This window comes from Pinus tabuliformis, chromosome 1_2, assembly GCF_031772625.1.
Source record: "Pinus tabuliformis cultivar Carrire ecotype Pingquan chromosome 1_2, CPIR1, whole genome shotgun sequence".
Lineage (NCBI taxonomy): Eukaryota > Viridiplantae > Streptophyta > Pinopsida > Pinales > Pinaceae > Pinus > Pinus tabuliformis.
In genome coordinates this window covers 194554002-194626090 of record NC_142298.1, presented here as the reverse complement: position 1 = coordinate 194626090, position 72089 = coordinate 194554002, and positions in this window count along the sequence as shown.

Here is a 72089-nt window from a genome sequence, read left to right as displayed (position 1 = left end):
TCTCTATGATAGTGGTCTCCTCTGCAAATGACACATGGTGATTTAGGCCTGGTCAGTGCAGTGTGTGGATTTTCGCTAGACGACGCTTGGTTGCCCCTTTTCGCCTTTGGCTCCTTCTTCTTCTTTTCCTTCTTCCTCTCAGGTACTTGATTTTTGGCTTTACCAGCCTCATCAAGCGAAGAGGAAGGAGGAGAGGAAGAATTGGATGAAGTAGAGGGTTGGGGGGTAACTCTGGAATTGTCTAGTTGCTGACTCGATTGTTCAGGAATTGCGGTGTTCTGAATGACGGAGGTTGAGAAAAGCCATACGGGCAAGCCGATTTTCAATCCTGGAAGCGACAATGTGGCCATATGGGGTGCACCAACATCTCCCCAAGAGGAGAAGGGACTAGGATTTCCTCCAAGGGGAACTCCTTGGTTGGTGGACTCCATTTTCTCAACCTAAGACCAACGTAGGAAAGGTGATGATTATTCCGTTTAAAATAAATTTTAGACGCTTTGACACAACTTGTTTTTTCAATTTTAAAGAGTCGAGAAAAAACAAAAGATGACTCTAGTCGCCTTCGATTTTTAATGAGCCTAAAGTGACAAGTGCTCAGATAGACCTTTTCCGTTAAGGAGTCTAAAAAGGAACGAAAGGGACTACTCTGGAAATCTAGGCAGAGGGATTACCAAACCAATCGCAAAACTGCAGAATACTTTTCACGGTACGGCAGTCAATCTTCCCGAATGCTGTGTTCAGTGCATTGTGATCGATAGGGCGACAGACACGGCTTCCTATGGATAAAGGATTAAGCCTATTGTGGTCTCCCAAAATATACTCGACGGTACGTGGGAGCACAAGTCCGTACTGGCACTTATCGTCTCAAAGTGGAGGAATCACCCAACCAACAGTGAGAACAACAGTTACCAGGCTTTACGACACTGGAATACGTCTCTAGCCTAGACTTCTAGATGTTGTGTGTTAGGTTCCAAAGCGTTGTTAGATTCATTAAATTTATTTTATAGTTGATCTTGTTTAAGAAATTTTCCTTTCAGGTTCACCGCGTGATGTAGATGTACAATTCCTAAAATGCAATCTAAGATGATAAACAGTCGTTTTATCTTCTTTGTGCAATGAAAATCCTAGCTACTAAGGAAAGAGAGACAATATTCTTTCAACAAAGAGCAAAGAGCACACACTATATGCACCGTCCTAAATCAAACCAATCAAACAGTCTAAATGCAAATGCACATGCGTGTATTTGTTTTTAGCCTTCTTAATATGTGAATGATAAAAAGAAAGCTAATGCGCAAATCTGAATTATTTTTCAAAGCGACAATTACTAACAAGTTTCTTTTCAAAATCAAAATGAAGACAATGACAACACTTTGCAACTTGGAAATGAAAACTTGCTTTCGACACTAGAAAAAATACTAATTCAGATCAAATACAATAGTAATAGGGTAATCGACTATCAAGAACAATCATATTCTCTTCTATGACTGAAAACGACACTTGCGACACTTTCAAATCAAGAAACGACAGTACAATTACGTTACTTCTTTGTAAGGGAGAACTGAAAATGAATCAACAAATACATAAAAACATTTACAGTTCTTTGCATAATGGAGGAGGAATAACAGCAAGGAAAGGGGTTTCAAACAGAGGTGTACTGACTACAGGCAGAAAAACTCCTGAATAGATCTGAAAAGAGTGAACACAGAAACCAGAATTCAGGAACAAGGCCTTGTCTGATCAGCGCACCTGTAACACAATGAATTTGAAATGCAGCGCACCTACTACACTCGGGAAGTGCGCTGAATTTGAGATTCACAGAACAAACAGTGCGCTGGACCAGGGACGAGACTTTGATTGGGTTCCGGGTCACAGTTTTCAGTTTAGTTCAGGGACTTTGGCTGAGCAAGTGGTAATCAGTAAATCAATCACAGGGGTAGATCTAAGGAGGTTACTAGAGCCACCACAAGGGAAATTAGAGAGTTTGTAAATCAGTTGTTTAATTCATAAACAAAACCCGGAGATTGACTGAAGCGACATTTATCTACTTTGTATTTGCATAGCAAATGCAGTTCGAAGGCTACCTGGCTCAACTTTAGGCTCTGTCTGTAAGTTTATAAAGTAAACAAATGTAGATAAACAAACAACCTAGTTGCTCCCCAGCGGAGTCGCCATTTTGTTACAGGGAAAAGTGTCTATGCAGAACTGCTAATCCCACTAAGGCTGGTAGCTACCTTAGAAACAAACAAAGTAAAACTACTTTCATTTTCCTTTATGAAAGATAGATGAGAGAAGAATAAAGGAGACCAACCTCTGTCTTGCGCTTGGTTCCTTGCTCGATTCCTCTCTCTTCTGATAGTCCTTTGCTGCTCGCTTTCTTGTATACCCAGCTTCACAGAGTACCTGTAGAATCAAAGAAGCATAACACTATACGAGAACATAGATCTATTATCATAAACAATCTAGGATCAGATGTAAATTGACCATACAAATGCATGAAACATAAATTACACAAAAGTATGGAGGAAAACTTAAATAGTTTTATTGATAATCAAGAAAGAGCCAAGAGAGTTACAACCATTTGTTCTGACCCAGCATCATCCTCTCAGCAAGTAAGCCCTTCTTCACCTCATGAAAAGCTTAGATCACCCAACACTATGATGTTGCCTCAAGAAACCAACAGCAATTCCTTACAAGATACAAAATTCCAGCCCCCCTGGATCTCTGGGATGAGGGATCCATATATAGATGTCTGTAAGGGAGATAAGTCAGCTTGTGATTTGATTAGTGTCTTCCCTCTGATAGTTCTTGCTTCCATTTGGAGATTGATGATCTGTTACTCATCCTTGGTTGAATTCAGAGAGGCAAGTGTCACAGGAGAAGTTTCTGGAAGATTCCATGCTTCTCTACCTCACGAATTGACACTGCCATTTGTCCTTTCTCGCCCATCGCACCCCATAGAAGGGATTTTTGAAATGCAACGCACCCACTGTGTGTATTTAGGTGAGATGCAATGAACTTTGCCTATGGAGCAGGTGAAATGATCCAGTTTTGACCAGTTCTGAGTAGTTTTTCATGGAGAACTTCTAGGAGAAGCTGTAATCAGTTGACCTTGTTCCTTTAGGGGTTGGAACAAAAATTTTAGGGACTTAGGAGCCCTTGGTTTATGGACATTTTATGCTTGGGGTTGCAGTGCCCAAAAATGTCTATAACAGTTGCCCCCTAAAGCATGAGGTCGTTTAATCTTTTTGATGTCGGGTGAAATGCTTTATCATGAGGATCCGAAGTTCTTTCAAGCTGGAAGGAGACCTGTAATAAGATACAATACAATACATGTGACTCTTGGACTACCCTCATGACTGTTCAAGTTCCTATGACTTTTAAACTGAAATGCCTCTTCAATTTCTTTTGTGCATCCATTGTACATTCACTTTACATTACATTCAGTTACAATAGATATGGGCCATAATGGTGATGTGGCCTTGACAACTCATGACACAACTTAACATGACATTGTTGACATGTACTGGTTGGCTATGGTGGGCATGTCAAGTTGTTGTGTTGCTAAGTGATGGATGTACTCTTGGGTGTTCTTTTTCTTCTCCTCCGCATGACTTGATGTTGCAATGCCTTTGATGGTCTTGGTCTTGTAAGTTGGTTCCATGCATGTGTTCCTTTTTCTTGTTGTTTGATGTGATTCTTTCATCCATCCAACTGCAAGTAAGTATTCTAGCATGTGCACTCCTTCTTCATCCCATTCTTTGTCTCGCCATGATCTATCAATGTACCTGTTCCTACAATTCACTCATGAAGGTATGACATCAAATCCAAAACCTCTTAGTCTATCATGATGTATTTTTTACTATGTTTTGGGCCTGAAACAGATGACAAGCTAGAAAGACGAACGAGTAACTATGCATTGCATAGTTCCAGGTGATAGGGAGGGGGGATTGGTCATTGAGATTACGTAGAGCGTAGCTCAAGCTTGGAAAAGGAACAAGGGGGAAGTCTTTACTGGTAGGGAAAACTATGCAGAGGCCACTAGGAGGCAGGATTGTGTAGTTGACAACACTAGTGGCATCTGTAAGGTGGGACTCTGAGGGACACCTCCGTGTAATTTCTAGAGGGAAGAAAAGATAGGATAGTAGAGGGACCAGAGTATAGTTCTACATATTTTTTAGAGAAGTGGGTCCCAACTGATGGAGGTCACTCAGAGGACACCTCTGTGTAGTTTCTAGGAGCAGTGTAGGCTCAATTCTTTATTCAATACAGGGTTCTAGCAAGTGGGAAGGAGGCTTGATAATTGATCTTGTGAAGTGCGTAGTTCAGGTCAGGGTTTGAGGTAGTTTCTACATAGTTTTGGGAAGGAATATAGGTTTCGCACCTCTGGGATTTCCCATTGCAACTAACCTGGAGGGCACCCTTGTGCAGTTCCAGATAGTAGAGCAACACCAGAGATGGTTGACACTACGCAATTGTTGGTGCACTAAGATGTATTTTTACAAACAGTGTTAATTCCTACATTAATTGTCAACCCAAGGTAAGCCTTTTTATTTGAAGGGTGTCAGCACTATATGTGCAGTGAATTCAGAGGTTATCTAATGATAAATCGTTGCAATCACTAAAAACTATTTCTTCAACTCACTTCTAACAATTTTGAAAGAAATAACTATGGAAGAAATAACTCTTGAAAGAACTTTTAACACACTATGCAACTCTATTTAACTTGTTCTGAAATCAAATTAATTTGAATGCAAATGCAAAGAATCACACTTGGAAATATTCAAATAGAATTAAAACTAATTCACTCAATCAGGAAAGAGAACTGTAACAATTAAACAATAATGATAATCTATAGCAAATATGAATTGAACAACAAATCTAATTGAACGACAAATCCTAATTGAACAACAAATCTCAATTGAATGGCAAATCCTAATTGAACAAGGAACCACAATTGAATGGTAAGTAATAATTGAAAAACGAATCTCAATTGAATGACAAATAATAATTGAACAACAAATGAGCATATAATGATAAATGGTATCTAAACAACAAATGACTTATGTAAGAAAATTATGGAAATTGATCAATGCTATCTCTAAGATCTATGATAACATAAATCAGAATGGACAACAATCTACCACTGAAACTAACATAACCAATCCAATCAAAGCGTTACTCAGATATATCACATAGCTAAGTCTAAATCTAAATGAGCAACAGTATGAATCAGAATCGTCAATCTTCACAATAAGCGAAATGATATTAACTTAATAGTAACAATCAATAAAGACTAAATAGAAAACATTATAATACAAGAAAGCAGTAGAACTTATCTTCACTGGGCCTAGAGTCACCAGAAGTCTCCGCTAAGAAATACTCAGAATATAAGTATGGATCAAATGCAGTCTTTCTTGATTAAAATATGCAACACTATTATAGCATCACTGAGATAACAATATTATATGTCTCAAAATAATAATTACAAGTTATGAAATTCTGAACTCTCTGTAGTTTTTCCTTTCAGCCTTATATATTACATCTAGAAAATAAATAGATAAAAGAAAATCCTCAAGATCAAGGGATCCTGAGGATTTCGCTATACATAATCTGATTCTATCATGAAATAGCATCAGTCTGCCTGGTCTCTCACTACCTTTCCTGCCTCAGACGCTGTCGTTTTCCTTTTACGGCCTGATGCTTCTCTGTCGATTGAACAACTATTGTTCAATCCGCGTCTTCTGCATATAAAGATAGCAAAAGGTCAGTTTCTCGTGTTAGATTTATGTAATTTGTTACCAAGTGCTTTTACCCAACTTTAGTTGTTATTTCTTTTAATTTGATCCATAAACAAAGATAATCATGTGATGATAAATGTTGAATAAATCTATTTACAAAGAGAAAACATACCTTTTTCTTGACCCAACATACTCCCCATCTTACCTTGTTGCATGTCCTCATGTAATTAAATAGTTTATGTGTAGTTGAGTTAGGGAATAGGCAGGATATACCTCCTCCTTATAATTGTTTAAACCATTTTTCTTCTTTAGTATAACAAAAGCCTAGGTAATGTCTTGATCCTTCCACGTGTAGTCACAAAGATACTTCTCTGGAGGATACCATATGATTGGAGTCCTATAACAAATCCTATCCATTAAGGCCCCATGGATAAGACCATGTTATTGTACTTGTGAAAACAATAAGAGTTAGCTTTAAAGTTATAGTATCCAAATGGTTCTCTATTTCTAACAGTAATGCTAGAGATTTCCCACCTTTGTCTAGCTACAGACAAGGCTTCCTCCTTAATCTCTTGGAAGTACTCCTTTCCAGCTTGTATAATATCCGTATGAAATGGCCCCAGTTGGCCCACAACACCATCTCACTTCATGAATTTCTTATGTCTGACCAAGAGATGGAGGGGTTTGGTTGGTTCCCCTCTCACCCATAGGTTGATTCCTTCTTCATGCTTCCTAAAAGTATTGTGAGCCTTGGCCCATCTGAGTTGATTAGTGGTAAAAAAGAGAAATTCTTGGAGTTGTGCATCCCCTATAAAGGGGCCAGGGTTTCTATCTCTGTCATCTTCCATAAAGAAATTGTGCATATAAAGTTTAGAGAGGAGGCAATGTACCTGCTCGTTCTATTCTCTGGAGCACTTGACAAAATCCGGGATAGTCTTGATTTCCATAGACTTCCCAGCCTTAATAGCTTTGACTTTCAGCAAGAGGTATCTCTCCAGGAGGAATAAGGCATAATTTGTAGCAGGGGCTCTGCATGACAGGGTGTTTGAATAAAGAGAGTAGACAATTTCCAACTGCTCTTGAGCCTTTTGTAATATGTCCCATGCTTTCTCAACCTTCTTTTGTTTAGCCTTGTACTGAGCAAAGGTCTCATCCTCAGTCACTATAAGTGCCTCAAACTTTAACTCTTGATGTATTTGTAGGGGCACTCCTTTTTCTTTGTGTTGCATTAATTCCCACTGAACCTTTAGTAGATCATTCTACAACCTGCTAATAAATGCCTTGATTTATAAAGGAATGTAAGTATGTGTCTCCTCCGTTTGGATTTCTCCATCCTAGGTCTCCATGGGATCAGCCTAAACAATAGCTTTAGCTTCCTCATGAATCATGCAATGACCAATTTGAATGTCCTCTTCAACATCTGTTTGAACAATAGCATTCACAGTAGGGTAGTCCATTTGGGTCTCCTGTGAGAAAACACAGGGGTCTTCAGTCTGCATTTCAGTGTCTTCTACAAGACGTGGCTATATCTCAGTTTTCTTTGGATAGGCCAAAAGATACTCAATTTGGGTTTCAACATCCTTTCCAAAAAAATGCTCTGTTTGTGTTCTTGTGGTCTCTTTTTCTACTTTCAAATTCCTAGCTCTAATGGCTTCTTTTAACCATTGCCTTAGTTACCTAATTATTCGCTTCTATTTTCTATACTTCTTAAGTATTTTTCTGAGCCTATCCTTGTAGGACTTCTTTATTTTGGGACTTCCAACCGGCGACGGGTTGACTACATTGTCCTCTGGTTCTTGTACATGTGGTATTGTGTCAGCATCAGGGAGGGCTCCAACTAGAACTGTATCTCTCGATGGAGATTCACCTTCTAGCACCTCTTTGTCATGGATTTCGTTTTCAAGAGATCCCAATACAATGGTGTCTCCTAAACAATTGCCATTCTCCAGGTTTTCTTCTGGGTAGATCTCATCCTCAGGGGACTTAGAAAGAATAGTATTTCTTGGTTGATTTACATCTCCCAAGGTTTCATTTGTAGGATTTTATTCAGCTAGGGGGTCCACTGGACTAGTATCTCCTATCTGATTTTCTTCTCTAATGACTTCCTCTTCATTCACCTCGGCTTCATGGGGTTTTTCCACATAAGGGATTGGTTCCCTCTGTTCCTCCACAAAATCAATAAATGACAATGTTTTCTCATGACCAGGGCTGTCAGTAGAGGTAGAATGGTTGGGGGTACAATTTTGTTCTTCAAAATTCCCAGATTGTTCTCTACCCTTGCCAAATATTGCCATGTTCTCCAATACCTTGGCTACTTCCTCCTCATAGTCTTGCAAAGGGGAATTTTTCAGACTTGGAGGTGGTGTGTGGGATGCTCCAGCCTCATTTGTTTGAATTGGGATATTTCGTTGGGCTCTAACCCGCACACAGCGCCTATGTTTTTTTGGATTCAAGGGCACAACGGAATTCTTTCTTTTAAGTGTCCTTCTCGGAATTGGGGTTCTTGGCCTTTGCTGCTCTGTTGCTGTCTTTTCTGGAGGTGGGGCCAAAGTAGGATTTACAATATTGTCTGAGGTTAACTACTGCTTGGCTAGTCCATGTATGATAAGAAATTTAATCAATCCATGATGACTGATGACAGTCCATGGGTCCTTAGCTTTCCTAACTCGTCGAGCGACATCATGCAATAGAGAATTCAAATAAAAGGGAAAATTAACTGAATTTTTTGTTTTAGGATGGCTAACAATTTGAGTTGATGGGGCTTTACCACATCCTAGTGACCATCGCATTGGATATACCATTTCACGATGACTTCCAACTCCTGCTAAGGTTGTCTTAATGCTGAAGGGTGAATCCCTTTCCTTGTTCAGGCTAATTGCTCATCCAGATCCTGGAACACTGCAACCGCATTGTGCAGAAGGACGTTCTTTTCTGTCCATTTGGTTCCCTCAACCAGAATTCCAATGACTTCGCCTATGACCACTTCAGAAACTGTTATATCCCTATGTTGGCTTCATGGGCCCTGACCCAGGTTTAGCGTTAGGTAGCCAAGCAAATCCATACACTACTGACCCTTTCGGCATCAGTCTGTGGAGCGCAGGCTGAAGTCTCACTCGAAGTAATATTAGGGGATCTAGGAACCAAGTTTCCACACCCTAAGATGGTTGTGATGTCAGTTTTCTACCTTAATACCTGCCTTCACGTAGATCAATAAGCCTTTCAAAACCTCCGCGAAGGTATCCGATTGTCCTTTGCGCAACCCTAAACAATGATTCAGGCACTTATGGGTCTCTATAACTATGTTACTGTTTTGTTTCCCTAAGTATCTTAGTGGTTAGCCAACTTTATCATGAAATTAAGATTATCCTCACGTAAGCATATATTATTACTTGCGTTCAAATAACTGATAGAAACAGATACATTTGCGCATCAATTTAACATTATAATGTAAACCCAGAACTTAACATATCATAATCGGATGCAATAATCAAAGACATAAACACTCTGATTCCATAATACTTATCTTTATTTATGGTTCAAGTTCCCAGTACAAACTCTATCCACCCTGAGCACATAGCTGCAGGGGCCCATGCACTCAGCTGCGGACTTCCACCCTAGGCCTCTGCGCACTCAGTTGCGGAGCCTCTTCCTATGCTAAGACTCTCGGTCTTAGCTCACCCAAACTTACCAAGGACTCATGACTTCTAACTTACTTACTGTACTATATACTTATATCTTCTAAGACTTCCCTTTTTATAAAATCCCATGGTCCGCGAACCATGGGTAGATCTCCAAAACTGACACAACTTATCTAGACTAAGGGCAGGAAACCCTTTTAAATTTAGACATCTTTGTGCTTAGTGACCACAAAATGCAGAGAATTTACATTTATTTACACAAAATTCGGGCCTTCTACCCCAAAACTTGGGTGTTTAACCCCAAAATTGACCCCCAAGGGACCCGTTCCCAAAAATCCCCCAACACAAACTTTGTGACTCGCCCTTGAGTCACTAGTCTGGTGCAGAGATCTTGTCACGAAGACCTCCCAGCTCAACCTGGACAACTACTACCTCGGTGGCACACTATGTTGCCGCCTACTTCAGCTCCTCGACCAACTGTTCTGTCATTGGACCTGCACTGTCAACCTGTAGCTTCTGTTGAGACTCTTGTAGAATGGCCAACTTGCATTCAATGTTGGTCATGATCTCATAGGTCTCATATAACCAAGGCTTCAAGCGAGCCTTTAGCATGGCTTCCTTGTGCTACGTTGCATCTACCTATTCCTTTAGTGCCTTGGCCTCGTGCAACTTCACGAGCCTCTGCATGATGGAAATAGTTTGTGTTGTTGCCTTAACCTCGTCGTAGTGCTGATGTAGTTCCCACACTTCTGTCCCCAGCCTCTTTACACTGGGGTCCTCTTGTAGGCTGGTGAGGACCTCAAGCGACTGCTCAAAAAGTTTTGTGCAGTCTGTCACTGTACTTGCTACCGCATTTGCCACAGTAGTCGTGCACTGCTCCCTGAATTCCAGCGGAGTCAAAAGTTGGGCCTTCAACTGCAACTCTGCAATCTTGAGATTCAGCTCCAGCTGAACCTTAGCTAACTCTGTGCATGCATCGTGTACTCCCACAATGAGTTTTCGGACACGCACATCGACTGGCTCAGCCTCAGGGATGTCCAGCTCTGGGACATTCCGACATGCTTCATCCACAACCCTAGTGAGGCATTGATTCTTATCTATGAGGTCAGTCACAAGATTGATGGTGGAGTCACACTATACAACCATCTGATCATTGTTGATGTTTTTCTCGTTGATCACCTACAAATCGCGGTGATCGTGGGCCTGAAGTTCGGAGATCAAATTGTCCTGCAGAAGGTAAAGCACTTCACTAGGAAGCATTTCTAGATTAAGTCCCATGCCCTTGAGGGTGCTGACAACGGGTCTGTCAGCATCAGTCGCCATCGTCAATGATCTATCTAGCAGCACTATGTCTTAGGGGTCCCTGGCGCGCAACATCTCTGCAACTTCTGAGGTGCCAATGGCCACACTTGTGGGCGACACACTGGTTTTCATGTGTGAGGCGTGGATTTGTAGCTTGTGTAGACCCATTTGAATAGCACCCAGTGCCTGATGCTTCTGCTACTTGAACTGCTACAATAGTTCGGTGGTGGAATTCCGCACCATATCCCCTATATCATTGAGATCCCCGTCTGTGAGGGTGATCAGATCCAAAGACATCTTTCTCCCTTTGGACTTCTTCCTCAGCCCTATCTTTTCTGTATCCCTGGTGCACTTGATATGGAACAGAGTCATCTTCGAGTTTGCTCCTCCCTGTTTCGTTTGTTTGTCCTCTTCTTCCTATATCTTTGGTGAAGGCGACCTCTGACCTTTGTTAGAGCCACACTGCTCTTCTCTTGCCTGCCCACCCGACTACTGCGCGGCAGTGCACTCTGCCTTAGCCTTGTCGTTGGCCTCCTTTTTCCTCTTCACAGCTAGCTGTTCCATCTTCAACTTGGCCTCTTCCTTCTTGTGTTGTGCGTCAGTCTTGCTTGATCTCGTAGCCAAGTCCGAGGTAGTGCATGCCATCTATGGACAAATAGGGCAAGTCATGCCACTTTTTCTCAGGGTCCTTTCATGCCCGTATTAAGACATGGTGGAAGTCAACCTTGAATTACACATACTCCTGCAACCTGTTAAAATTAGTAGGCAATAACTGTGGCTTGCGGTTGATGGCCATATGCACGTTCATCTCCATTAAGGTCTAGAAGGTCTTGCTATCTTTTATCCTCTGAGGATCCTTATTCGCCCATAATGAAGCCTACTTCACGGCCTCTGGTAAGTTTGGTGTGACCAAAGGAAACTGACTGTCTTCAAGTAGCTCCCATGTTACCAGCACTATGGACAGCAAGAACCATGCATAGTGAAATGTCTTGCTGAGATCCTACATCTCATGACAGTTTGCAAGGAACTCACCATAGAGGTAGCGCGCCCAATTAGATTGAACTCCCTCGGCGCATTGGGTCACAAAAGCTACAACTAGCGTTAACACTTCATCTACATGACACTTTCGCATGACCTTCACTGCTAAGAGTTGCATTGCCACTTTGACCGTAGGGTCACAGATGCTTGAAATGGCGTAACCACGCAGCTTCTTTACCAGCTTAAATTTTTTTGTCATGGTCTTCGCAAGGGCATGATGGCCAACCTTCCCACCAAACATCATTGCCAGATTTTCCCCTATGTATGGTAGCCACGTGATCCTATGGATCAGCCTATCAGTGATGGGTATTGGCTCCTCCAACCACAAACACCCATCGTGTACCAAGCATAGCAGCTGCTTGATTACCACCATTGTGATGGGTGCGCAGTTGTAATGTGACACCCATAGCAGGTTGAGCAGTCCTTCCTTATCCACACCTCTCAGCCATTTCAGCAGCTCCAACACAGTTACTCTAGTAGTTTTGTGGAACACGCGATGCATGAGTTGATTCGTTTCTAGGTGAGGAAACCGCTATGTGACTGCTAAATCCTAGTCTTCTAATTTCAAAAGGGGGACATGCCCCAAGCGTGGTCCTTTGAGTAAAATTTGGTTCGGAAAGAGGGGTGTGTGTAGGCTGACCTTACTTTTATCAATGTCTTTGGGCACCTTGGTCTTGCAGCTATGTGGAGGAACATACTCAGGAAACTTAGTGATGGGGTCAGACCCCTCAATCTCAACATCCTTTGTTTCCACCCCCACGTCCTCATCGTCCATTGGGATATCCTCAATGTCTTCTTCTTTCGGCTCCAGGTTAATCATCTTGCCCATTTCCTGTGCGGTGGGCTTATCCTTCTGCAGGTGTTTTCTGGGATATGTGTGCACTGGCTGCGGTGGCACGACCTGCTTTCCCTTCTTGTTCTTGGAACCCTCCTTGGTCAAGGTAGGCCTTGGTCTAGGTGACCGTGGTGACTTCGGTACTTCAGCTAGAATATCTACGTGCACAACCTCTGGGGTAGCTCCTTCTGCTGCCATAACCACCTCTGTAATAGCTCCCTCAGCTGTCACTACTTCCGCGCTCATAGCTTCAGTGGGCGTCGACATAATGCTATGTAATAAATCCTGATTCATCTGTGACAATGTCTCAAACATAGAGCTTGCTAGCAAAAGTTCGAAGGTTTCATGGTTCATGTGCACCTAAGAGATCAACAACTCAATTCTCAAAATGCCAAGTGTTTTTCATTGGGCAGCCACCTATAATTTATAGGCACTTTCAATTCAAATCCGATCATTCCCCCCAAAATCAATTCATTAATGCTAGATTGGCGGAATATTTCCAAATATCTTGCCCATAAATTCCAACTTAAATGCCCCCCCCCCACCCACCCACTCCATTTGGCTATTCTTTCATCGTCAAATCATGAACAGTGACTTTAACAGTCACTTTCCGACTACTCGGCGCGGTTGCTCCCTTGGTAGCGAGCGCAACCCTCTACACGCTATTCTGGACTATGTGACATTCCCTCATTCTGCGCAGTTCTTTCTTCACGCAGCTCCCCAGCCCAGGCAGTGTATTTTATAGTCCCGTGCCTCCTTTCAACTGCCAAGAGCACTAAGACTGTGCTTCCCTCATATAGTCACCTAGCTAGATCACTGGTGTATGGCTTCAATCGGCTGCCATTCACTTTCCCTTGGAAGTGTTTTCCATTCAATTTTACCAACTGAACTGCTCCACCATCAGTAATCTCCTTGATGACATATGGCCCTAGCCAGTGCATCCGAAATTTCCCTAGAAATTTATCAAATTTATTGTCATATAACAAGACTAGATCATTTACCTTGAAGGTTCGCATTTTGATGTGTAGATCATGCCATGCCTTTTCATGCTCCTTTTGAACTTGTTGATGAAATCCAACTAGAAATTAGTCCTCCTCAAGCTCTGCTAGTTGCACGAGCCTCTCTTCCAGGGCTCTGCCATCCACCATTCCTATGAGTGCCACTATGCACAGACTAGGTACAATGTATTCCATCGACATCACAGCTTCTACGCTATACACTAGTTTGAAAGGCAAGTCGTTCTATAGGCCCATAGCACTGCTGGTACGCACACATACCAGTCATTTCTCTAAGCATTGCAGACCTTCGTCAGTGTGTTCTCCAGTATCTTATTGAATGCTTCCACCATCCCATTGACCTACGGGTGATAAGGCGTACTCTTCTGACGATACAGCTGAAATTTTTCTGTCAACACGCTGATTGTTTCATTAAGAAAGTGCGTACGTGATCGCTCATCAAGATCTTTAGACAACCAAATCTTGTCAATACATATTCAAAAAAAAACTTTGTTGTTGTCACACCTATACGTTCCTTCACAGGCTGCACCTCCACCCATCTAGTCAAGTACTTAGTCGTGGTGATGATGTACTGCGCACTTGTCCTGAATTGGACCCACAAAGTAAATCCCCCATTTCTCGAATGGTTGTAAGGTCACCTGTGGCATCAAAGGCAATTCATCCCTCCATGATGGCCTTCCAGTCCTTTAACATGTATCACATGCCCTGCAATATGCTTTCTCATCCTTATGCAGGGTTGGCCACCATAACCCAACACATAGAACCTCTGCATTGTTGCTTTTCCTACATAATGTCCTCTTGTAGCTCCTCCATGAGCCTTAGTGAGAATGTGACTTCATTCAAATTCAAGTACATATTGTCGCAATATTTCGTCTAACCACATTTTGTACAAGTTCCCTGTGATGATGAAGAAGTATACTGTGTGCACTACTAACTCCTTCTTATGCTTGCTTGTATACCCTTCTGGAGAAGTTTCCGTCATCAGGAAATGTATGACATCTTTAAAGTGACTATCCGTGATGCGCACTGCAAAGAGTTGTGCATCAGGAAACCCTTCCTCCAAATTAGTAGGTTCCTCTCTCGTTTCAATGCGTGACAGATGATCAGGTCTCGCATTCAGTCGTCCTGGCTTCACAATAACTTCAAAGTCATACTCCTGGAACAACAATAACCATCTGCATATCTCTCCCCCCCTCAACACATGCTTATTTACCAGGTATTTCAAAGCAGAATGATCTGTATACATCTTAAAATGTCTACCCACCAAATAGTACCTAAACTTTTGGAGCGCGTACACCATGGCTAGTCCTTCGTGCTGTGTAGTGGAATAGTTCTTCTCAACCTTGGATAGCTTCCTACTCGCAAATGCTATAGGATGGTCCAATTCCCCCTCACCCACTTGTGTTAGCATGGCCCCCAGCGCAATACATGAGGCGTCCACATGCACATGAAATTCCTTCTTCCAGTCCGAGAAGACTAGGATTGGCACGGTGACCATTTTCTCGTTCACCACATCCAAGCTCTTTTGCATTCATCATTCCAACGTAATGTAGCATCCTTTTTCAATAACTTCTCCACGGGTGTGGTGATCTGGGCATGGTTCTTGATGAACTTCCTATAGTATCCAGTATGCCCTAGATTTGTGCGCAACTCTTTCACATTCCTTGGTGCTTCCAAGTTGATTATCAGCATGATCTTCGCGAGGTCTACCATCAATCTTTGTTTGCATACCACATGACCCAACAGGATCCCGAGAGGGACACAAAACATACGCTTCTTTAGATTGAGCATGATCTGATATCTCCGACATGTATCTAACATCAAGCGTAGACTTCCACATGACACTTGAACAATCCAAACACCGTCCAATAATAAAAGTATACCTCCAGAAACTTATGAATGAAGTATTTGAATGGCACAATGACTACATGTGAAAGGATTTCTGGAACATTCTTCAGCCCAAAAGGCATTACGGTGTACTGAAAACATCCCCATTCAGTCACGAAAGTCATCTTGCTTCCAAATGTTTATATCTGAATTTATTTGGCTTACTCCGTTGATAGTGCCCTGTGGGCTTATAGGTTGCAGACCAAACTATAGTATAATACTCGCATCTTGGGGGAGAGGAGGGTCCTTAGGCAGAGTCTTCAGCAAGCTACTGACTGTGTCTTTAAGTTGCCTTAAAATTTGGTCAATTATGTGCTGGGGCTTGCTAGCTTTGTTCTTGAAGATCCGACTGTTGTGTTCTTTCCATACATTCCAAATAACAAAGCCTGGAACCAAGGTCCAGGCTCTATTAATAATTTCATTCCCCGATAAGTTTTTCCTCCAATTCCTCAAAGTGTTGGAGATGCCGAGTCTGTCCCTATCAGTATGTTTAAAGATTGTTGCGACCCAGTCCCACACAATGGAGGTGAAATTGTAGAGGTTAAGAAGGTGATTCATCATCTCCTCTTGAGATTTGCAAAGGTAGCATTTGGATAGTCTAGTGAAGCCTTTTTTAGGAGATTTTCCTAAGTTAAGATTTTTCTTTGATGAACTAGCCAAATAAATAATTTTATTTTCATCCAGTGAGGTCCCTACCAAAGATTCTTCCAAACTTGACCAAGATTGGGATAGTTAAAACATTTACTACCTGTTTTTCTTCTTTGAGATTAAAGTTGCCTTCAGTGTTCTTTCCCCATCTTAGTTGTTCAGGCAAGGAGGATACCAGAATCCTTCTATGCTCTAGTTCCTGGGTAGGAAAGTCTACCTAGGCTCTCAGAGGACTCTCTTAATTGTGGCTTAGATCCTTCCAAGTTCTCCATTTTTCATTGTTCCTTTCCTGGTTCCATAAGTCTTTCACCATAAGTAGACCTTTATTGTCTGTGTCATTCTTGAGAGTTGCTAATTCATCATTGTACAAGTTGGGTTCCTGCTGCTAGTTATCCTCCCAAAATTGTGCTAGATTCCTAGCTCGAATTTCCCAGAAACTATGTTGTTGAACAATACTTTTGTTTTCCCAGGCAAGGTTCCAAATATGGGAACCCTTAATGTTCCCAGACATTCTAATGTGATCTTTCTCCTACCAATTCTTGGCATATTTTTGTTTCCAAAGATTAGCCCAGGGAGTAGCCGATTCCTTGATCCATCTCCGCTAGAGTTTAGCTCCTGAAACCTTGCTAATGGTTTTAGGATCATGAAGCCCCAAGCCACTATAGCTCTTAGGTTTGCAGATTTTATCCTAGGCTACTAAAGCCCATTTCTTTTTCACTTCTCATTTGCCCCATAGAAAGTCCCTTTGTATGCTCCTAATTCGATGCGTGACTCCTTTAGAAGTAGGAAGAGTAGAAAACATGTAAATGGGAAAGTCCTGCAGTACAGCCTGTGTGAGCACAATGCGCCCTGCCAAGTTTAAAGATCTACAATTCCATTTTCTGATCTTGTCCTACATTTTATTTATAGTTGGCTCCCACACTTCCTTTCTAAGAGGTTTATCTGTGAGAGGTATGCCCAAATACTTGGAAGGTAGCTGGTCCCTTTGAAATCCAAGAATTCTGGTGATATTTCTTTGAATAGCAATGTCAGTATTAAAGAAAAAACCTTTTTATTTGCTAAGGCTCACCTCTATGCCAGCAGCTTTAGCAAAGTCATTCAAATTTTTTTTGATCGTTCTAGCCTCCCTGACTGTGGGTAAGCCCTGCAGCATTGTGTCATCGACAAATTGCTGATGTGTGTTTGCTGCTCCATCCACGGTGAGTTTGATGCCCTAGATTCTTCCTTCAGCATTAGCTATTTTAATCACTCTACCAAGCCCTTCCATCATGAGAACAAAGAGGAAGGGTGAGAGTGGATCCCCTTGTCTGAGGCCTCTGGAGGGTGTGAAGAGTCTTGAAGGAGAGCCATTAAGCAGGATGGAGAAACTAGTTGTGGTAACTAGTGCCATCACCCATCTTATCTAGTTTTGGTTGAAGCTATAGGCTTTTAGAACTTCTCTTATATAAGACCAGCTAAGCTTGTCATAGGCTTTCGATATATCTAATTGAATGATCATACTAGCTTGTTTGTTGCTTTTGAGCAAGTGTACCACCTCATGAGCTTGGATAATATTATTGAGGATTTGTATTCCTTCTACATAGCCTGTTTGCTCCTCTGAGATGAGAGCTGGTAAGAGTGGCTTGCGTTTGTTGGCTATCAAGTTGGAAATAATTTTATACACCACATTACATAGGGCTATGGGTCTGAAGCCATCTGGAGTTATGGCATTTTCCTTTTTTGGGATTAGAGATATGAAGGATGCATTGAACGCCTTTAGAACCTTTTTGGATCTTCTTGAGTCTTACACCACCTCAAGGATGTCTTATTTAACTGTTTTCCAACATGCTTTGAAGAAGTCTACATTAAAACCATCTGTGCCTGGAGCTTTTCCATTTTTAATTTCATTGATCACCTCACTGACCTCCTCTTCTGACATTGGCCTGTTAAGATTGTGGTTATCTTCTTTGGTGACCAGCTGAGGGATGTACTGTGTGAAATGGTTCATGAACCTGGATCTGTCCTCTAGGGGCTCCTCTACAATACCGAGGAAGTGTTGTACAAGGAGAGATTCATGTCTTTGTGAGAGAAAATTTCTCTCCCTTAAGAGTCTTTGAGCTTTGTAATTCTGTTATGTGCCCTGTGATCCAAGGTGGATTTGTGGAAGAACTTCGTGTTTCTTTCTCCCTCTTTTATCCACTGTATCCTTGAGTTCTGCCTCCAGAATATCTCCTCTTGTAAGCATTGACCTTCCCATTCTTCCTACAAAGTTTCAGCTAGCTTTTTCCACTCCTTGGTAAAGCCCTCTGCAATGTTGATCCCATTGATTTCCTAGAGTTTTTGCTCAGCTTCTATTTTGGCTTTGAAGATATTTCCAAATTCCTTTTTGTTCCAGCTTTTAAGATTGGCTTTGATATGTTTAAGTTTTTGTTGGAGAATGAACATTTTGGTGCCTTGAGTGTTTAGATTCTCTTTCCACCATTTGTCAATATTACTGTTGAATTCAGGATGAGAGAGCCAAGCGTTCTCAAACCTGAAAGGTCTGTTTTTTGGTATGCCCATAAAAGTGGCTTCCATATGAATATGCCAATGGTCCAAACCTCCAAAGGGAAGAATAGAAGCTATCATGGTCGGGCTTGAGAGAAAGAGTTCCTCTGAGATAATAAATCTATCTAATTTAGAGGCGACTTGTGAAGCCCCTCCCCTCTTGTTGTTCCAGGTGAAGGTCCCATTTATTGTTTCCGTGTCCACTAACCCCATATTCATTATGAAGTTTTGGAAAGCCATGGAATCTCTACTTAGCTACCTGTTGCCCCCTTTTTTCTTTGTAAGAGATTTTATCATATTGAAGTCTCCTGCAACGATCCAGGGCATATTAGGGTATCTTGCTCTTAGTTCCTGAAGGGATGTAAGAAGATTGAATTTATCTTCTTGCTTTTGAGGGCCATATACATTAGTGATCATGTATATCTCCTTATCCCCTAAAGGTTGACATACCAAAGAAAGATAGTCCCTAGATGCCTCAACATATAGTATTCCAAATTTTTGTGTATCCCACAGCGTGAGAATGCCCCCCACTGAGTTTTTTGCTTTAACCTCTAGATATTCATACTTGATTAGCCATTTGTTATGTATTTCTATAATCTTATCCATCGAGCATTTTGTCTCCTAAATAAACACCATATCTGGTTTTTCTTCTTTTATTCTATTACTGAAATTTCTTTGTTTCCTTCTACTTCGTAAGCCTCTAATATTCCAGGTTGTAAGCTTCATTAAGAAAGATTAGTAAAGGAGTAGCTGGTAAGCTCTTTCATCTTACCTGAGTTAATCAATAGTTTTCCACATTCGTTCAACAACTCGTTCTATCTTTTTCTTCCTCTTTTCCTGCCTGGGTTCTTCGGAGATAGTGCTTGTGTCTCCTCCATCATTTTGACCCCTTTGTATTCCTGGCTTTCACGATTTCTTTTGATTCCATTTCCTTTCGATTTTGATCTCCATAGGAATAGTTGTTGAACGCTCTCATATTCCTCTTTCGACAGGGAGTTCACTTCTTTGGCCGTTCCTTGTTCCAGAAATTTTTCTAGATTTATATTTTCCCTCTCTAGAATATCCTACAGTTCATGGTCCTCCATTCCCACTTCAATTGGAGTCATCTCATGGTCCTTATTTATCTCCATCATTATTTCTATGATTTCTTCCATGTTTTCATCTCTTTCCTTCTCAGTGATAGTGTTCTCCATTTCCTGGTTCGTTTCTTTGTTTTCGTCTTCTTCTTCTAGGATCTTAAAGCTATTGTGGCTCGATTGTTTTTCGTCATTGATCTTCTTTTGCGGCCTCTTTCTACCTTTCCCTTTTCCCCAAACCTTGGTGAAACCCTCAGGATTTTTATCCGTAGTGGTTTTCACATTTCTCTCAATGTTGTTTGTTGGGAAATCTCTATATAGATGCCCATGCTCATGGAATTTGCGGCACCTAAATGGGATGTGCTCACAGTCCACTGCATATACCCATTCTTCATCAAATAATTCTAAAATTATTGCGTCCGGGAGTGCTCCAAATAAGTCCATTTCCACATAGATTCGGGCGAAGGAGGTGTATTTTCCTTTCAGAGTCACATCTGAAATCTTTAGAAAATGCCCCAGTTTGTTGCCTATTGTTTTAAGTGATTATAGTAACTAATAGTCTAGAGGAAGGGAGTATAGTCTAATCCATACCGGAACCGATGAAAATGTCTCGCATTTCGGAACAAAGTTCATTATCTAAGGCCACATGTAGAGACCTACAACAGTGTAGAAATATGGATCTCCTTCAAATACTTTGTCTTTATCCTCTAGGCTTGTGAATACTACTGTGAAAAAGTCCTTGGATCCCAGATGAAGGGTAATTTCCCCCTTTGGCTTCCAGTGGCTCCTTATCTAGACATGCAATGCCCTCTCTGTCGGCCATATTCCCATGAATTTGCAGATAATCGCATGTTCCCTCATATGATCCCTATGAGCTTGTAGCATAGGATCACTCAAGAGGACCCGAGGGATGGTGTCCGACTTAGGTTTGCAAACCCAAGATGTTCTTACAGAAGTAGGTTTTTGACTACTATCCCCTTCCTCCTTTTCCTTCCTAGCTTCCTGCTGCTCCTCTGCCTGTTCCTGAGATTTGTTTCCTCCCAACGTGTCCCTGTTACTTGCTCTTGTTGCCTTCTCCAAAGGCTTCTTGAAACACTACTTTCCTACTTCCTTGCTTCTTTCCATAACTACTTGACTATAGGACGGAGCAGCACTCCCCCCTGCGCGTCCTACCATGGTAGCCAACATCAAAACCCTAACCCTAGTTCAAGTTGTATAGCATCGTAAACATTCGTATTTGCAATATAGATCATTAACAATTTTGAAATTTATGTAAATATTTTCTACACATATTTCATTTTAATACTAATTTATGTATTAAATCCTTAAATGATCCCTTTCCTGTATATTATTAAACTCTTTTAATAACATACCTCGAAACCTTTAGTTTTATTAAAAACTATGTATTTTATACAAATATCGCATCGCATATGATGGTGGATCGCAACCCTTCATATAAATGCACCTTTCCCCGATTGCGATATGCAATATGTCATAGGCTCGGACCCGAGGCTTATAAATATCATATTTCATCGCCCATTTCGCATCCACCCCTCATCGCAAGTCTTGCTAATAAGCATTCCCCTCTGCCATTGTGAAATGCGATGCGCGATAAGTCCGGACCTGATGCAGTATATACCATATTTTATTACCACTTCGCATCAACCCTCATCACAAATCTCGTCTGATGTATATACCTTCTGCCACTGTGATTTCCGATATCCGATGGAAACCTGGACCCGACCAAATATATATTACAGTTTACCACCATATTGCATCCGACCCTTATCGCATTCCTTGCGATGAGCCTACCCCTGCCTAACTTCGATTGCGAAATGCGATATTAGCCTAGATCCGATACCATTTTCGGCCCGAGTTAATAAAATTTCAAATTTGCCATATATGGTTTTGCAAAGGATTTTTGTGTTAAATCGTTTTTACAATTTAAACAAAGAAATAACCCGAAACTCCATTTAACCCCTCTAATCACAGTTTTAACCATAATATAGGCATTTCCGCCATTTTTATCATTTGTACCCTCCATAATCCTTCTTCACTCCACCACCGTCTGATCTAAAGCCTTCAGATCCAATGGCCCTCGATGATTTCGGTTTAGTTCTCTATATGGGCATTACCCACCCGAAAAGTGGTTTTTCCACCGTCCTCCATTGCTACGTGTCAGGTTCTGGTTATTTCGGGTGACCTCTCCCCAAAACCACCCGTGCCTTATAAGCGGTGTGAAGAATCCCAAAACCACCTCTCGCAAAATGACAAATGGTTACTATTCCTAATCGCGCCGTATTTCAAAGGAAAACTGTTTTTCCCGTTTAAAAGCCAAAATAACCATTTTGCTTTGTTTTTACCTGTTTTACACTACGAAGCCTCCATAATGCCTCTGCAGCCATTAGAGCCATTGTTTACCGTCCAATATGCCCAGGACTCCTTCTGGTATCCTTTAAAGCTCAATAAAGCCATTGAAGACCTCTCTGTCACCTTGTTTTTCTTAATGATTTCTGTGATTTGCAGGGAAGACTGTTGTTCCAGGTTTACAAAAAAAAAGCTTGCATAACAGTTTGAAGACAAATATGAGCGATTTACTGTGAAAAACACAGAGAAAACCTGAAGCGCAAAGTAAAGGTAGAAAGGAGCACAGTAAAGGTCACTCAGCTAGGTCAAAGCATATTACACAAAGTTTAAAGCAGTATCAGGTAAAAAGGTTAAATGAAGCAATCTGCCAGCGTAAAGGATATCAACAATCGATCAACCAAAAGGGAAAAATATCATACAAAAAAGCGAGCATAGCTTGAATAAAGGGGACAACAAGAAACAGTTCAAACAACTGCCCCTATCTTCTTGCCACGAAGATCTTTCTTTTCCTAAAAATCTTAATTAGTTTTAGGGATATTTTCCTAGTTTCATTATTGTATAAATAACTCTCTTCTTGAGTTGTAAATGGTTCGAAGTTCATGGTTTATTGCTCACTGCTTGTTAAGTCATGACTATTCATTCCATTTTGAACCTGGTTGCACCTTTGAAGGAAGCTTTTGTAGACACTTGATGTACTCAGTTTTTCTGGAACCTTAATACAAAGCAGAGGATTCTGAATCTGGTTTTACACAGTTTTGTGTTATCCTGTAAGTTTTTCCAGTTTTCAATCATCATGTTTTTCTTCATATGCTTATGACTTATAGAGATATCTAGGTAGGAACAATTAGAGTTTCAATTGATTCCTATAAGCTCCTGAAGTGATCATCTATTAAGAGATTAGATTAATGCAATTGCCTGTGTAGTTAATCCCCTATAATCAATAAATCATCAACATCTTGTGTGAGCTTAAGTATACTGCCTTGAATCTTTTGAACATAGTTCAGAAGGTTTTCCAACTTATGATCGCTTTGTTTTACAGTCGGGAAACTGTGATAATCATATCTTTTGCTGTCTTCTACTCACCACTATTTTTGATCTATATCACTGTGTAATGCTTTATAGCAGCCCTCTGCTGAAATATTAACATAACCCAAAGGATTAATTACTTCAATTCTACATCTATCTTCATTCATTGGTCTTCGAAAAGTAAAACCAAAAACCTACAAAACAATTAAGTTAGATGCTCTGGCATTGGTAGCCTGGCCTACTACTATCTCAGAGGTACAACATCAGACTGGCGCCGCTGCCGGGGATTCATATTTCATTCAAGTTTCCCTTGGGACAATGATATTCATTTTGTCTTATCCTTTAAAGATGATTAAAGGGTTTAGAAAGGTTAAAATCATTCACCTAGGTGACTCCACACTCCCAAGCTGGCACCTTATAAACATACCAGTTCTCGTTCATAAGTTGACATAGTTAAACCTCTGTTAGATCCTAAAAGGCTTCTGAGAAAATCTAGTTCTAAAAGGGGACACCAACCATCTTCTTCTTCCTCTTCAGTCCTATAGTCTGAAGAATTGGAATCATTTGACCCCTATAGTAATATCCCATCTGATCTTGATTACTCCCATTTATCACCTAGGGTTGCTGAACTTCTAGATAAAGGAGTTGATTTTAAGTCAGCATACCTTATTCATTCATTAGAATCTCATCAAATACCCACACTACCTCCAGGATCACCTAAAACTAAATTTGAGTTGGGTGTTAATCTATTAGAATATAAACCCACAGATTTCATATCCCCTACCACCTATTATTTTCCTTCCATTTTTTACCGACCTGAAGCTTCTTCTTCCAAACAATCTGAGGAGACCTTTTCTATATATTCCAATCCTATCTTTGAAACAAAAGAAGGTATTCCTTTACAGGTCCCAAAGTCAGTTCTTAGGAATCATTTGAAGTCTTTTAGGAGATCTCCTCCTTCATCTCCTCCTTCACCTCCAACTAGTCCATGAACCCCTGAATCACCTTCTTCTTCCTCTACTTCTTCTTCATCCTTTACATCCACACAAACACCTCATACACCTCAACAACCTCATACACCTCAAGCACCTCATACACCACCTATTGTCATGGATTTCCGACCTATTGTAAAGGCTAGATATGTTGCCTTAGTCTTACCTAATAACCTTGATGCATTTCCACCTGGATACTTAAAATACCTTCCCAAGTACAATGGAGAAACTGGTCCCTCAGTTGAGGACCATCTTCAAGCTTTCCTTGACTTTGCAATTATATGAATATTGAACAAGAAAATGTTTATATGAGATTGTTTGTACAGTCACTTGAGGGAAATGTGAGGATTTGGTTTAGGCAATTACCAGCAGCTACCGTTAGAAATTAGGAAGATATTACTACCATATTTAAAAATCAATGGGGTGCTAAAAAGGATCCTCTTTACTTCCTCATAGAATTTGAAGAGATTAAAAGGAACTTCAGTGAACCAGTAGCGGATTTTATCAAAAGATTCAACAAAATCTATCACAAAATGCCCGTTGATTGTAAACCTCCTGTAACAATAGCTAAGTCTAGATTTTCCAAAGATTTCGATGATGAATTTACTGTTATGCTACGAGAGATAACTTCAAGAACTTTGGAAGATATGCAAACAAACGCTATAGAAGTAGAAGCAAATAGGGCAGCCTCAACTTCTTTAAAACTTAAGGAATAAAAGGCCCAAAGAAAACTTAAATCTGTTCAAGAAGCCTCTAGTTCCTCTAAGACTAAATCAGAAGACTCTAAAATAGATGAAATAACATCTCTTCTTAAAAACCTATAAAATAGGATTTCGAATATTGAGACCCAACCTAGGACCATACAACAAACAGTTACTAGGCCCCAAAACCAAAATCAAGGCCAGTATAAAAGAAACCAACCACTACAAATTTTTCAGAGACTTACCAATGATCAATAGGTTCCTACTCCTCTATTAATAGATGACCAACAACCTGATGATAATAATATGCCAATTACTGAAGATATTAATAGTATGGATTCTTCTTCCAATCAAACAACCATCATTCCTCTCTCACAATAGAATCAGGCTCAAGAAGATCAGGAAGCTTCACATGTCTCTAAATGTCATGCTTTTTTTGAATTTTTAATTGCAGAATTAAACAAGAGGTATGATCTTAGGCCTAGGCCTGTTCCTGGGAGACCTCTAAAGGAAACTCCAATAATTGAACCGTGTACCAGAACTGCTGAAGCTCAAACCATTCTTATTCAACCATTAGATCAGTCAATTGATACTACCCAAGCTAGTAAAAACATTTTGATTGCATTTAATGTTCAAAAGAAATAGAGAGGGTTAAGATCCCAATTCTACTATTAGAACTTTCTAAAAACATTGGTTACAAAAGCCAAGTCACTAAATGGATTCAAAATACCTCGGTTGATGCAGAAGGTGATGTCATAAGTCTACAAGATGAAAAACCAACAATAGTCTTTGGCCCTAGTTTAGACATGATAAATGAGATAGTGCCTCCTTTCTATGCAACTCTTAAAACAAATGATTCCATGTTGTACAATTGTATGCTTGATTCAGGAGCATCACACAACCTTATGCCAAAATCCATCATGGAAATTTTGAAATTATACATCACTAAATCCTACCACGACTTGTACACCTTTGATTCTAAAAGGGTGCCCTATTTTGGATTTATAAAGGATCTAGTGGTTACTCTTGCCCAAATTCCAGTAAAAAGCATAGTGCTTGATAATTTTGTCACAGACATCCCTCCCAAATTTGGAATGATCCTTTCTAGGTCATGCTGTGCCAAATTAGGGGGAACTCTCCAGATGGACATGTCATATGCTACTATTCTTGTTTATGGAGGAGAACAATTAAGATTATATAGAGAGGTAAGATTTTTACATATTGTTTGTAAAATTGACCAGCCAAGGAAACATCCAATTTATGCAATAGATCAAGACTTTGGTTGTTTTCAACTCACCTCAAAACAACAGAAAACTCAAGTCAAAATTGAAGAGGTAGTTGAAAGTTCTGAACCAAGCCAAACTGATATTTGGAAACTGTTATTTGAGGCTCTTGCATGAAAGATGGGGCAGGAGCTAGAGTAGTTTTAATTTCACCCGAAAAGGAAAATATAACCCAATCATGTAAATTAGACTTCGAAGTTACCAATAATGTTGTTGAATATGAAGCTTTTCTTTTAGGCTTTAATTTAGCCAAAAGCTTAAAAGTTCAAAACTTAAGTGTTTTTACTGATTTTGAACGAACTGTTAAGCAAGTAAAGAATGTTTGCCAAACCAAGCACCCTAGACTTAGGTCCTACCGAAATGAGTTATGGGATTCAGTTGAAAATCTTTTTGATGCTTTTAATTTGACTCATATTCCTAGAGATCAGAACGCAGATGCCTTAGCTGTCTCTGCTAGTGCTTTTAAAATTCCTGATCATACTGATGTACTCTATAAGATTCAAGTCAAATATAGGCCATCTATCCCAGATAACCTGAAACATTGGCAAATATTCGAAGATGATGAACAATTGAAATCATTTCTGCAAGTAATAGATGATTTTCATTTCCGCAAATTGATGATGAAAAAACTGAAACAAATGAAAATGCAAAAGGGAATGATACTTTAGATTTTAAAGCCCAGAATGCTAATCATGACATTATTCAATTATCAAATAATTTTATTCCAAAGGGACTCATTCCTTTAGAAAATTTATTCAATCAAAATGATGTTTTCCAAAACCCGCAGTCCATTTCTTCAGAAGACGACTTAGAAGAAATTGACATTGGAACTGATAAATATATTAAAAACATCAAATTGTGCACATCTCTAGACCCAGAAATCAAAGCTCAGTATTTTAAATTACTGCAAAATTATAAGGAAATTTTTTCCTCGACTTACACTGATTTAAAGACTTATGATACATCGTTAATACAACACAAGATTCCTCTAAATCAAGAAGCAAAACCTTATCAACAGAAGCTTAGAAGGATAAATCCAGCCATTCTACCAACTGTATAAAGAGAGATTATGTTATGAAACCAGCTCAAGAAAAGATAGAAAAGATAGATCAACGCCTTAGAATTCAGCCTCTTCGAGGGGGAAACCTCCTTTACATTACATAAATGAACAATTCTTGGATGATTCAAATGACAAAACCTCCTTTCTATATATAGGAGTCTAAGGAGTCACAATATAATCCAACCGACCTAACAATAATAATATAAAGCCACAAAAATAACAATAGAGGGATTCTATGGGGCACAGTAATAACAATATGGGGGAAATAGGGGCAAAACAATATTAATAAGGGGTATAACTACAATAGTAATGGGGTAATCACTAGTATTATAGGGACCCAACATGCCCCTCGCCTTCAAAAAAGTGTTGTCCTCAACGCTTGAGTAGTTTTGGATACTTCTGCATAAAATTCTCATCCTCCCATGTGGAATCTTAAGTGGATAAGTTCTTCCACTTGATAAGATACTTTGAAATTGATCGATTTCATAGCTTTTGAGTTCTTATTTCTATGACTGCTTCTGGTTCCAATATAATTTTTCCTTCCTCGTCAAGTTCTGGCAATATTGTTTGAACTGGGAGCTTGTCGCCTATAACCTTCTTTAAACATGAAACATGGAAACTAGGTGCAATCGAGAAGGTGCAGGAAGCTCTAATTTGTATGCCATAGTACCAATCTTTTGCAACACCTTGTACGGACCATAATACTTTGGTGATAATTTATTATCCTTCTTAGCTTGCTTGAGGGACATTTGGTTATATGGTTGTAGGCGTAGGAATATCCAATCACCTACATCAAAACTTCTTTCACTGCGATGTTGATCTGCCTGTTGTTTCATTCTATTCTGTGCCAACACGAGGTTATCCTTTAAGAGTTGGAGGACTTGTTGTTGATGTTCAATGTGATGTTCCACTGCCTGAACCTTACAATATTTTCTTAAATATGATGTGATGGATGGTGGTTGATACCCATAAAGTGCCATAAATGGGGTCATTTTTGTTGCTGTATGGAAGGAAGTGTTATACCACCATTCAGCCAGAGGCAACCATTTGACCCATTGTGTCTGTTTATCAGATACAAAGCAACGAAGATATCCTTCCAAAAATTTGTTTACTATCTCAGTTTGCCCATCAGATTGACGATGGTAAGATGAGCTATGAGCTAACTGAGTACCAAGACAAGAAAATAATTATGTCCAAAAATTTCCAGTGAAAATGGGATCTCTGTCACTTACAATAATCTTTGGGTTTCCATGTAGCTTTTGAATTGTTTCCATAAATGCAGTAGAAACTGTACTGGCTTTAAATGGATGTGATAATGCACAAAAGTGTGCATACTTGGTAATTCTGTCAACTACCACCATGATGACACTCTTTCCCTCAGACTTGGGTAAACCCATGATAAAATCCATTGAAACCTCCTCCCAACGTTGGCTTGGAATGGATAAAGGTTGTAATAGACCCGGTGTCTTAATTGTTTCAACTTTATTTTGTTGGCAAACCAAACATTCCGCCACAAAATTTTGAATATATGATTTAAGGCCATCTCAAAAAAATTCCTTCTTAACCCTGTGGTAAGTTTTTAAAAATCCTGAGTGCCCTCCTAAGGGAGAAGTGTGCAATTCCATAAGAATCTTTTGTTTTAGCTGGGAATTCTTACAGAGGTATAAGCGATCTTTGTACCATAATGAATCATTTTGCCAGCTAAATGTATCAGACGTACTGGAATCTTGTTGTAACTTTCGAATAAGTGCCCACACTTCTTCGTCATTCTTCCATTCCTCCCTTGCTTCATTTATCCAATCTGGTTGGATAATAGAAATGGCGCACAACAATGCTTCCACATCCTCATCCTTTCTTGAGAGTGCATCTGCCACCACATTTTGCTTCCCTTTTTTGTAGATTATTTCAAAGTCATAACCCAACATCTTTGTGACCCACTTTTGTTGCTCTTCAGAGGATAATCTTTGTTCTAAAAAGTATTTAAGGCTATCATGATCCGTTTTTACCTTGAAGTGTCTTCCCATTAGGTAGGGTTGCCATTTCTTAAGTGCATGGAGTATTGCCAACATTTCCTTCTCATAAATATCTTTGCTTAAAAACTTTCCCTTGATTGGACGACTTTCAAAAGCAATGGGTCTTTCATCTTGCATTAGAACAGCACCAATTCCATTTCCTGAAGCATCACATTCCACAATAAAGGTTTTTGTGAATTTCGATTTAGCTAAGACCGGTGCTTGACACATTGCCTCTTTAAGATGTTCAAAGGCCCTTGTTGCTTCCGGAGTCCATGAAAATACATCTTTCTTCAATAATGTTGTTAGAGGTGCTGCTATTCTCCCATAATTCTTAACAAACTTGCGATAATACTCTGTCAACATGAGAAATCCTCGCAGATGCTTTATGGATGTGGGGATTTTCCATTCCTTAATGGCTTTAATTTTGCTAGGGTCTACCTTAACTCCTTCATGAGATACAATATGGCCCAGATAATCCACCTCTTGGACTCCAAAGAAACATTTGGATCTTTTTGCATATAATTGTTTCTCCTCCAATAGTTGTAGCACCCTGTCATCATGTTCAACATGATCCTTCCAAGACTTGCTGTAGATTAGTATATCATCAAAAAATACTAACACAAATTTTCTAAGGAATGGTTTGAAAATTGAATTCATCAAACCTTGAAATGTTGAAGGTGCATTGGTAAGGCCAAAAGGCATGACCAAAAATTCATAATGACCCTCATGAGTTCTAAATGCTGTTTTCGGAATGTCTTCAGTCTTCATTCTGATTTGATGATATCCTGAACAAAGATCCAACTTGGTGAAGTAAATTGATCCATGCAATTCATCCAGTAATTCATCAGTGACAGGAATGGGGAACTTATCTTTAATAGTGAGCTTGTTGAGCTCCCTATAATCCGGACACATGCGCCATGATCCATCCATCTTGTGCACCAATACTACTAGAGCAGAGAAAGAGCTTTGAATCGGTTGAATTATACCAGCCTCTAGAATTTCTGCAACCATACGTTCAATTTCACTCTTTTGGACATAGGGATATCTGTACGGCCTAACGTTTGGAGGAACACTTCCTGGAATCATATGAATAGCATGATCATGATCACGCATAGGTGGGAGACCTTTGGGAGTCTCAAATACCTTGGAATGATTGTCCAGGACTTTTTGGAGATCTGGAGAAATATATGATTCCGATGTGGAAACATCTAGCGAACATAATTGTGCAATTACACCTCTTTGCTCCTTTTTTAGAAGCTTTGTCATACCATTAGAGCTGATTATCTTTCCTGGTTTCCCTGCAATACCCCTTAATTCAACTTCCTTTCCTTCCGTAGAAAATTTGATGAAAAGTTCTTGAAAATTAAAAGCTATTGTACCCAAGGATTGTAGCCATTGGACTCCTAGTACAACATCAGCACCTCCCATTGGAATGGAAAGCATTGGGCTAGTCAATACATATTCTCCCATGGATAGATTGATATTATGGCACTTTCCAGAGCAATTTATTGTTCCTCCATTTGCAATCATCACTTGACACTCTGGTGCTGGATATAGGAAGCAATTCAATTCTTTTGCTACCTTGCAATGAATAAAATTGTGGGTGCTTCTTGAATCAATCAACACTATTACCTTTTTCTTCTTGATTTGTCCTTCTATCTTGATGGTTTGAGGAGTGGTAATTCCCGCCAATGCATTACAAGATATGGTCGGATTTATTTGTTCTTCATCTAGGCTTTGTTCCTGGAGTATGTCCTCTTCTTTTGACCTTTCTTGCTCCTTTTCTTCTTCCTCTTCACAATCTATGTAGAATAATTTCTTCTCAGCACACTTATGACCTTTAGTGTATTTGCTATCACAACTGTAACAAAACCCTTTTGCTATTTTTTCTTCCAATTGTTGTGGTGTCAACCTTATAGGTTGTGGAAGACTAGGGGCAACAACACTTCCGTCTTTATAGTTGTGAGTGGTATGCTTCTTGGTTGCCATAATTTTGCTTTCCATTTTTCTTGCTAACCTGAATGCCTTCTATAATGAATCAAGTTCCCAAAGGCGAACATCATGTTGGATATTGTCGTTTAAAGACCCTATGAACACATCAATCCTATGCTCCTCTGGAATATCTTTTACCCTTATGTTCAATTTTTGGAACTCCTCAATGTGCTCCATTATTGAACCCTTTTGTTTGAGACTTATCAATTGGCTAAAAAAAGTGTTGCTTTTTGTATCCTCATAATGTGCTATCAATTCTTCCGTAAAAATTGCCCAAGTGATAAATTGTTTACGAGAGCAAAGCCATTGATACCATACAAATTGATTTGGTTCCAAATATAAAGTTACGATACGTACCTTTTGCGTGTTTTGCACATTATTGAGATCGAAGAATTGCTCCATCTGTAATATCCATGTTGCAGGATCCTTGCCATCAAACTTCATCATATCGATTTTTCGAATATGGTGGGCCTTCGATCCAACATTAGAGTCTATGGAATCATGATTAACATTTCTTTTGTTCTCATCATGAGTTTCCTTTACTACCCTTTCACCATTAGTGACCCTTTCTTGTAGCAACTTCTTCAATTCTTCCATGTATGTCTTCAAATCTATCTTCAAATCATCCAACTTAGCTTCTACGCCTTTCTTTAAACCATCCATCTTAGCTTCTACATCTTTCTTTAAACCATCCATCTTAGATTCTGTGCCTTTTTGTGCAAGTGACACTTGTTGCACTTGGTCTCGTAATTTTGCTATATCATGTTGCATTTCTTCCTCTTCTTCATAAGTCATGCTAGAGCTTTTAGGTTGCTTACTAGGTGTTTGCATTTTCTTTCCTTGGGGCATCAATTACCGATAATAATGCTTTACTATGCCCTTTGAATTCCTTCAAACCAAGCTTACGCAAAAATAAAAATAAAAACTACACACCTTTTTTCACTTTGTAGAAGCATGATATTGAATCTGATGTATCTCTATAATTTCGAATCATCTAGTTTTGAAATTGTGACCTGTAATAGCGTTATGTGTCCTCTTTCCAATGCCACTAGTATGATCCAAATTGGATTCTCCAAGAAAGAGTTATGCACAATCTCCCACAGTGACTTGATTATAGACTAGTTCAGTAGAGCGAACTTGTATGAAGTGCCACGTGTCACTGTTTTGACCTTTGACTCTGAAAAATATATACAAGAAAACTATAGTCCATCCTCTTTCTGTACCTTCTTACAAAATTTCAATCCAATGCTCAGAAAGAAAGTTATGACGATTTTCCCCAGGTCACCTGTTTGGAATTTAATTCAGGAGTCTGCAAAAAGACCAACTTCCTCAGATCATATCTCCGCAAATATAGCGCAAAAAGCTCTGAAATTCGGACCCAAGGTTCAGCACGATTTCTTCTCAAATGGTTTTTTTTGCAACTTCTGAAATGTCACAGAAAAAAAGTTATAGCGAAAATGCCACGATGACCTATTTGGAGCTGCGAAACCCTAGAATCCAAAGCTCTCAAGAAAAGATAGAAAAGATAGATCAACGCCTTAGAATTCAGCCTCTTCGAGGGGGCAACCTCCTTTACATTACATAAATGAACAATTCTTGGATGATTCAAATGACAAAACCTCCTTTCTATATATAGGAGTCTAAGGAGTCACAATATAATCCAGCCGACCTAACAATAATAATATAAAGCCACAAAAATAACAATAGAGGGATTCTATGGGGCACAGTAATAACAACATGGGGGCAATAGGGGCACAACAATATTAATAAGGGGTATAACTACAATAGTAATGGGGTAATCACTAGTATTATAGGGACCCACCAGATTAAGAAAATGTTAGATGCCCATAATATCCTCCCTCTTAGATATTCTAATTGGGTTGCAAATCTAGTTCCTGTTAGAAAGAAAAATGGAGAAATAAGACTCTATGTGGATTTTAGAAATCTGAAAAAGGCATCATTAAAATATAATTATATTTTTCCCAAAATGGACCAGTTATTGCAAGTGGTTTCGGGAGCACAAATACTTTCTATGCTTGATGTTTTTTCAGGTTATAATCAGGTGAACGTTGATGCAACAGATAGAGAGAAAACAACTTTTACTACACCCTGGGGTACATTCATATACGCAAGGATGCCATTTGGCTTAACCAATGTTGGAGCAACATTTTAGAGAGCTATGGACATCACTTTCATGGGTCAGGTAAATAAATTTGTGGTTATTTATCTTTATGACATAATTGTTTTTTCTAAATATGATCAGAAATATTTAAAGCACTTGATGAAGGTTTTTGACAGGTGTGGAAAATTTGGAATATCATTTAACCCAAAGAAGTCATTGTTTGTTGTCAAAGAAGGAAAACTGTTGGGCCATATCATTTCAAAGGAGGGAGTAGTAATTGACACCAAATGAGTATCTGCCATTTAATCATTGACATTGCCTAGAAACAAGAAGGAGATTCAGGCTTTTCTAGGCAAGATTAATTTTATAAGGAGGTTTATTCCAAATTATGCAGAGATTGTAAAAGATATAACTGACATGATCCGAAAGGACCATGAATTCAAATGGACTCCCACTTCTAGGCATGCATTTGAACAAATAAAAAGGGCAATCTCTGAAGCTCCCACCATCCAACCCCGATTATACTAAGCCATTTAGTATTTTCTCTTTTGCCTCTGAAACAACCCTTGCTACTATTTTATTACAGAAAAATGAATATTCCCATGACCAACCCATAGCCTCTTTTAGCAAGGTTATGAGAGATGTTGAGCTTAAGTATGACATCATTGAGAAGAAAGCGTTTTCCCTCATTCAAGCCCTGAAGTCATTCAGAATGTATGTTTTACACTCACCTATTACTGCTGATGTCCCAAATAGTGTTGTCAAAATTGTCTTAACCCAGCCAGACATCGATGGGAAAAGAGGTAGATGGGTCACCCAAATTCTGGAGTTTGATCTAACTATCAAGACTACCAAGCTAGTAAAAGGTCAAGGATTAGCCATGCTTCTAGCTGAATCTAACCGCAAAGTACTGGAATCAATTTTTTTCTAAAAATACAAGGGAAGAATACACAAGAGCCTTTTGTTCTTGCAAAAGGGGAGAATCCACAAGAACCTTCCCTTCATCCTAGAGGAGAGAATCCACAAGAACCTCTACCTTCAGAGTAGATCAGTCCTATACACATTGATGAGAAATATTTGTTGTCAAATGGGTATCAAGATATTGTAAATTTCTTGATCAATTTTGAGTGTCCAACATTGTTCTCCAAAACCTAGTGTAAAACCCTCAAGTTAAAATCAGTCAAGTACTGCATTATTAATGCAAATTTATACTGGAAAGATCCACTGAATATTTTGTTATTATGTTTAACAGAATTAGAAACTGAAGGAATCATTGATCAATTTCATACAGGATTTTGTGGGGGACACTATGCTTGGAGAGCAACAATTTACAAGATTCTGAGGGGAGGATTTTATTGGCCTACATTGTTTTACTAGTAGGGGCAAGGGTTAGAGGTTGTGTTCCTTGTCAAATGTTTGCTGGTAAACAAAAGTTAGCAACTCTTTCCACTCGTTCCATCAATAATTTCAGCACCTTTTTCTCAATGGGGATTAGATTTTATTGGAGAGATTCATCCCACTTCAAGTAATCAGCATAGATGGATCTTAACTGCAACAGATTACTTTACTAAGTGGGTAGAAGAAATTCCAGTCAGAAATGCTACTGATTTAGTAGTAATTAAGTTTATTGAGGAGAATATTTTAGCTAGATTTGGTTCACCAACTCAAATTGTAACTGATATTTCAATAGCCTTCCCTAGTGTAAAAATGATTAACTTTTGCCAGAAATATCAAATTCTGTTACATCATTTAACTCCATATTAACCTCAAGGTAATGGCCTTGCAGAGTCATCAAACAAGAGTTTGGTAAAGGTAATAAAAAAGACACTAGCTGATCATAAGAAGAGCTGAGATTCACATTTGATTTATGTAGTATGGGCAAACAGAATTACTCCAAAGAGATCAACTGGAAAATCTTCATTTCAATTAGTCTATGGGAAAGATGAAATATTCCCTACCAATTTGGCCTTCCCAGTTTTAAAATTTCTGCAGGATGCAATAGATGAACCTGATGATTTTTCTAGAAGGATAAATCAGATTATTGAACTTAATGAAAATAGAGATGAAGTTCAATACAAATTGCAGAAATATCAGAATAAGATGAAGGTCCTGTTTGATAGAAGAGTCAGGGAAAGGGACTTTAAGGAAGGTGATCTAGTTATAAGATGGGATGCTAAGAGAGAAGAGAAAGGAAAGAATGACAAATTTGAAAATTTATGGTTTGGACCTTTAGCAATTGCTAAAGTGAAGGGTAACAACACTTTTGTGCTGCAGAATCTTGAGGGGCTATATTCTAATTATCCTGTAAATGGAAGGTTTTTTAAACACTACATTTAGTACTGAGAAGTTGAAATAGTTTTCATTGTAAATACTTTGATTTTCTTTCACTTTCCAAGATGTCATTATGATTTTTACAGCAATGACTCCATAGCTCGAGGAGAAGGCACATGGATCTACAGGTTCTCTACATTCTCCGGGAGAAAGCAGTCCCTAGATGGAGCCAACATTGTAGCATTTTTTGGTTTTGATAAGATAGAATATTTGAAAAAATGTTAAGTTAGGATATGGACATAACTATAGTGAATAAAATGTTAGTTGAAAAATAAATATTGATGATGATGTCCATATCAAAGAAAATGTTAGGTTAGCTGCTCTAAAAAATCAAGGCAAAAAGAAAATGTTAGGTTAGAAATAAAATAAAACAAATAAAATATGAAAGTGAGCAAGTCTAAATGCCACTATTCTTTTTCTGCAAAATAATGGTTGTGTGTAGCTTGTCTAAATGCCACAACCCATGATAGTCAAACAGTTTAACCTTGACTGCTTCATGCTTTAAATTTGATGTTATAGTTAGTGAATAAAGATTTGGCCAAACTATTTAATCTTGGCAGATAAGTAGTTAGGTAGAGAATAATAATGTGCTCATCAGTTTAATCTGAGCCCTTGGATTGATATAAGGGTAGATTTAGATAGTTTTATTTTGTTAAAAAAGAAGAAAGGAAAAGGGTTTGCTAGCTTAAATGCACACATTAAGTGAAGAAAAAATGTTAGGATAAGCAAAGGGAAAGCAGAGAAAGGTTGCAGCAGTTTGATGATTGATTAGACAAAATGTACATTTATCATGTTTTTTGTGTCCATGATCTAATTACACAAAGCAAATGAAGGTCTACAACATCAATTAATTAACCTCCCTCATCCTTATTCATTCATATATTTACTAATTTCCCCTTCATACATTCATATTCATTCATTTCCATAAAAAACCCTTTTCCTAAGGTCAAAACCCTTTTTACCTAGTAAAAGTAAAAATTCCATGTAAAAATCCCTTTTTACACAAAAACCCATAAAAATATCTTTACCTTAAGTGTTAATTCTTATATGAAAAGTCAAAACATTCATTAAAAAGCATTATACTTAGTCACATTTCCCTTTTCTACTCATATTTCATTTTAATACTAATTTATGTATTAAATCCTTAAATTATCCCTTTCCCGTATATTATTAAACTCCTTTAAAGACTCTCAAGGGAGAGAAATTTTCTCTCACAAAGACATGGAATATCTCCTTGTACAACACTTCCTCAGTATTGTAGAGGAGCCCCTAGAGGACAAATCCAGGTTCATCTACCATTTCACACAGTACATCCCTCAGCTGGTCACCAGAGAAGATAACCACAATCTTAACAGGCCAGTGTCAGAAGAGGAGGTTAGTGAGGTGATCGATCAAAATGAAAAATGGAAAAGCTCTAGACCCGGATGGTTTTAATCTAGACTTCTACAAAGCATGTTGGAAAACAGTTAAACAGGACATCCTTGAGGTGGTAGAAGACTCAAGAAGATCCAAAAAGGTTCTGAAGGAATTCAATGTATCCTTCATAGCTCTAATCCCAAAAAAGGAAAATGCCATGACTCCATATGGCTTCAGACCCATAGCCCTATGTAATGTGGTGTATAAAATTATTTCCAAGGTGATAGCCAACAGACTCAAGCCACTCTTACCAGCTCTCATCTCAGAGGAGAAAACAGGCTATGTGGAAGGAAGACAAATCCTCAATAATATTATCCAAGCTCATGAGGTGGTACACTTGCTCAAAAGCAACAAACAAGCTGGTATGATCATTCAATTAGATCTAGTGAAAGCCTATGACAAGCTTAGCTAGTCTTATATAAGAGTAGTTCTAAAAGCCTATGGCTTCGACCAAAACTGGATAAGATGGGTGATGGCACTAGTTACCACAACTAGTTTCTCCATCCTGCTTAATGGCACTCCTTCAAGACTCTTCACACCCTCCAGAGGCCTCAGACAAGGGGATCCACTCTCACCCTTCCTCTTTGTTCTCATGATGGAAGGGCTTGGTAGAGCGATTAAAATAGCTAATGCTAAAGGAAGAATCCAGGGCATCAAACTCACCATGGAAGGACCAGCAAACACACATCAGCAATTTGTGGATGACACAACGCTGCAGGGCTTACCCACATTCAGGGAGGCTAGAACGATCAAACAAATTTTGAATGACTTTGCTAAGGCTATTGGCATAGAGGTGAGCCTCAGCAAATCAAAAGTTTTTTTCTTTAATACTGACATTTCTATTCAAAGAAATATCACCAAAATTCTTGGATTTCAAAGGGACCTGCTACCTTCCAACTATTTGGGCATACCTGTCACAGATAAACCTCTCAGCAAGGAAGTGTGTGAGCCAACTATAAATAAAATGTAGGACAAGATCAGAAAATGGACTTGCAGATCTTTAAACTTGGCGGGGCGCCTTGTGCTCACACAGGCTGTACTGCAGGCCATTCCCATTTACATGTTTTCTACTCTTCCTGCTTCTAAAGGAGTCACGCAGCAGATCAAGAGAATACAAAGGGAATTTCCATGGGGCAAAGGAGACGTGAAAAAGAAATGGGCTTTAGTAGCCTGGGATAAAATCTACAAACCTAAGAGCCACGGTGGCTTGGGACTTCATGATCCTAAAACCATCAACAAGGTTTCGGGAGCTAAACTCTGGTGGAGATGGATCAAGGAATCGGCTACTCCCTGGGCTAAGCTTTGGAAACAAAAATATGCCAAGAATTGGCAGGAGAAAGATCACATTAGAATGTCAGGGAACATTAAGGGCTCCCATATTTGGAACCTTTCCTGGGAAAACAAAAGTATTGTTCAGCAACATAGTTTCTGGGAAATTCGAGCTGGGAATCTAGCATGATTTTGGGAGGATAACTGGTAGCAGGAACCCAACTTGTACAAGGATGAATTAGCAGCTCTCAAGAATGACACATACAACAAAGGTCTACTTATGGTGAAAGACTTCTGGAACCAGGAAAGGAACAATGAAAAATGGAGAACTTGGAAGGATCTATGCCATAATGAAGAGAGTCCTCCGAGAGCCCAGGCAGAATTTCTTACCGAGGAACTAGAACATAGAAGGATTCTGGTATCCTCCTTTCCTGACAAACTAAGATGGGGAAAGAAAAATTAAGGAAAATTTAATCTCAAAGAAGAAAAATAGGTAGTAACAGGTTTTAACTATCCCAATCCTGATCAAGTTTGGAAGAATCTTTAGCAGAGCCCTCACTGGATGAAAATAAAATTATTTATTTGGCTAGTTCATCAAAGAAAAATCTTAACTTGGCAAAATATCCTTAGAAAAGGCTTCACTGAACCATCCAAATGTTACCTTTGCAACTCTCAAGAGGAGACGATGAATCACCTTCTTAACCTCTGCCCTTTCACCTCCACTGTGTGGGACTGGGTGGCAAAAATATTTAAACATACTGATAGGGACAGACTCAACATCTCCAACACTTTGAGGAACTGGAGGAAAAACTTCTTGGGGAATGAAATTATTAATAGAGCCTGGACCCTGGTTCCAGGCTTTGTTATCTGGAATGTATGGAAAGAACGCAACAGTCGGATCTTCAAGAACAAAGCTAGCAAGCCCCAACACATAATTGACCAAATTTTAAGGCAACTTAAAGACACAGTCAATAGCTTGCTGAAGACTCTACCTAAGGACCCTCCTCTACCCCAAGATGCGAGTATTCTACTATAGTTGCGTCTTCAATCCATAAGCCCATAGGGCATTATCAAGGGAGTAAGCCAAATAAATTCAGATATAAACATTTGGAAGCCTCCTCCTCATGGTTTCTTAAAGGTCAATATAGATGGAGCATCTAAGGGCAACCCAGGGTTAGCTGGTTTTGGAGGTGTTATAAGAGATAAACAGGGGCAATAAAGAAAATCTTTCATGGCCACTTGGGTCAAGGCCACTAATAACATGGTGGAACTCATGGCCCTAGAGGAATGCTTGGAAATATTGGTGAATTCAGATTCACATAATATAATCATTGAAGCAGATTTAGAACTGATTATCATAGTGGCCAAGAAAATTTGCAATGGTACAACACTAGATAAAGTGTCGAAACATTGGAGGCTCTCACAAGTATTTCACTATATTCACTCCCACCTACAAACCTTAAATACTGTAAGCTTTGTCCATGTGAAGAGAAAGGCTAACATGGTAGCAGATCGTTTGGCGAACGAAGGAGTGATTAATAAGGAAAGGGACACCCTGCACGTCTAGGAGCTATTACCCTAAGGCAAACTGTTTGAGGATTTTCTCTGTTAGGCTGCCAAAGATATGGAGTAATGGGAAAGGTGGAGAGTAGAGGAGGAAGACCAAGGATACAACAGTGTGAGGAACAATTCTGGAAGCAATGCAGGTTTGTCTGTTCATTGATCGTTGTATGGATCAATGGCAACACAATGATCAAATGAGGAGATTTTTCATCTCAACGATAAATGGTAATCACTGATTTTGCTGGGTGGAGGTTCAGTAAGCGCAGTGGGAGGGCGATGCACTGGATTGCGGACCCACCTTTTCTCATGGTATAAAATGTAATTATTTTGAGTGTTAGACTTTTCACCTGTTTATATGGTTGGTTCCATTTTTTGTAAAGGGTTTAAGCCATTTCCGCTTTAGTTAGGACATGAGGAACTTTTTGGGTAAACGTAAGGTTTACCTTGTAAAATATGTAATATGATTACTGTGGTTAATATAAAAATTCCTTCTTACTTTACCAAAAAAAAAAAATCCTTTAATAACATACCCTGAAACCTTTAGGTTTATTAAAAACTATGTATTTTATACAAATATCGCATCTCAAATGATGGTGGATCGTAACCTTTCATATAAATGCACCTTTCCCCGATTGTGATATGCGATATGTCATAGACCCGGACCTGAGGCTTATATATATCATATTTCATCGCCCATTTCACATCCGCCCCTCATCACAAGTCCCGCTAATAAGCACTCCCCTCCGCCATTGCGAAATGTGATGCATGATAAGTCCAGACTCGATGCAGTATATACCATATTTTATTACCACTTCGCATCCACCCTCATCGCAAATCCAGTCCGACGTATATACCTCCCATCACTGTGATTTCCGATATCCAATGGAAGCCCAGACCCGACCAAATATATATTACAGTTTACTGCGGTATCACATCCGGCCCTTATCTCATTCCTTGTGATGAGCCTACCCCCACCTAACTCCGATTGTGAAATGCGATATTAGCCCAGATCCGATATCATTATTGGCCCAAGTTAATAAAATTTCAAATCCGCCATATATGGTTTTGCAAAGGATTTCTATGTTAAATCATTTTTACGATTTAAATGAAGAACTAACCCGAAACTCCATTTAACCCCGCTAATCATAGTTTTAACCATAATATAGCCATTTCTGCCAATTTTTATCATTTGTACCCTCCGTACTCCTTCTTCACCCCACCACCATCCGATCTAAAGCCTTCAGATCCAACAACCCTTGGCAATTTCGGGTTAGCTCTCTATATGGGCATTACCCACCTGAAAAGTGGTTTTCCGACTGTCCTCCATTGCTATGTGTCAGGTTCTGGTTATTTCAGGTGACCTCTCCCCAAAACCACTCGTTACTTATAAGCAATTCAAAGAATCCCAAAACCTCCTCTCGCAAAATGACAAATGGTTACTATTCACTATCATGTCATATTTCAAAGGAAAACTGTTTTTCCCATTTAAAAGCCAAAATAACCATTTTGCTTTGTTTTTACCTGTTTTACATAGTGAAGCCTCCATAATGCCTCTGTAGCCATTAAAGCCATTGTTTACCTTCCAATATGCCCCAGACTCCTTTTGATATCCTTTAAAGCTCAATAAAGCCATTGAAGACCTCCTCTGTCACCTTGTTTTTCTTAATGTTTTTTGTGATTTGCAGGGAAGACTGATGTTCCAGGTTTACAAACAAAAAGCCTGCATAACAATTTGAAGACAAATATGAGTGATTTACTGTGAAAACACACAGTGAAAACCTGAAGCGCATAGTAAAGGTAGAAAGGAGCACAGTAAAGGTCACTCAGCCAGGTCAAAGCATATTACACAGAGTTTAAAGCAGTATCAGGTAAAAAGGTTAAATGAAGAAATCTTCCAGCGTGAAGGATACCAACAATCGATTAGCCAAAATGGAAAAATATCATACAAAAAATCCAGCATATCTTGAATAAAGGGAACAACAAGAAAGAGTTCAAACAACTGCTCTTGCCATGAAGATATTTCTTTTCCTAAAAATCTTAATCAGTTTTAGGGATATTTTCCTAGTTTCATTATTGTATAAATAACTCTCTTCTTGAGTTGTAAATGGTTCAAAGTTCATGGTTTATTGCTCACTACTTGTTAAGTCGTGACTGTTCATTCCATTTTGAACCTGGTTGCACCTTTGAAGGAAGCTTCTGTAGACACTTGATGTACTCAGTTTTTCTAGAACCTTAATACAAAACAGAGGATTCTGAATATGGTTTTACACAGTTTTGTGTTATCCTATAAGTTTTTCTAGTTTTCAATCATCATGTTTTTCTTCATATGCTTATGACTTATAGAGATATCTAGGTAGGAACAATTAGAGTTTCAATTGATTCCTATAAGCTCCTAAAGTGATCATCTATTAAGAGATTGGATTAATGCAACTGTCTGTGTAGTTAATCCCCTCTAATCAATAAATCATCAGCATCTTGTGTGAGCTTAAGTATATTGCCTTGAATCTTTTGAACGTAGTTCAGAAGGTTTTCCAACTTATGATCGTTCTGTTTTACACTCTGGAAACTGTGATAATCATATTTTTTTTTGTCTTCTACTCACCACTATTTTTGATCTATATCACTGTGTAATGCTTTATAGCAGCCCTCTACTGAAGTATTAATATAACCCAAAGGATTAATTACTTCAATTCTACATCTGTCTTCATTCATTGGTCTTCCAAAATTAAAACCAAAAACCCCTAAAACAATTATTTTAGATGCTCTAGCATTGGTAGCCTGACCTACTACTATCTCAGAGGTAAAACATGTGGATGGACCTAATCTGGAGGAGTGACTTCGAATCAGACTTGATGGTTGTAATTCCTTCTTCTATTCAATAAAGTATTTGCACCTTTTTCCATATGCTTATCTTGATATGTGACACTTATATGTGTGAATGTATCTGATTCCATTTACTTGTAATCAATATATCTTTTTCTTTGATCGGTTCTTTGTGTTCTCTTGATGTTTATAGGTACTTCTCAAGTGTGTTAAGTACGGGAAGGAGCGACAGGATCGATACAAAGGGGACAGGAGGAAATCAAAAGTACAATTAGGTCCTCTCATTCCCTTTGTCTTATCTATTGTTTATAGAGAAAGGTTAAAGTGCTTTAAATTATTGTTCTAGATATGGATACTTATCTAGGGAATTAGTATTTATCTGTAGATACTGAATTCTCCAAAACAAATTGGCGACTCTGTTGGGGAAGATCATCCTTCCAAGTATCTTATCCACCTCCTAGGACACGCTTGCGTACCCTACTTGTTTTCATTGCTTGTATTTCAGCCTTGTTTGAGTATTATTTGGTCAAAAATTTGAGGTTAGATGACTCTTGAGTGGCTTCTCAGGAATCAGCGTAGGCTTGGTCAGGGGATAGTGCTCTGTAGAGCACCCTTGAGTGAGAGATAGTGCTCTGTAGTGCAGTTAGGATCTCTTTGACCTACGCTGATCCACCTTAAGGAAAATTCCCACCTTTGGATTAAGTTTTTTACCAAATTTCCTCTATTTGATTTCTTGTTGATTGATCAATGAATTTCATGTCTCAAAAAAAAAGTTTTTATCTCCTTTGCTAGCCCTACTTTGATTTGGTTGATTAATGTTTCTTAAAGGGTTTGTTTGTCATTATCGATCCATAGTCAAATTTAGATTATAGTCGATTAATCTTTGTTAGAAAGAAAGTGTCGTAAAAGTCTTCTTTTCCTTCGAAACAAAATTGTAGTAAAGTATTAGTTCTTGTTAAAGATTGATTGATTGTATGTGCATTAGTTTCCTTTTGTTCATATTCACATTGAGGAAATCGAAAAGAAACACATCCATTTTTCATTGAAAAAGTTAGTGTGTGGTCATAGGAATAGTTCAGGGAAATTGCATTAGATCGTGCTCTTTGCTCTTTGATCGAAAGAAATTTGATTGCTCTATCCCTATTAGCTAAGATTTTCATTTTTAAATTGAATTGAAAGAATGCTTATCATATTAGTTTCATTCTAGGAATTGCAAACATACATCAAATGGTGAACCTTGAAAGGAAAATTGTTAAAAAGATAAACTTAAAATTCATCTGAATTAACCTAATGGAGCATTATCACTTAACGAAAAACATTTAGAGGTCTAGGCTACAAACGTGTTCCGACGTCATAAAACATAGCAGCTGTCACTAACTTGTCTGCAATACATTCCAAGTGTGATACTTCATTCCACGTACGTGAGTATATCGTAGCCCGTCCACAAAACTTCGGGTATATAGGGCGGTGTTATATTATGTAAAGTATATGGGAATGCTCTCACTGTGCGGTTTTGCATTAGACAACGCTAATACAGATTGGGCCTCCATGTACTTTCGGGTATATATGGGAGGGAAACACTAGGTTCCTATCCATCCTTAGGTAACTGAGTCATCCGCCTTATACACTGTGATACACCAAACACAGAATTCGGGGAGATTTCCTGCCCATACTTCTCGGTTCGCCGGGAGGTATTCTGTAGTTCACAATTGCTTGGTAAGCCTTTTGCCTAGATTATCCCTTTTTTTTGTTATGTTACTTTGATTAAAATAAAATTAATTAACCGCGGATAACATCCTCCATGCTCGATCCTTAGTTTGTCTTAGGTTGAGACATATGGTGACAAATCCAGAGTCCACCGATCAAGGAATTCATTTTGATGGGAATCCTAGTGCTTTTCCTCCTTTCGGAAATATGGCTACATTGTCCCTTCTGGGATTTACCATTGGCTTGCCAATATGGTTGTTTTCAACCTCCTTGGTTCAAAATGTCATGATTTCTCCGCAATCGAGTACTCCTCCAACTGGACAAAATCAACCTCCATTTGATCCTAAAGTTAACCCTTTTCCTTCTTCCTTGGTTGTTTCTTCCTCCCATTCTCCCTCTTTGCTTGATGAAAGTATTGGTACTAGTAACCAGGTGGCTAAGAAGAAGAAGAAGAAAAAGAAAATTCAGCAAGGGTTCAACCAAGCAACCATTGCTTTGAATGCAACTTCTGATGAGAAATCGTCCAATAAGCCTCACAAAGTTCAATATCCATGGAAATTTTGTACGGTAGACCATCTTCTTTGAAATTGCCCTGATATTCCTCAGATCTTAGAAGAATGGTCTTCCTGTTTGCATCATCCTGTGTCATCAACTTCTGGAGATCATGCTGGTGACACACCATCAACTAGTGGTATTAAAGTTCATGGAAAGAAGGGTAAAGTTAAGTTTCCCTATAGATTATGTGAAGGGAATCAACCCATTCACCTTTGTCCCTATCTAGATGAAGCCAAAAAGGTGTTGGATAACCATCCTACTTCACCGCAGTGACTTCCATCTGGTTATAGGAGACTATCCTTTCCTTCGCTAGTTGATAAAGTGACTGACCCAAATCAACCATCGGTCAAACCCACTCTCTCTGAATCTGAATCCAATGAGTCTACACCTCACCCATCACAGGTTGAGGTAACAGTTTACCCGATTTCACCTTCAGTTAATCGTACCTTTCTCGTAGAGAGTGAGTATGATACCACTTAGGTTCTTTTTGTTTCTTCAGATTCCAATGACCTTGGGGGCAATCCACCTATTCCATCAAGATAGGAGGAAAATTCTCCCGCTCTCGTAGCTCAAGGGGTTAATTCTCCCTTTTTTCGGTACCCCCTCCAAGTAGTCTGGTCACTTCCTTTCATTGGAATCGACCGACAGGATTTTGTCTTCCTTCTTATGTGCCTTTCCAAATCATAGTACAGGTTTGTAATATGATTGTATCTGGCATTATTATAGATGAAGGTGCATCTGTGAGTATCCTTTCCTCCACTGCTTGGCAAGCGCTCGGTTCGCTGCCACTTGTCCCTGTTACCCAAAACCTGTTGTCTTTTAATAGAGGAACCAGTCAACCATTAGGGATCCTTCTTTAGTTGCCTATTACTTTTGGAGGAAAAATCGTTTATCTGAATGTGATGGTAGTCACAGGCCCTTTAGATTACAATTTACTTGTGCGTGACTATGTTTATGACATGGGAGCTATTGTTTCAACACTTTTTCGAGTGATTTGTTTCCTGCATGAAGGAAAAATTGTCGCCGTTGACCAGCTTTCATTTCCTAGTCCAAATATGGCTTCCAGTCAACCATCTTCGTTTGGTAAAAAATTGCAGGCGTTGTGCGTAGATACACCGCACTGCGCTTTTGAGGCAGGCACTATGCATAGGAGAACTATGCTACACTTTGGTGCTGTGCGTAGGACAGAGTGCCCGAAAATCACCCAAATTTTCCAAAATTTCAAAATTCTTGCTTTCAAAATTGGTGAAATTTCTTTCTAAGGCTGAGGAACAAGTAAGTACATCATTTCCCTTGATTTTTGCTTTCTCATTTGCATTCCATGTTGATAATATCTCAAGCTAGGATTTGTAGCAAAAGTGCCATGGGAAATGCTAGGGTAGAAATGGTCATCACAATTTTTTATCTCCTAAACATGTAAATTGATTTTCTACACCTGCAAACATGTATGATGAGTCATCTTGACCAGTCCATCCACCTCCAAATCAAGTTTAAACACTAGAAAAACAAAACCCTAGCTCATTCCTAGAGTTATTTTGGCAAAATCACATCATAAACCTTCTTGGTCTCACTTACTAGCAGCCACATTTTTTCACCATCTTCTTCACTCATTTCCATCAGTTTCTCAAGGCCATCTCATCTTTCACAGAACACCTCTCATCATTTTGTCAAAATCACTCATATATCACTTCATTTTCATACTCATCTCACATCTATTTCACTTCCTGTTGCTAGGATTTTGTGTCATCATGGAGATTGATTCTTCACCGGAGAGAAATAAACAACACAAAGGAGGGCAGATTCTCAGATATGAACCATCAAATTGCAATCATATCAACTCCTATCCTTTCATCAAACAATGCTTTGAAGATGTTCACTGTTTAGAATTTTGCAAAAGAGTAAGTGAAGTAGGGTTTTATGAACAACTGACAGATGTGGTGGCTACATACTTGAAAGGAGAGACTGTTGTCATTTTTGGTATTGAGTTTAGCTTCTCAATGGCCTCCATCTCACTAGCAATTGGTTTACCAGACAATGGCAAATACTAGTTCAAAGGAATGAATCTAGATCTTGAAAACTACAAGCGCTTCTTAAAGACTCCATACAAAGACACATACTCACTTTATGCCTTTCAAATATTTGCTTGAGAAGTATGCTCCTTTAATGAAGACCATCATGAGGTTCTTTACCTGTGAAGGTAGATTCTCAAGGTTGTATGCATATCACATTCGCCTCTTGATGCACTTCACATCTCAAAAGCCACTCAACATGTGCAATTACTTATTTAGGAGTATTTCAAAAATGTCTAAGAAGATACAGTTGAAGGAAAAAGAGCACTCCCCAAGCCTGTTCCATCATATTACCATCAAAACCATTGTCCTTCATTAGTTGGTAGAGAGGGGTATGGCTTGGGAAGCCTTCTTAGAAACAACTCTAAAATGGCATGAGGAAAATGTAGCGTCTCAGTCCACAAGCGCACCAAAACAAAAAACAGAGATGGTGTCATCTAGCAAACCAACAGAGAAGATTCAGCTACCTAGGCCAGAGGTCACCAAAGTGTATAAGAAAGGGCATAGGCTTGTTTTTTCTTCTCACAAAGAGAAAGGGGCCAAACCTTCATCATCAGCAAAGCATGCATCAACAACAAAGGGTAAGAAGATAGTTGAGCATGAATTAGAGATCATTGATCTAAAAGAAGAAGATGAGTTTTCAATCATGAAGTAGACCATTAGGGACAAGGACTACCAAATCAAGGAGCTGGAAATAAACATGGAAAGAGCCAAGTTCATTATATCATTTCTTGAACAAGAAAACAACCAACTCAAGGCAAAAGAGTTGATCTTAGAAAAGGAAGAAACCAAGTTATTGCAACAGGTTGGAAAAGGTAAGGAGATCATAGAATCAAGTAAGCTTGAAGGGTCAAAAGGTACATGAAAGAGGAAAAGAGCAAGAACCAAAGGTCTCAAGGAAGCTTTGCAAGAGGAACAAAAACAAATATTGCTCAATGAAGACCTTGACCTAGAAGAGAGAATTGCCCTTGAGGTACATCAAGCTAAAGAATATTGGCTCAACAGGGTGAATGAACATTTGGAAAAGCTCCTGGAGAAGGAAAATAGAGATAATCAAATGCTTAGACACCTGGCACATCGTTATCAAGCTCAAAACATGATCTCCAATGTCAAAGTGAAACAGCTCAAAAACAAGCTCGAGGAGACCAAAAAAGAGAAAAAGTATGAGGGAAACTTGGAGATGCTTGCTAAAGAATACATGAAGCTTTAAAAAACTCATTTTTACACCTTCCATCCAATTTTGAGCCAATTCTGAGCATTTTGAGTTTTTTGAGAATTTTTGGTCTAAGTTCAGAAAATTGGCCTTTCCAGAAGTGCAGCGCCTTGGCGCTATGATTTTTCCTGAGTGATCCATTTGAAGAAAATTTTATATTTTTAGAAAGGTATTTGCATCCTCTAAAAACACATTTGCCTATATTTTGCAGAGGTGGCTTAGTTTGGGAGAAAAAAGGCAAAATAGTGGCAAAAAACTAGCATTCTGGACCATTTTTTTATAGGCGTTGTGCTTTTAAAGTGACCTTGGGAGAATGGAGTTTTGAAGGTCTTCCCCTGCTCCAAATTCATAAATTCAAACTGTTTTGGAAACTAGACTTGAAGGGATAGTTGAAGATTCTCTTAGATTTGCATTTTTACCCCTGGAAGGCACCTAAAAATTAGATCAAAGTTGGCGCTGTGCTTCTACATTTTCTGTGTTTTCAAATGTAAAATTTCACTGTGTAAAATTAAAAGTTTTTAGTCAGACTTGGTCAAAGTCAAGATTCTATTTGTAATGACATAAGTTACGAGGCTAGGTAATGTAGGCATGACTAAATTCATATCATAGGTTTTTTTTTATGTTCATTAGGCCTCATAAGAGAAGAAAACTCCTAATCAAACTCTTCATGAGGTGTTTGAGTTACACCTTCTCACTCTCACCTATTGGTTGAGAGAATCTTGGAGTCAGTTCCTCCACCAAGGAAATCGACTCTTCAAGGTGGGAAAGAGGTCTAGGAGAGTCTATAAATACTATTTCACTTCAAGAGAAGAGGGTTGAACGTTTTGTGAAGGAAGGCTTGCATTGTAATTATCTTTCAGCTAATACAGATACAGGTTGCAGCTATTTTCAAGGAACTCTAGCCTAGTGAGTTCATGGTGTTTTTGCTTCACTCTTTTTGTTTTTTCATGGTCTAAACATCTTTACATACATTATATTTCTTCTCTTTATAAATGCCTTGTGATAAAATACTCAGAATTCTTGTTCTTTCAAGCTCTGTTATCTAGGTTTTCATGGTTATATGTTTTGTCTTCTTAAGCTAATGAAATCATTTTTTAATGCTCATTAGTTTCTTCCATTTTATATCCTCTATATTGCACTAACACATACTCCAATTACACCATGGCTTCTAACATCTAGCTCCTTCTTATGCTTGCTCCTATATTCCCACAGCCTAGACCTACTTGTGGCCCCAAACCCTAAGTTCAACAAACCCTTTAAAAACCAATTTTTCACAAACAAATATATATATATATATATATATATATATATATATATATATATATATATATATATATATAGCTTAAGATTCATTTTATTTAAAGTCATATCATTGAATAGAAACTTAGAGAGATCCCTCTCATGCTCAATAGGGCTAGCTACTGAGTTGAAGTGGTTTGAGGTTACCCTTGTCGATTTCCTTTTCAGCCTAGGAGATTGTAAGGACTAACATTTTTGGCACAGTTTCTAGGGAACAATTATTAAATTATCCTCGGTAAAAATATTAAGAGCTTTAAAGAACTGGTTTTGTACCTTTCAGTTTCCAGTATTCGAAAATAGGCTGAATTCATAAATCTCATCAGTTTAGGGTGTATACATTCTGGGTTCCAAAATGCATACCAGGTCAAATCCTGACCCAAATCCACCCTTTATTGTTGAAGACCCTAAAAGACTGCTTAGAAAACATAGACTACCTATCACTAAAAGTGCAGTTCAAAAAATTAAAAGAACAACTTCTCTGCCTAAAAACCTATTTGCCTTTGAGCAAATTCCATTCGAAGAGTAGATAGAATTATCACTTACTAGGTCTAAGTCTGATTCTTGCATCTCTGATACAAAACTAGAACCTTTAAAGGTTGAAATTCACTCTCTTTCTTCAGAATCTTTGTCTGCTAACACAGATCATGAACTGTGGTTACACTTTGATAAGCTTCAAAGCCTTGCTGACCAACTCCAAATCACAACCAGAAAAGCTTTTGTTCAATACCAACTTGAATACTTAGCCACAACTTCATCCTCTTTTACACCTCCAAGCTCATCTACCACATCTCCTAAAACTTCAGTTTCATCATCTTTCTTGCCTCCTACGTTCGTTCCATCCTTTCCTCTACAAACCATTGTGACACCTTCACTTCCTCCAATAGTCATGGCAAGATTTGCGCCTCTTTTACTGCCTGCTCAACTTACTACTTTGCCTTAGAACTATGGTCAAAGACTTCCTTTATTTGATGGAAGTGCAGAAATTACAGCTCAGCAGCATGTTGACAAGTTAATATATTTCATTGACTTAGAAGAAATTGATGAGGAGAATGCTAAAAGGAGGATTATCACTCAGAGTTTCTTAGGAGATGTTAAAAAATGGTTTCGAAGTCTGGCTACAAATTCCATTAACAGTTCTCAAAGACTGATTGAATTTTTTCTAGCTCATTGGCAAGAGAAGAAAAATCCATTACAGATATTGGTTGAATATAATTCAATGAAAAGGAGCCCTAATGAAACAGTTCAAGAATTCACATCAAGATTTAATATAGTGTACAATTCTATACCTGATGATATGAAACCTCCTCCTGGTTTGGCTCTTCTTCATTATCATGATGCTTTCGATCTAGAGATGGCTTATCAGCTCAGAGAAAGAGACCCAACTACTCTTGAAGAAATCTACTCATTAAGAATTGAAAATCAAAGCCAGAGAAGGTGGAAAAGGGAGTTGTTTTTAAAGAAGAACCTGCATCATATTCTGATGCAAAGGTTGACAAACCTGATAAAAAATATGGAAAGGATGATGGATAAAATATCTGTAACTGATCGACAAGATAAACCATCAGTCAGGAATCCTAACTTTCGCGGACAGTAGCAATAGCAATTCATAAATCGACAAAGAGAGTAGCGAAATCAAGATCCTCAAGGTCAAGTGAAGACTCCATTTCAACAAAATTTTACTGAAAGTGAGGAAGAAGATGAAGAGGAGATGGTAGAAGCAAATCAATTCTTTCAAGAAGATGAACTACCTACTTTCCTAACTGAAGAAGATCAGTTTTCTGAAGACTCTTTTATACCAGATAACCAACAATTTGTGCTTGCAAGCAAAGATATGTGGGCTGATAGGACTGAAGAGTACCAAAGAGGATATCAGAATGCCCTCAGTCATCTCCAAAAGCAGTACAATTTGAGAAACAGAAATGTGCTTGTTACTATAATTCAGAAAAGACAAAATTTGCAAAAGGACACACCAAGAAAAGAATCCCCTCCTATAGGCCAGAATAAAGACAAAGCTATTGTCACACAGAATCGGGATAGAACTAATGAAGCTTCCACTAGCAATGTGAGGAAGGACAAAGAAATGCAAACTGAAATCCAAAAGAAGGAAACTCAAGCTAAAGGCCAAACAGAAAGGAAGGACATCGCTTCAAAAGAGGTAGATAAGCAATCTAATCTTTTTAGTTTGGAAAATGAAATTTCTAAATTAAAGATAGCCATTCCCCTCACTGAATTGGTAAGGAATGACAAATACAAATTCTAGATTGCAAAAATGCTTAGGGTTGATCAGATGTTTGATACAGTCAATGTAGCTGATGATGAGTCAGCCATCCTTTTTGTTCCAGCCTTAGAAGGAGCTCCTAAAGATAGTGAAATTCCTCCTTTTTATCTGAGTCTTAAACTTCATGACCTTATCCTTCATAATGCTATGCTAGATTCTAGTGCCTCTCATAATTTGATGCCTAAAGCCCTCATGGATAAACTAGGACTGAGCATCACCCGACCTTACCATGATCTTTATTCTTTTGATTCTAGAAGAGTGAAATGCCTTGGCCTTATTAAAGACTTGGTAGTGTCCTTAGATCAAATCCCAGCCAAAAATGTACTTATGGATGTTGTAGTGGCTGATATTCCCCCTAGGTTTGGCATGTTACTTTCAAGATCTTAGGGAGCAAAATTAAAGGGCACTCTACAGCTTGAATTTTCATATGTCACTATCCCTGTTTTTGGACAGCTCCAAAAATTTTATAGAGAAAAGAAGATGAAATTTATGATCAGTAGTAAAGACAAGCCAGACAATCATCCTATACATGTTGTTCATATTGATCTTGACTTTTTCATTCTGTTTAGTGATATCGATTCTATTGATGAAGAAAGTCAGTTAGTAGAAATTTCAGAAGTTCCTAAACTAATGGGTAGTATACATGAAACTATCACAATAGAAAGTAGAGAGGTCGGTGAGAAACCTAGACAGCCTACAAATGCTATTGAGGCGATTCAAATAATAGTGTAGAAAATAGAAAGTTCTGAGCCAGCCATTCAAGATCCTAAAAATCAAGAAATTCAGATTTAAGAAATTCTTTTTCCAGAAGAAGAAAATGGTCTTTGGACCATGGAGTTTGATGGTGCATCAGGAAGAGAAGGAGCAGGAATTGGTGTTTGGATACTTGGGCCATTACATCAGCCAAACAAAATCCCTCCAAATGTGAGAATGAGTTCTTACAAGCTAGCATTTGAATGTTCGAATAATGAGGTGGAATATGAGGTATTGATTGTTGGCATCAAAATTCTGAAGAAGTTGGGAGCAAAAAAGATTTCTATTTATGGCGACTCTGAGTTAGTGATCAAGCAAGTCAAAGGGGAATACCAGGCCAAACACCCAAGAATGAGAGCTTATTGTAATGTTGTACTTGATATTCTCAAAACTTTTCCAGAATATACATTATCTCTTATTCCTAGAACTTAAAATCTCATAGCCAATTCACTTGCCACTGCAGCCAGTATGGTGAAAATTCCTTTTCATTCTGATCATAAATACTCCATCCATGTTAAGCATCACCAAGCTGTCCCAAATAACATGAGGTTTTGGCAATTATTTGGTGATGATAAGAAAATAAAGAGTTTTTGGCAGTTGGAAGGAGAATTTTAGAATTCTCACATTGATGATGTATACAATCTTGATGATTCCCACACTCATTCAGCTAACACTGAAGTATTACAGCTCAAGGACAACAATATTCCAAGAGGCTTAGTGCCTTTGGAAGACTTATTTGACAAGGATGATATCACCAAGAAGCCCACCATGGTTCCTACTGAAAAAGGAGTAGAAGATGTTAACATTGGCACAACTGAGAATCCTAAATTGGTCAAACTCCAAGTTGCTGCCATCAATTGAAAAAGAGGTAAATAGACTTTATAAGTCTAGAATAATTGTTCCCATTCAGTTTTCTGAATGGATGTCTAATCTAGTACCTGTGAGAAAAAAGACCGGGGAAATTTGTCAATGCATTGATTTCAGAAATATCAATAAGGTGTCCCTGAAAGACAACTATCCCCTGCCTAAGATGAACCACATACTTCAGAAGGTGGTTGGATCTTCTAGAATGTCATTGCTTGATGGATACTCATGGTACAATCAAATTCTGGTACACAAAGATGATTATCTCAAGACAGCCTTCACAATGCCATGGGGTACATTCATGTATGCCAAGATGCATTTTGGGTTGAAGAATGAAGGAGCTACCTTTCAACACGCTATGGATATAGCATTTGCAAATGAAAAATATATATTTCTGGTTATTTATCTTGATGATCTAATAGTATTTTCAAAATCTGATGAAGATCATTTGCATCACTTGTGGATTGGTTTTCAGAAATGCAGAAAATTTAGCATCTCACTTAACCCAAAGAAGAGCTTGTTCGCCATGGAAGAAGGTAAGCTACTAGGACACATCATCTATAAATATGGCATCCACATTGATCCTGCCAGAGCGGAGGCTATTCAACAACTAGACTTCCCTAGGAATAAGAAAGAGATTCAGTCCTTCAATGGGAAAATTAATTTTTTGAGGAGATTTATTCCTAATCTAGCTGAGCACTTGAAAGAAATGACAAATATGTTGAAGAAGGACAGTGAGGTAAAGTGGAATTTAGAGGCTAAGAAATCATTTCATGTGGTAAAGTTTGCATTATCTACTACTCCTATTCTAATTAGCCCAGATTATACCTCAGATTTCATCATTTTTTCTTTTGCTTCTGAGCAGACATTAACAGTAGTCCTAATACAGAAAAAAGATCAAAAAAATGATCTGCTTATAGCATTCTTCAGTCACACTATAAGAGATGCAGCATTGAAATACAATATTATTGAAAAATAGGCATTGGCATTGGTAAAGGCCCTCAAATATTTCAGAGTTTATATTCTACATTCACATACTATTGCTTATGTCCCTACTGCAGTGGTAAAAGAAATTCTTGTACAAACAGACCCAAAAGGCAAAAGAGCAAAATGGTTTGCAACAATGTTAGAATATGGCTTGGAGATAAAACCTACAAAGCTCATCAAAGGACAAGGGTTAGCTAAGCTTATGGAAGAATCAAATTTACATGCACTGGATATTAATTTGATGGCTGCACTATCAGAAGAATCAGAAGAAAAGGACCCTTTCATGCAAGTGTATGATATGTTCATGTCTTCTCCTTGGTACGCCGACATTGTCTATGTCTTGCAGCACTTGAATCCTCCTCCAGAATTTCCTAAAGGTAAAGTTAGATCACTAAAACTCAAAGGTTCAAAATATTGTATTATGGATGGTGTTTTATTTTGGAAAGATCCTGGAGGTGTGTTGCTGAATTTTTTAATAGAGAATGTAAATAAAGATGTAATGAATGATTTTCATAAGGGAGATTGTGGAGGTCATCATTTTTGGAAAAATACTGCAAAAAAGATCTTAAGGGCCAGTTTCTATTGGCCCACCCTCTTTTCTGATATATACAAAGTAGTCATGAGTTGCCATGAGTGTCAGATTTTCAAGGAAAGAGGAAACTTCTGCCATTACCACTACAACCAATTTTGATTTCAGCTCCTTTCTAGCAGTGGGGCCTTGATTTCATTGGTGAAATCCATCCATCATCTTCAGCACAACACAAATGGATATTAACAGCCACCAACTACTTTACAAAGTGGATTGAAGCTATCCCAACTAGGAAAGCTACTGATTCTGTCATCATTCAATTTCTGGAGTCTAATATCTTGTCTAGATTTGGTTGCCCATAGAAAATAATAACAGACAATGTTGTTGCTTTCAAATAAAAAAGAATGGTGGATTTCTGTGCCAAATATCATATTGTGCTAGGACATTCCACTGCATATCATCCACAAGGGAACAACCTGGCTGAATCTTCCAACAAATCTCTAGTCAACATCATCAAGAAGGTCCTGGAGGCAAACAAGAAGAATTGGCATAAAAAACTCATCAATGCTTTGTGGGCAGATAGGGTCAACACCAAAAAGTCAATAGGTATGTCTCCTTTTGAGCTAGTATATGGAGTTGACACAGTATTTCCTTCATCTCTTGTTGTCCCAGTAATGAAAATCCTACAAGAATTGGATAGTGAAACTAATGACATACAAAGGAGAATAAACCAGATGATTCATTTACAGCAGACAAGAGAGGAAGTTTTTCAGAACACATCCAAACTCCAAGAGAAAATCAAAAAGATTTATGATCGCAAAACCAAGGAGGACAATTTCAATTTGGGAGATGTAGTCCTTTGGTGGGATGCTAGAAATTAAGAAAAAGGAAAACATGGTAAGTTGAGAACTTATGGAAGGGACCATACAAAATTTATGCATTCAGAGGAAAGAATGCTTTCTTGTTGGAAGAGATGGATGGAAGAGACCATTCAAGAGGGGTGACCAATGGTAGGCTTCCCAAGCACTACTATGTCTAAAATCCAGAAAAATCATCATCATTGTACATACTGGTGTGTATTTTACTTCTAGGATTTTAGATAACTGTCATTATAGTTTGAAGCCTGAAGCGAAGGCCCTAAGGCTCTTTTAGTCAGTATTGTTTTCATTTTTTCTTAGTGCTTTTGTCAATCAAAAAATTAGTTTTTATGCATGTTGACTCCATTGCCCAATGAATAAGGCTACTTGGTCTACGGTGTTCTTGACACCTCCAATGAGTTGCCACCCCTAGCTAGAGCCAATGTTAGTGTCAGTCTTGTTAGGCTGTCACCTGGATCAAAAAAATTCTTTTACCATGATCTTTTCAAGCTTCTATCATCAAATTTTTCTGCTACTAGGTTTACATAGAAAATTTGGTCATTGCAGGGTCAGTCTGAGATAGAGTCATTGTCTGAAATTTTCACTCATGCTGGTTTCTTGTCATATACCATGAAAATTGGTCAAGTCATCATCATCATTCCATTAGGTCTTAAGTCATCCATTAGGTCATAAGGGTCCTCAAGGTCCACAATTTCCATAAAAAAAGTCAGAAATAAGTCAAACTTGACAAAGAAAATAGTTCAAGAGTTGAAACATGATTCATTCATGTTTTCATTACATCAAACGTTTTAGATGAAGAAAGAACCAGCACTCAGGAGATGCAAAAAGCACATTTGCAAAGGCAAGGTAAAAGCTGCCTTCAGAAAAGTGAAATCAGTTCACAAAAGAAGATTAGTTTCTTTTCTCTTTTTGAAAAAGTGAAGAAACTACCCCTATATAAAATCAAAATGACTCAATACATTTTCATTCATCTCTAATTCACTCTTCATCATCGAGCTCACTCTCTTAAAAAAGAAAAAAATCCATTTCCCTAGGAGAATTTGGTCAAAAATTGCAGGCGTTGTGCGTAGATACACTGCACTACGCTTTTGAGGCAGGCGTTACACGTAGGAGAATTGCATTGTGCTTTGGCACTGTGCGTAGAAGAACTGCGCTGCGCACAGGATAGAGTGCCTGAAAATCACCCAAATTTTCCAAAATTTCAAAATTCTTGCCTTCAAACTTGGTGAAATTGCTTTCTAAGGCTAAGGAACAAGTAAGTACATCATTTCCCTTGATTTTTGCGTTCCCATTTGCATTCCATGTCGATAATATCTCAAGCTAGGGTTTGTAGCAAAAGTGCCATGGGAAATGCTAGGCTAGAAATGGTCATCACAATTTTTTATCTCCTAAACATGTAAATTGACTTTCTACATCTGCACACATGTATGATGAGTCATCTTCACCAGTCCATCCACCTCCAAATCAAGTTTAAACACTAAAAAAACAAAACCTTAGCTCATTCCTAGAGTTATTTTGGAAAAATCACATCATAAACCTTCTTGGTCTCACTGACTAGCAGCCACATTTGTTGACCATCTTCCTCACTCATTTCCATCAATTTCTCAAAGCCATCTCATCTTTCACAAAACCCCTCTCATCATTTTGTCAAAATCCCTCATATATCACTTCATTTTCATACTCACCTCACATCTATTTCACTTCCTGCTGCTAGGATTTTGTGTCATCATGGAGATTGATTCTTCTCCAGAGAGAAAAAGAAAACACAAAGGAGGGAGGATTCTCAGATACAAACCATTAGATTGCAATCATATCAACTCCTATCCTTTCATCAAACAATGCTTTGAAGATGTTCACTGTTTGGAATTTTTCAAAAGAGTAAGTGAAGCAGGGTTTTATAAGCAGCTGACAGATTGGGTGGCTACAAACCTAAAAGGAGAGACTATTTTCATTGCTGGAATTGAGTTTAGCTTCTCAATGGCCTCCATATCAATAGCAATTGGCTTACCAGACAATGGTGAATATTGGTTCAAAGGAATGAATCTAGATCTTGAAAACTACAAGCCCTTCTTAAAGACTCCATACAAAGACACACATACTCACTTTATGCCTTTCAGATATTTTCTTGGGAAATATTCTCCTTTAATGAAGACCATCATGAGGTTCTTTACCTATGAAGGTAGATTCTCAAGGTTGTATGCATATCACATTTGCCTCTTGATGCACTTCACATCTCAACAGCCACTCAACATGTGCAATTAATTATTCAGGAGTATTTCAAAAATGTCTGAGAAGATACAGTTGAAGGAAAAAGAGCACTCTCCAAGCCTATTCCATCATAATCTCATGAAAACCATTGTCCTTCATCAGTTGGTAGAGAGGGGTTTGGCTTGGGAAGCCTTATTAGAAACAGCTCTGAAATGGCATGAGGAAAATGCAGCATCTCAGTCCACAAGTGCACCAAAACAAAAAACAGAGATGGGGTCATCTAGCAAACTAGCAGAGAAGATTCAACTACCTAAGCTAGAGGTCACCAAAGTGTATAAGAAAGGGCATAGGCTTGTGTTTTCTTCTCACAAAGAGAAAGGGGCCACGCCTTCTTCATCGGCAAAGCAGGCATCAACAACAAAGGGTAAGCAGAAATTTGAGCATGAATTAGAGATCATTGATCTCGGAGAAGAAGATGAGATTTCAATCATGAAGTAGACCATCAGGGACAAGGACTACCAAATCAAGGAGATGGAACTAAACATGAAAAGAGCCAAGTTCATTATATCATTCCTTGAACAAGAAAACAACCAACTCAAGGAAAACGAGTTGATATTAGAAAAGGAAAAAACCAAGTTATTGCAGAAGGTTGGAAAAGGTAAGGAGATCATAGAATCAAGCGATCCTGAAGGATCAAAAGGTACAAGAAAGAGGAAAATACCAAGAACCAGAGGTCTCAAGGAAGCTTTGCAAGAGGAACAAAAACAAATATTTCTTAATGAAGACCTTGACCTAGAAGAGAGAATTGCCCTTGAGGTACATCAAGATAAATAATATTGGCTCAACAGGGTGAATGAACATTTGGAAAATCTCCTGGAGAAGGAAAATAGAGATAATCAAATGCTCAGACACATGGCACATCATTATCAAGCTCAAAACATGATCGCCAATGTCAAAGTGAAACAACTCAAAAACAAGCTCAAGGAGACCAAAAAAGAGCAAAAGGATGAGGGAAACTTGGAGATGCTTGTTGAAGCATCCATGAAGCTTTAAAAAACTCATTTTTACACCTTCCCTCCAATTTTGAGCCAATTCTGAGCATTTTGAGTTTTTTGAGAATTTTTGGTCTAAGTTCAGAAAATTGGCCTTTTCAGAAGCACAACGCCTTGGCGTTGCACTTTTTCCTCAGGCATCCATTTGAAGAAATGTTTATATTTTTGGAAATTTCTTGGCATCCTCCAAAAACCTATTTTCCCAAATTCTTCAGAGGTGGCTTAGTTTGGGAGAAAAAGGCAAAATAGTGGCAAAAAACTAGCATTTTGGACCATTTTTTGACAGGCACTGCGCTTCTGGAGTGACCTTGGGAAAATGGATTTTTGAAGGTCTTCCCTTGCTCCAAATTCAAAAATTCAAACTGTTATGGAAACTATACTTGAAGGGCTAGTTGACCATTCTACCAAATTTTCATTTTGACCCCTGGAAGGCACCTGAAAAGTAGCTCAAAGTTGGCGCTGCGCTTCTGCATTTTTTGTGTTTTCAAATGTAAAATTTCACTATGTAAAATTTCTAGTTTTTAGTCAGACTTGGTCAAAGTCAAGATTCTCTTTGTAATGGCACAAGTTACGAGGCTAGGTGATGTAGGCATGAATAAATGCATATCATAGGTTTTTTTTTATGTTCATTATGCCTCATAAAAGAAGAAAACTCCTAATCAAACTCTTCATGAGGTGTTTGAGTTACACCTTCTCACTCTCACCTGTTGGTTGAGAGAATCTTGGAGTCAGTACCTCCACCAAGGAATTTGACTCCTCAAGGTGGGAAAGAGGCCTAGGAGAGTCTATAAATACTATTTCACCTCAGGAGAAGAGGGTTGAACTTTTTGTGAAGGAAGGCTTGCATTGTAATCATCTTTCAGCTAATACAGATACAGGTTGCAGCTATTTTCAAGGAACTCTAGCCTAGTGAGTTCATGGTGTTTTTGCTTCACTCTTTTTGTTTTATCATGGTCTAAACATCTTTACATACATTATATTTCTTCTCTTTATGAATACCTTGTGATAAAATACTCAGAATTCTTGTTTTTTCAAGCTTTGTTATCTAGGTTTTCATGGTTATATGTTTTGTCTTCTTAAGCTAATGAAATCATTTTTTAATGCTCATTAGTTTCTTCCATTCTATATCCTCTATACTACACTGACAAATACTCCAATTACACCATGGCTTCTGACATCTAGCTCCTTCTTATGCTTGCTCCTATATTCCCACAGCCTAGACCTACTTGTGGCCCCAAACCCTAAGTTCAACAAACCTTTTAAAAACCAATTTTGTACAAACATATATATATCTATATCTATATATATATATATATATATATATATATATATATATATATATATATATATATATATATATATATATATATATATATCTAGCCTAAGATTCATTTGCTTTAAAGTCATATCATTGAATAGAGACTTAGAGAGATCCCTCTCATGCTCAGTAGGGCTAGCTACTGAGCTGAAGTGGTTTGAGGTTACCCTTGTCGATTTCCTTTTCAGCCTAGGAGATTGTAAGGACTAACAGATCCCTTCCAGAGCATTGTTCTCCCATCAGATGAGAACCTCTTGGAAGTCATGACCTCGTATGGGTCGTGATCAAGGAATATGAGGACAATTCCTTGTCTTGTGTCAAACTCGTTAAAAAATGAAACAAGGAATATGAGGATAGTTCCTTGTCTTGTGTCAACCTCGTTAAAAAATGAAACAAGGAATATGAGGACAATTCCTTGTCTTGTGTTAACCTCGTTAAAAAATGAAACAAGGAATATGAGGACAATTCCTTGTCTTGTGTTAACCTTTTTAAAAAATGAAACAAGAAATATGAGGACAGTTCCTTGTCTTGTGTCAACCTCATTAAAAAATGAAACAAGGAATATGAGGACAGTTACTTGTCTTGTGTCAACCTCGTTAAAAAATTTAACAAGGAATATGAGGACAGTTCCTTGTCTTGTGTCAACCTCGTTAAAAAATGAAACAAGGAATATGAGGACAGTTCCTTGTCTTGTGTCAACCTCGTTAAAAAATGAAACAAGGAATATGAGGATAGTTCCTTGTCTTGTGTCAACCTCGTTAACAAATGAAACCAGGGATATGAGGATATTTCCTTGTCTTGTGTCAACCTTGTTAAAAAATGAAACCAAGGATATGAGGATAGTTCCTACTCTTGTGTCAACCTCGTTAAAAAATGAAACAAGGTGTATGAGCATAGTTCCTTATCTTGTGTCAAGCTCGCTAAAAAAAGAAACAAGGAATTTGAGAAGAGTTCCTTGTCTTGTGTCAAGCTCATTAAAAAATTAAACAAGGTACCCTGGAGAAAAGTTCCAAGTCGAGTCTTTGATTAGATCTCATAAAATATGAGTCAAGTCTTTCACTTGATCTCGTAAAAAACACCTTCATTCCATCCACCTGATAGCCACGAGTAGTCTACTTAGGTGAATGTAATGAAGCTTGGGGGGAATGCACCTAGTGGTAAAGCTAAGTTTCCCTGTAGGTTATGTGAAGGGAATCACCCCATTCACCTTTGTCCCTATCTGGACGAAGCCAGAAAGGTGTTGGATAGCCATCCTGCTTCACCGTAGCGACTTCCATCTAGTTACAAGAGACTCTCCCTTTCATCATGCTCGCGGCATGTAAACCAATTCCAAGCATTGTTTTCCATTTCAAGCTTGTGTAAACATGAAACTGAATCCAAGTATAGTTTTTCATTTCAAGCTTGTGTAAACATGGAACTGAATCCAAGACACCACTCATTCCTCAAAGTGGAGTTCGCTTTAAGCTATTTTTAGACTCTCAAAATATGAAAATATTGTCGAGTGCTTGTCCTTTTTAGCTCATTGGGTGAGATTGAGTGAAATTTGCATAGGATTTTGGGAATATATCTTGGTTCTAAATCATTCTAGAAGGATCCCATCTCTTATCCCCTCCTATGAGCTCGAAATTGGATAGGCTAAGGATCCATTAACCTCCTATCCTCTCATCCCTTCCTCCATGGAAACTAATTCTAAGTATGGAAGGCCATTCAATACCCCCATTTATGACATAACCTCCTTCATCCTCCTATAAATTGAACACTCATCTAAGTGATGAGGGGCTGGAATTTGATGAATTGTAAGGAGATAATGTTAGTTTGAGAATTGAGACTATTGTAAGTGTTGTTATGCTGTTGGAATGTCATGCTTATTATGTGATGTGGATGGAACCAAAGCTGGAGGAGTGACTTTGAATTAGACTTGACGGTTGTAATTCCTTCTTCTATTTCAATAAAGTATTTGAACCTTTTTCCCATATGCTCATCTTGTTATATGATGCTTATATGTGTGAATGTATCTTATTCCATTTACTTGTATTCAATAGATCTTTTTCTTTGATTGGTTATTTGTCTTCTGTTGATGTTCACATGTACTTCTCAAGTGTGTTAAGTACAGGAAGTAGTGACGGGATTGATACAAAGGAGACAAGAGGAAAGCGGAACTACAAGTAGGTCTTCTCATCTTCTTTATCTTATCTATTGCTTATAGGAAAAGGCTAAAGTGCTTTAAACTATTGTTATAGATATGGCTACTTATCTAGGGAATTAGTATTTATCCATAGATACCAAATTCTCCAAAACAATGAGTTGGTATGGAGAGTATCCAGTAGTATTCCTCCAAGTCATGTTATAGGCCCACAAGGCCTCTGGCAGTCTAGCAGCCTAGTATCGTTGGTGTGTTGAGACTGTCTTGGTGAGAATCACTTCAATGACCTTATTGGTGCTTTCCACCTTCCCGTTCGCCTGCGAGTGATACGAGGAAGTGATTTTGTGCATAATATGATGGTTTCTGAGAGTGGCAGTAATCTTGTGTCCTATGAATTTCCCTCCCCCATTTGTGATCACTTATGACAGTAAAACATACCATACAAATAGACCAAAAAGAAAGTTAATCATAGCTTCCTTTGTGGCTCTTGGGAAATCTATTGTTTCCACCCATTTCATCACATAATCCATGGCAACTAGTATGTAGGCCTTCTGATTAGATGGTGGATGGAATGGGCCAACAAAGTCCAATGCCCATCTCTCGAAGGGTTCTATGACTAGTTGGGGTTGTAGAGGCATTTCATCAGATTGGCCAGGCCTGCCCATCCTTTGGTAGCTATCACAAGCCTGGGCATATTTCTTAGCATCCTTAAAAATAGTGGGCCAATAATAGCCCATCTGTAATACCTTATACCCTATCCTACAATCTATGAAGTGTCTCCCATAGGGCTCGTCATGGCAAGCTTTCAGGATTTCATAAATCTCATCCTTGCAAATGCATCTGCGTATACACATGTCGGCCCTTGTGTGAAAAAGATATCCACCTATCCAACAGAATCGAGCACTGTGCTGAACAATATGTTTCCTCTCTCTTGTCGTCAAATGCCTAGGTAACTTCCCTACTACCAGATAATTTTTCACATTTTCATACCATGGTGTCTTGACTACTACGGAAAACAGATGTTCATCTATAAATTGGTCGTCTACTGCCAATGGATCATTAACCTTCAGGATTCGAGATAGAAAATCGGCAACTAAGTTTTCCTTGCTTGGATGATCCTTAATAGTAATGTCAAACTCCTGCAAAAGCAATAGCCACCGTGTCACTCGACCATTTGTGATAGGTTTATTAGCTAGATATCGAATGGCAGAGTGATCAGTATACAAAAAGACTTGGTAGCCAATTATATAATGTCTAAACTTGTTTATTGCATAAATCACAACACTATATAATTAAGTTATGCAGAAGTGAGATTTTTTCTAATATAATATATAACATAAGGTTTCTTGTCCTCCTCCTATCCAAGGACAACACCTATAGCTACATCTGATGCATCTATGGATATGTGAAAAGGCAGCTCCTAGTTTGGTCCACGTAATACTGGTGTTGTTGAGACTAGTTTCTTTAGACCTATAAAAGATGTGTCACATTTGTCAAACCATTTGAAATCAACATTTCTAGTTAAAGCATATAAAGGTACAGAAATTTGTGAAAAGTTTTTAATAAACCTATGATAATAGCTTGCATATCCTAGGAAGCTACATACCTCTATCTGAGTGCAAGGGGTAGGCAGTAAAAGAATTACCTAAATTTTTGTTGGATCTACCTGTATCTCTGCTGCAGAGATATAATGTGCCAATATTACGCCCTCGGTCATCATCATGTGAAACTTGACATCGCTTAAACATAACCTAGTAGAAATGCATCATTCTAAGATTTTTTATAATGTTTGCAATGATTGGTCGAAGTCATCCCCATATGGAGTAAAGTCATCCATATACACCTCAAGTCCCTCATTTATCAAATCAGAAAAAATGTTGAGTACAACTCTTTGGAATGTAGTCAGGGCATTACACAAGCCAAATTGTAATACTTTGTATGCAAATGTACCCCAGGGATAGGTGAAGGTTGTTTTGTCTTAGTCTTTAGGGGCGATCTGAATATGATTGTAGCCACTGAAATCGTCTAGGAAGGAAAAGAACTGCTTCCCTGCCAAAGTATCAAGGACTTGATCGATGAATGGGCCACTGAAACCATCTAGGAAGGAAAAAAAACTGCTTCCCTGCCAAAGTATCAAGGACTTGATCGATAAATGGGAGGGGGAAGTCATATTTCTGTGTTGCCTTGTTCAATTCCCAGTAGCCTACATAGATACGACACTTCCCATTTTTCTTGGGAACGACTACCAATGGAGAGACCCATTTACTGTCCGAAATAGGATAAATGAAGTTCACATCCAGCAACTTTTGTAACTCTTCATTCACAATGTCCTTGTGATGTGGATTCAATCTCGTTGAGGCTTCCATATGAGTTGAGCATCCTTCTCCATATAGATGTGGTGTGTACATAGTTGTGGGTCTATACCCTTCATGTCAAGATAATCCTAGGCAAAAGCGCCTTTATATTTCTGCAGGACCTATATGAGCTTTTGCTGCTGATCATTATCGAGACTATCATTAATGTTTAGAACTTTTCCTGGTTTAATCTCAACAGGCTTGCTGTTATGAACAACGGTTGTTTGGATATGCTAGTCGTCAGTATCCTTCGAAGGATCTTACATGGCTTCATTATCAATGATTTCTTTCAATATTTGACACTTTACATTGCTCACATCAACTGGCTGATTGATAAAATTGTTGATAATGTCATCTTCCGTATGATGTTTGAATTCCAGTGCCTCTGCTACTGTGAGTGGTGAATGGATGCTTTCCTCCAGGTATGTTGGTTGTTGTTTACATATTTTTACAATGGGAAGACTAGGCTTAGCAGGAGGATATAACACAAGATTTTTTACAGCATCCCCCTTTGCAATAGTCATGTTTCCTTCTCAGGAGCCAATATAAGCATCAGTTGTCACTAGCTAAGGTTAGCCTAGAATCAAAGGATGCCCATTCAATCGACTCTTGGGGTTTATGACAAGAAAATCTACTGGGTATTCCCATGAATCAACAAAAACTGTAATATCTTGTAAATTCCCTTCTGGCCTTACCACTAAATGATCAGCTAGTTCTAATAAAGTGGTGGTTGGTTCCAGGGCTGTAATACCAAGTGCTTCGTAGGTTTTTGTTATTAAAATATTAATGGCTGCACCGAGATCAACTACTGTATTAGGAAAAGAGTGGCCATATATATGAACTTTCACTATGGGATTTCCAGGATCTTCATACATTACCAGAGTTTCCCCTCCCAAGAGTAAATCAGATAAGGTTCCTACAACGTGAATGGTGGGTGAATTTTTTTCTTTCCTAATAGGCTTGTTTACACATAGCTCTTTGATTATTTTAGCATAGATGGGAGTATATTTAATTTCCTAGAGGAGAGGAATTTTAATACAAAATTTTTTTAGTTTGCCTACAAGATCAAAATCTGGGTAAACAGTAGGCTTGGGTATCGTTAACGTTTGGGGAATGGGGGAGAAGTGACTGTGAGTTTTTCAGGGTCTTCACGTTTATCTGTCTCTTCCCCTTGGTTTAGCTTAGTATTAATTACAAGTGGTGTTATATGTACAGGTGGGGTTTCAATTTCAATTGATGTCTGATCCCTGTTTTCCCCAGGGGTGATGATACACCCTGACCTCAATCTAAGTTGATTACATTCTTTTTGCTCAATCTCATAATCTGAGCTTTCGATAATTTCTACCATTTGGACCGGTCTGTTATTAGGATTTGGATTCAGCTGAGCTGGCAATTGAGGGCGTAAAAGAGGTTGAGGATTTTGCTGTATGTAGATGGAGTTGATAGTACAGGTTGAGGCTGAGGACTTGTTCCCATAGGTGCATTGGATATCCCCAGCGGTCGCTGCAAATTTGTAGACTAGTTCAGATTTTGAGAGGTGGAGGCAGGCCACTGGGATTGATAGGGATTGCCTTGCCAAACAGGAGTAAAAGGAGAATTTGGCCAGCCATTACCTGGAAAGGATTGAGTTGGCCAGGATGCCATAGGGAATGGTTGGGTTTGCCAATTTGGGTAAGGTGATTGGCGTTTCCATGTTGTCCCAAGGTTCTATGATGATTAAACTATGAAGAAGGAAAGAATTGGGATGTGTCTTATGACATACCTATAGGTTTAGCTTTCCACTATCGACGTTGGTTCATCAGATACACCAGCTCTATTTCTTCTTCTTCTTCCTTGAATACTGCTTTCAGCCTCAGCAGTGATGGACATTGTTCAATGGCATGATCTTTGGTACAAATAGTGCATGTATGGATCATGTCTAATGGACACTCCCACTGGTTGTGCTTCTTTTGAAAACGTGGACAGAAGATGGCCAAGTTTTGTTCTGCTAAAGATTGATTTTGTTTAGCCAATAAGATGTCCAGCTACGTTGTGAGAGTGCCTAGGATGTCTGTCTTGAAATCTTCCAGGAGGTTACTGATTTCCATCCATGTTATGCCTCCACTATGCAGTTTTCTTCCCTTGCTCATGGGATCTCGGCTTCCTGCTCCTGTGCACGTGCTTCCTTGCAAACACCTGATACACAAGTGAATGATTTCATCATAATCTTCCTAAGAAATATCTCCTTTCCCCATTAAATTTAGATTTTCTAACCATTCCTATTTCATCCCTTTAATTAATATAGCTCTTAGGACTTCTTTAGGTAAGGTGGTGTGTGGAGATCTCTGCAAATTATAATTAAACAGTTTGGCATACTCTTCTAGAGTTTCATTATCTTTTGTAGTCATCTTAAAGATTTCATATTTTAGCTCCCTAGTCTTGCAAAAGTCCTAGTATCTTGTGAGGAAGGAGGTTTTCATATCATCCCAAGAATTAATAGTTCGTCCACCCAGACCCATGAACCATCTTAAGGTTGCTCCTTTTAGAGTAGAAGGGAACAATTTTAGCTTTTGGGGTCAGTGGTGTAGTCATACCCTCTATAGAGGACATCAAACTCAAATAGCAAGGCATAAAGATCCTCTATGATCATCCCGTGAAATGTTGGGATGCTTTGTAGAGGAATAGCCTTCATGGGGGCATTGGCCACTTGATCGACTATGGGATATTCCAATGTTGAGGTTTGACCTTGAGGTGGTTGGTTTTCCATTTGGTAAAAGATGTGCCAATAACCTTGAGGGATTTCAGGGGGTGCTTTTTGAGTAAGCGAGGTATTAGCAACCTGAGCTGGCTTTGCAACACTGCCTAGATTTGGGATCACAGGAGACCCCTGTTCAGCCAGTTGTGGTTCTGCCTTAGCCGTTCCACTAGTTTATCATTCTCCTTCTCTTTCTCTTAAGTTACACAATTTTCCCTCTTGTTGAGGATCAGAATGTAAACTTGTTGTAGCTTTAAGACTCCGTTCAGATCCTCCAATTTGGATTTGAATCTCAGTGTAAGATACAGATGGTGAACCTGCTACTTGAGGGATTACAGTAGGAATTTTTCTAGATACCGCTTGAAACCCTGTTGACGCTTGAGACTTTTCTTTTCTTACGATTTCATCTATAAAGGTTGTTCTCCCAAGGTTCATCGATCCTTTGGGTTTTGTGGATTTAGGTGGGGGGTTCTGCTCTTTTTCTATCTTTCTATTCCTAGTCATTCATAAAAACCAATTCCTACTTAACCTCTAAGCTTTTGCTGAAAAGAGGGCTAGTAAGCAAGCACTTTACTTTCTAGGCATGTAGGTTCTTACCTTCCATTTTTAAAACCCAATTCTTTCACAACAAGATAAAAAGGAAATCACTTTGAAACACTCTCCCTGGACACGACGCAAAAATGTTGGTGCACTAAGATGTATTTTTGCAAAAAGTCTTAATTCCTACATTAATTGTCAACCCAAGGTAAGTCTTTTTATCTCAAGAGTGTCAACACTATATGTGCAGTGAATTCAGAGGTTATCTAATGATAAATAATTGCAATCACTAATAACTATTTCTTCAACTCACTCCAAACAATTCTAAATGAAATAGCTATGGAAGAAATAACTCTTGAAAGAACTCTTAACACACTATTAAACTCTATTTAACTTGTTTCGGAATCAAATGAATTTGAATGCAAATGCAAAGAATCACACTTGGAAATCTTTAAATAGAATTAAAACTAACTCACTCAATCAAGAAAGAGAATTGTAACAACTAAACAACAATGATAATCTATATCAAATCCGAATTGAACAAAAAATCTAATTGAACGATAAATCCTAATTGAACAACAAATCTCAACTGAATGGAAAATCCTAATTGAACAACGAATCTCAATTGAATGAAAAATAATAATTGAACAACAAACAAGCATATAATGATAAATGATATCTAAACAGAAAATGACTTATGTAAGAAAATTATGGAAATTGATCAATACTATCTCTAAGATCTATTGTAACATAACTTAGAATGGACAACAATCTACTACTAAAACTAACATAACCAATCCAATCAAAGCGTTACTCAGATATATCCCACAACTATTTCTAAATCTAAATGAATAGTAGTATGAATCAGAATCATCAATCTTCACAATAAGTAGAATGATATTAACTTAATAGTAACAATCAGTGAAGACTAAATAGAAAATATTATAACACAAGAAAGCAATATAACTTCTCTTGACTAGGTCCAGAGTCACTAGAAGTCTCCACTACGAAATACTCATAATATAAGTATGGATCAAACACAGTCTTTCTTCATTAAAATATGCAACATGGTTATAGCATCACTGAGATAACAACATTATATGTCTCAAAAGAATAATTACAAGTTACAAAATTCTGAACTCTCGGCAGTTTTTCCTTTTGACCTTATATATTAAATTTAGAAAATAAATAGATAAAAGTGAATCCTCGGGATCAGGGGATCCTGAGGATTTTGCTATACATAATTTGATTCTGTCATGAAATAGCACCAATCTGCCTGGTCTCTCGCTCCCTTTGCTGCCTCAGACATTGTCTTTTTCCTTTTACGGCATGATGCTGCTCTGTTGATTGAACAACTATTGTTCAATACGCGTCTTCTGCATATAAAGATAGAAAAAAGTCAGTTTCTCGTGCTATATTTATCTAATTTATTACCAAGTTCTTTTACCCATCTTTAGCTGTTATTTATTTTACTTTGATCCATAAACAAAGATAATCATGTGATGATAAATGCTGAATAAAGCTATTTACAAAGAGAAAACATACCTTTTTCCTGACCCAATAGCAGTGTAGCTCAGTCGGGGTTTAGTGAAGTGGGGTTGTTCCATCGAGAGATTTTTAGGAAAATGGCTAAGTGTGAGAGGCAAGTGAACTTGTGAGAACTCGACATTGTGATCACACACTTAACATACTTTGACAACATGACAAAACTAACAACTGGGACAAGATAGCAAAGCATGACCCTCTTTGGGACTATCTATTACTAAAAGCGACAAGTCCAACACTTGGGATAGACCTTTGGACAACCATGACGACACTTGTGTGACTGTGCTTAAAAATTTGTTTGTGAGTGTGATGGGTGTTCACATAGCTAAGACAACCCAAACACATAAAGACAAACCTTCGAAACCATCAAAACAAGATTGCAAGCATGGCAAAGAAATCAACATGCCAAAAGACTATAGTTGGTTAAGCAAGCAAAAGAGTGAAAATACTCTCAAGGAGCTAATGGAATGAGCTCGAGTGTTTGCAACCATCAAAAGAAAAACCAAGGAAGGCTCTGAAATTTGAGTGCAAGCCAAAATTTTGGAGGGTGTTGCAACCACTAAAATAGATGGTTATGTTTTGAGCTCACCTGATGTGATACATTTATACATGATGATTTGGTCAAAGATGTTAGTTTGAATTGTTATGTCAAGAAGCGAACAGAACTGCAAGTATACCTTGTTGATGAGCCACCAATGAGGTATGATGTGAATTTATTTCAATTTATTTTGAATCTAATGGAAATTATGTGCTTGGTACAGGAAAGCACGGAAATTCCTGGTTGGGTGGTTGAAATCGACTACAAGAATTAGCAGCAATAGTGAAAGAAATTGGAATAGGTAGCAGTGTGCTAATAAAGTATTTAGGAGCAGGGCCATTGTGGAATACTGGTACCCAATAGTGTCCATTGATTTCAATGAGCATGCTATGACTAGTATGATGGTTTTAAATCAGGGATATGCCTTTGTTTTTGCATCTTTTGATGCAAGGAAGCCTTGCCAAGGGATGGACTGCGTGAGATGGGGGTACTAGTGAAACTTCGAAGGTGTGTGACTACACAGAAAGGGGTGACCAGATTGCCTAAGGTACTGTGTAGCAAAGAAGGGAAGTTCGGGGATATATTTGTTTTGGTCATTAGCATTACCAAATGGAATCAAATTCACATTGGGAGTGCGACCTGGAAAAATGAGCCAATAATTGTTCACATGAGAGGAAACGTGGCACAAGATTATAGCACTGGACATTGGATGTATTTTGACTATTGTAGTGGATTTTGGACTTCCTGGGAAGGAGGCGAATCCTGGTACTATTTTGAGGGTGGAGGTGTGAGCCTCTAGATTCCCTTATTGTGGATGCAAGCATCGTATCCATTTATTTTCTAGTTAAGAAAATGTACATATGTGTGTATTATTGTAAATACTGTATCAAACTAGATTTATAAAGCTCCATAGATAGTATGATTATTTGCCAGGTGAAGCAAATGTGCATGATTATATGTTGATGTTATTGTAAATATCGTAATGAATTGTGTTATAAATATCTAGTAAATGGTATGTTTGTCATGTTTCAGTAGATGGTCATTGTAAATATTGCAACGAGTTGTGTTATAAAGCTCCATGGGCAGTATGTTTTGTTTTCAGTAGTCTTGTTGGTTATAGGTGGCATTGAACACCGAGGACAGTGTTCCCCTAAGGGGGTTTTGTAACAAACCTGGTGAAAATTCCATGTAAAAAAATATAAGACCATGGTTGATGGGACACGTATTCTGTTATCACTAAACAAAATTTCAAAGAAAAGGGGTAAGGTAAGGAAGAATTGGTCTTGGTCACTTTCGTGTTCCTTTCATGCAAAAGAAGCACTTGGCAAGCTCAGGGTTAGCATAGATCAGAGTTCTCCATTTCAATTCAAGCAAGGCAGTTAGCACTCAAGAAGAAGAATATAGTTTTGAAGAGTTAAAAAAGAAGTTGAAATTAGCAAACTTGGAAATTTCTAGATTGAAAAAAGCCTCAAGGAAACATGCAATCAAGGAAGCTCATTTCGACAAAATGGAGGCTCTGTGGGAGGAAAAAACAATTCAAATACCTGAGGTGGTTGAATGTAACGCTCAATACTACACATGGTCAGTTCCGGCAATAAAAAAAGCAAAATTCATCAGAAGAGTTAATATGAAACTTAGAGCTGGGATCAGGGTTATGAAGAGACAAATTGAGAAGTTGAAGCTGCAGCTAAGTCAGCGGGAAAGATCTCCTTAAGGAAACCACACAACAAGTAAGGTTATATTAAAATTTTTGATGATTTACCTTGTTACAATTTCTTGAAGAATGATACATCTCTACTCAGTTTTGATAGCTTCAGGGCAGTTGAAAGGGATATGTCAAGATAAAAGAGGCTCAAGACAGTCA